This window comes from Rhineura floridana, chromosome 6, assembly GCF_030035675.1.
Source record: "Rhineura floridana isolate rRhiFlo1 chromosome 6, rRhiFlo1.hap2, whole genome shotgun sequence".
NCBI lineage: Eukaryota > Metazoa > Chordata > Lepidosauria > Squamata > Rhineuridae > Rhineura > Rhineura floridana.
In genome coordinates, this window is record NC_084485.1 from 118,412,952 (window position 1) to 118,471,546 (window position 58,595).

The 58,595-nt window shown below is 42.2% G+C and overlaps 1 protein-coding gene across 4 annotated transcripts; it reads left to right on the top strand.

The window, feature by feature from the left end:
* The first annotated feature begins 2,472 nt into the window (after nt 1–2,472).
* On the top strand, nt 2,473–55,037 carry LRRC8B (leucine rich repeat containing 8 VRAC subunit B). Of its 4 annotated transcripts, none has more exons than XM_061633596.1 (5): nt 2,473–2,516; nt 28,529–28,575; nt 45,892–45,994; nt 46,723–48,882; nt 51,068–55,037. In XM_061633596.1, exons 4-5 carry the CDS (start codon nt 46,747–46,749, stop codon nt 51,338–51,340), a joined length of 2,409 nt encoding a protein of 802 aa, XP_061489580.1. In that variant the 5' UTR covers nt 2,473–2,516; nt 28,529–28,575; nt 45,892–45,994; nt 46,723–46,746; the 3' UTR covers nt 51,341–55,037. The 4 variants fall into 4 exon arrangements, with proteins under 4 accessions (XP_061489580.1, XP_061489578.1, XP_061489582.1 ...); XM_061633594.1 differs by lacking the exon at nt 2,473–2,516 and adding an exon at nt 13,505–13,736; XM_061633595.1 differs by lacking the exon at nt 2,473–2,516 and adding an exon at nt 13,789–13,922.
* The last annotated feature ends 3,558 nt before the right edge of the window (nt 55,038–58,595 follow it).

Sequence of the window (58,595 nt, forward strand, 5' to 3'; positions counted from 1 at the left end):
CATGAAGTGCTGTTCTTAATTGGCACTGAGTTTTACATATTGATGTAAAACAACAACAGTAAAGTAATGAGGTCAGGTGGAAATGCAGCAATACAGCCTGTGACAATTACATTAAAGCTTAAATGTATGCAAAAATAAGTAACGTGGTTGTTCCCAATAGCAGTAATTGATGATTACACAGACATCCTAAATTAATTAATCCCTGTATTGGATATAAAACCATTATTATGATTCAAGGCTGAAGTGATATAACTGAACTTCATGGTAATTTTTAATTGTTTCGTTCTGGAATTTCTCTATGAAACTTTTGTGTCCAAAAATGGCCATTTTCACATCAACAACAGACTGTCCTGGGAGGATGAAATATTCTACCACTAGTTTCTGCATACAACCCTTTCAGACAGCAGATTTGTGTCCATTTATTCTATTGTACAGATACTAATTTGTTTGTTCTATGTAAAATGCAGAAGGGCATTGCTGATGGGTCATGTATCACTTAGGAAGATTAACAAATTAATCATTTTGGGGGAGGGCAATACCGGCCCCAAGACTAATTTAGTTCTAGGGAACTTATTATCACCCCTTTGATCAAAATGCCCAAGGTGATCTTGAATGAAATCAAGGAGGCATCCAAAGGTGGAAATGTTGTATTCAGGTATCCTCATATACACTGCGTGTTCAGGTAATGACAAAGTGGCAATTTCTAGATACCATTAATGACTCTTTCCTAGAACAATTGGTCACGGAACTGACCAGAGGGGAGATAATCCTGGACTTAATCCTAAGTGGTTCCCAGAACCTGGTGCACAATGTAAGTTTTGTTGAACCGACTGGAAACCGTGACCACAATGCTATCAAATTCAATATATATGGTAAGAGAACAATTGCCAAGAAAGTCCAACACAGTCACATTTGACTTGAAAAGAGGGGAAATTAGGGTATTGGTAAAAGAAGAGGGAGAAAAAAATGAAAAGCCCAGAGAGAAATCTCTCCATAATGCTTGGGAGTTATTCAAAACCACAATAATGGAAGCTCAGCTAGAATGTATATTGCAGATGAGGAAAGGCATCAATAAGATCATGAGTCAATGGTCAGCATGGTCAATGAGCAGAGTCAAAGAAGCTATTAGAGGCAAGAAAGCTTCCTTGTCAAAGTCTTGCCCAAATGAGAACAAAAAAGAACACAAACTTTTGACAAGGAATGCAAATAGACTGGAAGTAAGGTTGCCAATACATTAAGCATCAACCACAGTTGCTTGGAGTATACAATTCAAACAAAAACATTTGTCTGATTGGAAATTAAGATAGAAATCTTAGCTAAATGAGGGTGTTTCCAGGTCCAGCTGAACTGGCAAAATCATTTCTTCTTACCTGCTTAGGGAGCCTGGGTAGGGAACATTTAATCTAGCCTACTTGCTTCTGGCAAGAAGGGTTTAAGTACCCTCAGGCCAGGCCAGTCACTAGAAGGCCACTGTAGGAAGAAGGGAGCTTAGTGTTGCGGAGATGTTAGATGGGAGCACTCAGGAGTAAAGATGGATGCCCCTAATGAATGCAATTCGAAACACACTTATGAAGGGACTAAGCCCCATAGAATTCACCAGGACTTACTTCTGTGTCAATATGGTTTGGATTGTGCTGTTGGTAAAGCTTGACTAGGGATCCTTTGCAGAGATATCCACATTCAAGCAGGGTTGGCAACCAAGTGGTAGAGCACATGCCTTGGGTGCAGAGGTTCCATCCCTAGCATCTCCAATTAAAGAAAGATGTTGGGCTTAGAAGTGTAGTGCCAAATTGAGAAGTGCAGGGTCTCTTCATAATAGTCACAGCCCCCCTTCTAAAATTATACAGCCTTCTCATATTATACTATAATCTGGCCTGGTTTGAATACTGCTTTAGAAGACTCTTCTCAGTGACTAACACATACCCTTCATGCTGTTTGGCTCATGAAACACTGGAGACAGAGGCTTTGCTGGAACCTGGCTCCCAAAAAAGTAAGGGATCTAAGCCCGCTCTCCCCACCCTGAGACCCTGGATGACTACACCTCTGGTTAGACTTCAGGATTAGAGAAGACTCCATGTGAAACCATGGGGAGCCACCATAAGTCATGTCAATACTGGGCTAGAATATGGAACATCAATCAGAATCAAACTCCTTCTTAGGTAGGGTTGCCATATTGCCCAGATAGCCAGCCGGGTTTTACCCGGATTCTATGCATGCCACCTGGCGCCCGGCTAGCCCCTTACGTGGCCCAGATTCTCAGCTTTAATTTAAAAAAAAAATTAAGTTTCTAGGTGGTCCGGTTCTCGAGATATACATAAAAACGTCAGCCACCCCCCTCGACTGTTAAATCTTTCTTTAAACAGTACTGTACTATAGCACTTTGTAGCTTTAACCCCGCCCGTTCAGCATTCCAGCCAATCAGGGATTGTGTTTCAGTTTCATTGACCTGGTGTCTAGAAAACAAAATGGTGGTTTCACCCACCCACCCCCATTTATCTGAAAATCTCATAAATTGGGTAAGTATATACATTTCAGTGTTTTTCCTCTTGTGTGCAGGAGTTAGAGCTTGGGCAGTGTTTTGAAAACCTTCCCAATACTTGCTTTTTGTAAAAGCAATGCTAATCCCATATGCCCAAAGTAAATCCCATTTAATTCAATAGGACTTACTTTGAGTAGACATGGTTATGAATGTGCTGAAAATCAATGGGACTTTGGAGTGAATGTAAAAAAGAATTATGTTTGTGTTCAAACTCTTTCTGTCTCCAGTCCAATTTTAAAGCAAGTAGGCAGGGCTTACTTAGGTATTACAGTTTTTATTCTGTAGGAAATTTTTAAAACTAATACTGATTTTTCTGCAATGACCAACTGGTTTGACAATAAACTATTATATGGGCTGTATGTATTTATACATCTGCTGTGTGTGCGTGTGTGTGTATGGAGTGTTTCCAACACCCCTGTGAGGTAGGGTTGGAAACCAATGCAGCTCACAACAAGAAATAAAGCCATTTAAAATCCAATGACCATAAAACAAGTATAAACAGTTGCAAAACAGCATAAAGTAGCATGATTTGGAATTTTGGGTTGTGTGAATGAAGTTGCTTATCACTTGAGGTTGCAGTTTTGTCCTGTTTGAGTAAGCCCCACTGAATACGCTGGGACTTGCTTCTGAATAAATAAACTTAGGATTGCACTATAAATATCTTTACAGTTTGTGTAAATAATAAATATATTTGATAGTCATGCTTATATACATATTTCTTCATTTATCATATTTTTGGTTTTTGGTTAGGAATCCTGACTGGTTGTGAGATGCTTAGTTTTTTGTCTTACTCATAGGAATCTTGTTGTGGTTGGTATGGTATTACATTTAGGAAGTGTTACTGCCTTCTGTGTTTTTTTTTCCTATTTGCATTTCACTTATCTTTAACACTCGGTTACAGCCATAGAAGCAACAGCAGCATATGCAAGATAATTAACTCCCATTAGTGATAAGAACAAGAATTTATAATTATTATTTCAATTAAAACAAGAGGCTTATCAATACTTTGAAGAGGACCAGATATTTATTTTCTTTCTGAGCCCAGTACTGGGTCTTTCATGATGCCCGGTGTGTGTGGGGGAGCAGGAGAGTAGTCGATAAGACAGACATCCTGGCATTGGTAATCTAATTAGCAAGGTATGTGTGGGGTTGTTGCACACTTCCAGGCCCAGTTTCATTTTGAGTATGGAGGTGGAACCTGTGTAGATGTGGTTGAGAAATTTTGAGTTAAGCAAAGCTCTGCTTTTATAAAACCTAAGAAACATACAGATACTTTGAATGTCTGAGTGCCTGCACCAGTGGAATACTGGAGGAACTTGTAAAACTTGCTGCAACTGTATTTAGAACCGAGCATGTGGTGTGAAAGACTCCTTTTCCTAACATTTTGGCTTGTTTTTCTCCACCCACCACATCTCTGAAATATATTGTATATGTTATGGTTAACCGTGCTGCTGCCCTGACTTACTTTATGTTTGTTGCTATTTTATGTTTTTATTATGTTTTTATATTGATTGTGTATTTTTATTGTTTTTATTATATTTGTAAGCTGTGCTGAGCTCTGTTTTTAACAGCAAAAGGGCAGGATGTAAATTCTCTTAATCAATCAATAAATACTCCATAGTGTTGGAAACTAGAGTCTAGGCATTTAAGGCTGAAAATGTTGCTTTAAAAAAAAAGATTTCTCACATCTTTCCCCAGTTTTTGGTGGTAATTCCTAGGCACAAAAACAAAACAACTGGACAATCCAAATATTAATATGCAAATATTTGCATAATATGCAAATAATTTGCATAATATGCAAATTAACCTGCCCGGATTTGTGGAACTGGAATATGGCAACCCAGGTAGCTTCATACATTGATCTATCACAGAAGTGGGGAATCAATGGCCCTCCACATGTTGATAGACTTCTATTCCCACCAGCCCCAGCCACCATGGCCAATGGTCATGGATGATGGGAACTGTAGCCCAGCAACGTCCAAAGGACCAAAGGTTCCCCACCTCTCATTTTACATAACTTTTTTTGCACACTTTAAGAAAGCAGAGAGCCAGTGTGGCATAGTGGTTTGAGTGTTGGACTGTGACCTGGGAGACCAGGGTTCGAATCCTCACACAGCCATGAAGCTCATGTTATGTTTTATTTCTAGGCCGCCTTTCAGCCAAATAGGCCCCCAAGGCGGCTTACACACAAATAAAAATACAAATAAAAACAATACAATTTACCAAAAAGAATCAAACTAACAAAATGCTAACATTTCTAAAAAACAAGAACAGCAAACCAAAAGCATTCATTTTCCTGGTAAAGGGCAGTCCCTAGAAAAATGTCACTAAGAGCCAGGGTGGGGGGCAAAGCAGGTGGAAAACTTGCCCCTTGATGGTCCCAGCACAGTTTCACCCCTGCAGCAGCACCTCTCAGCCTGCAGCTCCTCCTGATAAGGTCCAGGCAGAGGCGTGGGGCAAGGCAGGTGGAAAAGCTTGCCCCTTGATGGTCCCAGCACAGTCTCATCCCTGCACTGGGTGACCTTGGGTCAGTCACTGCCTCTCATCCTCAGAGGAAGGCATTGGTAAACCACCTTTGAATACTGCTTACCATGAAAACCCTATTCATAAGGTTGCCATATAAGTCGGAATCAACTTGAAGGCAGTCCATTTAAGAAAGTATTTGTTATTCAAGTCACCTCTCCAAATTGACCAGCAGAGGGCAGCATGTCATAAATCTTTGTAAAGATTTGGGTTTTGTAATCTAATTGCTTCTTGCTGCTGCTTGTTCACTGATACTAAAACCCTCCTCTGCCTTTTAATAAAGATCTGCTCCCTGTCTAGAGCTTCTTGCCACTTGGAGAAATGGGGAGCATGCACCACTATGACAATTGTAAGGTAAACAGATTCTAAATATAAGCATGCAACAACTAATCACATATTTCTGCACACTTTAGCACTGAGTACAGGGCTGGCCCCAGAGGGTGGCCAGTTCAGGCCCTGGCCAAGGGCCCCTGGGTCCCCTGAAGGGCCCCACCTTAGGGTGGGTGGGTAGCACTCCCTTCTGCGATCTGCAGCAGCGTTGGCTCCTAACTCTGCTGCAAATCGTGAGAGGGAGCTCCCAGACACTCCCCCTACTGCTGCGCAGGCCCACAATACCTGCCTGCATGCCCCACCTACCTCTCCCTTGATGTAAATGCTGGTTGCACTGAGGGCACAAGCCTGACATCAACCAAGGTGGTGGCCGAGGTTTCCCTAAGGGGCTGATTCCCCTTCCACCATCTTGGCTGATGGCAGGGATGCGCACATGTAGCATGCATGCATGCCATCAACCAAGATGACGGGTGGAGGTGAATATGAGGTGAAAGCTGCTCTCAGGCCCGGTTCCAAGGGAGGGCCAGGGGAGCACTGGCCTGAGGGCCCCTGAGGCTACAGGAGCCCCTAGGGAGGCCCTCTACTCCCCTTCCGTGATTCGCAGCAGGATCGCTGCTGTGGATCGCAGGGCGAGAGCTTCGGGGCTCCGCCATTCCCTTCCTTAACTTACCTTGTTCTGCGGTTGCGCACGCAGCCTTGCCCTTAAGAAAGATGGCGGCAGGTTTTCCTAAGAGGCTGAAGCCTCTGCCGCCATCTTGGCTGACGGCACGCATGCATGCTGTGCGCTCGCATCCATGCCATGAACCAAGATGGCGGCAGAGGCTTCAGCTCCTTAGGGAAACCTCAGCCTCCATCTTTCTTAAGGGCACCACTGCGTGCACAACCGCAGAACAAGGTAAGTTAAGGAAGGGAATGGCGGAGTCCTGAAGGTGTCGCCGTGCGCAAGTCGCAGAAGGGGAGCACTGGGGCCTGGGGCAGGCTTTTGCCCAAGGGCTCCAGCATGTGTGGGGCTGGCCCTGGGTGCGCACACACGTGCATGTGTGTGTGTGCACATGTGTGCTAGGGCCCAGAGCAAGCTGGTGCCCAAGGGCCCCGGCATGTCTGGGGCCAGCCCTGACTGCACTTAAAATACTTGGAAGAAACAAATCACCAGAAATAGATGGCATACCAATTGAGCTGCTACAAGTTACGAAGATGAAATCTGTTCAAATTTTGACAAAAAATTGTCAAGAAACATGGAAAACTAAACAATGGCCCACAGACTGGAAGCATTCAATATACATCCCAATTCCAAAGGGGATCCCAGGAAATGCAGTAATTATCGAACTACTGCCTTAATATCCCATGCAAGTAAAGTAATGCTCAAGATTCTACAACAAAGGCTCTTACCGTATATGGAGCGAGAAATGCCAGATGTCCAAGCTGGATTTAGAAAGGGAAGAGGCACCAGAGATCATATCGCAAGCATATGTTGGATAATGGAACAGACCAAGGAATTTCAGAAGAAAATCGCCCTGTGCTTTATAGACTACAGCAAAGCCTTTGACTGTGTAGATCATGAAAAACTATGGAATGCTTTAAAAGAAATGGGGGTGCCACAGCATCTGATTGTCCTGATGCGCAACCTATACTCTGCACAAGAGGCTACTGTAAGGACAAAATATGGAGAAACTGACTGGTTCCCCATCGGAAAGGGTGTGAGACAGGATTGTATTTTATCACCCTATTTGTTTAATCTATATGCAGAATATATAAGCGGGATTGGACCAAGATGAAGGAGGTGTGAAAATTGGAGGGAGAAATATCAATAATTTAAGATATGCAGACGATACCATACTACTAGCAGAAACCAGTAATGATCTGAAACAAATGCTGATAAAAGTTAAAGAGGAAAGCAGAAAAACAGGACTACAGCTGAACATCAAGAAGACTAAAGTAATGACAACAGAAGATGTATGTAACTTCAAAGGTGATAATGAGGACATTGAACTTGTCATGCCTTATCAATACCTTGGTGCAACATCAGCTTCGCTCGACCGGCCATGTTATTTGAATGCCTAATCACCATCTTCTAAAGCAGCTACTTTACTCCCAATTTAAGGATGGGAAAAAAATGGAGGTTGTCTATTATCAAAGGTGCTGTGGACTTTGAAGAAGCACAAATACAGGGCGAACGGGACAAACAAGCTAAGCAGAAGGCACATCAAACAAATCCTCATTGCAACCATCTTCCATCTGGAAACCTATGCCCTCACTGTGGGAGGCTTTGTGGATCCAGAATTGGCCTCCACAGTCACTCACGGACCCACTGTTAAAGACCTTATCTTGGAAGACAATCTTACTCGGCCACGAGTGATCGCCAGTGATGATGATGATGCAGTCATTAACCAAAATGGAGGCAATAGTAAAAAAATCAGAAGAAGGCTAGGACTGGCGAGGGCAGCTATGAGAGAACTAGAAAAGGTCCTCAAATGCAAAGATGTATCACTGAACACTAAAGTCAGGATCATTCAGACCATGGTATTCCCAATCTCTATGTATGGATGTGAAAGTTGGACAGTGAAGAAAGCAGATAAGAGAAAAATCAACTCATTTGAAATGTGGGGTTGGAGGAGAGCTTTGCGGATACCATTGACTGTGAAAAAGACAAATAATTGGGTGTTAGAACAAATTAAACCAGAACTGTCACTAGAAGCTAAAATGATGCAACTAAGATTATCATACTTTGGACACATCATGAGAAGACATGATTCACTAGAAAAGACAATAATGCTGGGAAAAACAGAAGGGAATAGAAAAAGAGGAAGACCAAATGAGATGGATTGATTCTATAAAGGAAGCCACAGACCTGAACTTACAAGATCTGAACAGGGTGGTTTACAACAGATGCTACTGGAGGTCGCTGATTCATAGGGTCACCATAAGTCGTAATTGACTTGAAGGCATATAACACACATACACCAGACATTGCTGAACTCCAACTTCCACCAACCCCATTTATCGTGGCCAATGGTTAGGGGTGATGAGAGATTTTATAGTCCAATCCTAAGAACATAAGAAGAGCCTACTGGATCAGGCCAGTGGCCCATCTAGTCCAGCATCCTGTTCTCACAGTGGCCAACCAGGTGCCTGGGGGAAGCCCGCAAGCAGGACCCGAGTGCAAGAACACTCTCCCCTCCTGAGGCTTCCGGCAACTCGTTTTCAGAAGCATGCTGCCTCTGACTAGGGTGGCAGAGCACAGCCATCACGGCTAGTAGCCATTGATAGCCCTGTCCTCCATGAATTTGTCTAATCTTCTTTTAAAGCCATCCAAGCTGGTGGCCATTACTGCATCTTGTAGGAGCAAATTCCATAGTTTAACTATGCGCTGAGTAAAGAAGTACTTCCTTTTGTCTGTCCTGAATCTTCCAACATTCAGCTTCTTTGATTGTCCACGAGTTCTAGTATTATGAGAGAGGGAGAAGAACTTTTCTCTATCCATTTTCTCAATGCCATGCATAATTTTATACACTTCTATCATGTCTCCTCTGACCCGCCTTTTCTCTAAACTAAAAAGCCCCAAATGCTGCAACCTTTCCTCGTAAGGGAGTCGCTCCATCCCCTTGATCATTCTGGTTGCCCTCTTCTGAACCTTTTCCAACTATAATATCCTTTTTGAGATGAGGCGACCAGAACTGTACACAGTATTCCAAATGTGGCCGCACCATAGATTTATACAATGGCATTATGATATCGGCTGTTTTATTTTCAATACCTTTCCTAATTATCGCTAGCATGGAATTTGCCTTTTTCACAGCTGCCGCACACTGGGTCGACATTTTCATCGTGCTGTCCACTACAACCCCGAGGTCTCTCTCCTGGTCAGTCACCGCCAGTTCAGACCCCATGAGCGTATATGTGAAATTCAGATTTTTTGCTCCAATATGCATAATTTTACACTTGTTTATATTGAATTGCATTTGCCATTCTATGCATGTTTATGCATAAGCAAGTCCTTTGATTGGACATGGACCTTACTCCTAGGTAAAGGTGCTTAGGATTGCAATCTTAGCCTGCAAAATGTCTCCTCCATCCTCTTTGGAGACCATTGCAAACTGTAGACTGGGGCTTCCATAAGGCACAGCAAGATCTTTTTCTCCCCCACCCCTTTTTGGGGAAGCTTTCCCACCCCACCCCACCCCACCCCCTTAACATCCATCCTGAAGAAGAATTCTGCTGAATTCAAACACCAGAATTCTGATGACTGTTACTAAGTGGATTTTGGTTGGTTTTAATAAGGTATTATTTTACTATTCTCAGATCAGTTGGCACAGTCCCAGCACATCAACATGAATTGTGATGTCATATTGGTGCAGTAGGCTTGGTACATATTTCTGTGTATAAGGAAGCAACTGGATGCAGGAAGCAGCAGGAGCAAATCCAGGCCCTGCAAAAATTCCCTATAAAGTGTGGTTGCAATTTAGAGCACAAAATAGGTCAGCCTTCCCTGCTTAATTAAAACGTTTGGTATGGTTTTTGTTTTGTTTTGTGATTCCAGGTATAAGCCAGTTAAGGCTTGTTTTTGAAAACAGGAATTGTAGTTAGGGATCTCAGCAGTCTATAAACTGTTAATGAGCCGGTTAAACAAGATTTTGGGGGTGGAGGGATTACTTTCAAACTGCACACTTTACACAACAGAAAAGCAGGCTCCCAGTTGCTAATCACCCAGCAAGGCTTTTAACATACCTGCATCTTCTCCAGTCAAGGAAGAAGTTTGCAGCACACTTAATAGGAGAGATTCCAGTTGAGATATAGTCTGCTCATGCTTAGGAAAGGCAGTAATTTGAGTGCCTTCCTTTTGTGCAACTCTGCCTAGCTCCCTCATCACCTGTTTTTTTCTTGCAGTGGGAGAAAAAGGAACCGGAGGCAGAAAATAGCATCCCGCTAGCTCACCAGTAGGATGGGAGCTTAGCCACCCTCTCCCAACTGTCTCTCCACTGTTGATCTTAAGATGCATCTTACCTGGATTTAACTTCAGTTTGTTTGCCCTTATCCATCCCAAAACCACCACCAAGCACCAGTTTAGGATTTCTACAGCCTCCCTGGGTTTAGAAGATGGAAAAGTGAGATATACTGATGACACTGTAGCCCAAACCTCCCCCTTTTTCATGTGTTTACCCCATAAGCTAATAGCCATGGGGTGGAACAAAAGTCCCACAGCATCATCTTCTGGGAACACTGGTCCAGGAAGGACAAGAGCCATCAAAAAAATGAGCTTCCTAAACGCAACTGGACAAAAAATCCAGTGGAATACAATAGGTGATGGCATCAAAAGCTACTGAGAGATCCAGGAGAACTTAACAAGATAGCACTGCCCCCACCCCTGCATTCTCCAGTGTAAGTCATCCACTAGGGTGACCAAGGCTTTTTCTGTCCCAAAACTGCTCCTGAAACTAGACTGGAATAGATCAAAATAACTAACATAATCCAAAACCAACTGGAGCTGAGAGGCCACCACCTGCACAAAAAAGACACTTTCGAGACCAGGCTGTAGTTATCCATAGTTGTCAGGTCTAAATTTGGCTTCTTCAGTAGTGGTCTCATCACTGCTCCTTCAGGTATGCAGGGATTACACCTTCCTCACTGAGGCTTTAATGTCCTTCAGTGCACATATACCCAGCCCAGTTCTCACTGATTTCACTAGCATTGATGTGCAAGGGTCTAACAGGCAGGCAATAGATCTCACAGCTCCAGTAAACTTGTCCACATCCTCCCACAACACAGGCTGGAAAAAACAACTGTAGTCTTGTGGCAGCTTAAAGACAAACAGCTTTATTATGGCATAAGCTTTCATGGACTACAGTCCATTTCATCAAGTGAAGTTTTATCCTGAGTTACAAGTATATCTACAGGTATATATGGTATGTTTGGTTACAGGTATATATGGGGGGGGAGATTGTAAACTGTGAAGTCGAAGGGAAATGAAATGCAGAAGAGGACAGACAGTGTTCATTACTTTATTAATTGTATCGAAAAATGAAATGGACTGCCTTCAAGTCGATTCTGACTTATGGGCGACCCTATGAATAGGGTTTTCATGGTAAGCAGTATTCAGAGGGGGTTTACCATTGCCTCCCTCTGAGGCTAAGAGGCAGTGACTGGCCCAAGGTCACCCAGTGAGCTTAATGGCTGTGTGTGGATTCAAACCCTGGTCTCCCAGGTCGTAATCCAACACCTTAACCACTACACCACACTGACAAAAAAAAAAATCAAATATCACAAAGCAAAAAAGCATCAATCATGGACTAACATGTTGGGACCTGATGAACCATCCTCAGGAGGGCATTCCACAAAGTGGGTGCAACTACCAAAAGAGCCTTGCTCCTCCTACTAGCTGCCTGCCATATCTCATTTGACAGTGGTACCTGGAGCATTTATTTCATACCTTTCTATACCACCTTTCAAGAATAAAATTCTTCACAAGGCAGTTCACATAAAAAGCAACAATTAAAATACAGTGCTTCAGATGATGACCAGAGCATGTATAGAGGGACATGTAGAAGAAGGTAGTACTTAAAGTATGCAGATCTCAACCTGTTTAGGGCCAGCAATTGAGTGGCAGCATTTTGCATCAGTTGAAGTTCTCTACCCTACAAGGAACCTGTCTATGTAGCTTAAGGCTAGGGACACATCCTGATAAGTAAATGGGGGATGTTCCTTTGTCCCAGCAATCCTTGGTACAACCTAAAACCTTCCCAGCACCTGACTGAGCCTAATCCGTTTAAGACCATAATCCTACTATACACACTTACCTCAGGTGAGAGTAAACCTCACTTAATTTAATAGATCTTACTTTAGAGCAGACACAGGATTGCTCTGCACTTCTGTCATCTTCTCTTACCCTCAATCCACTGTGACCTAACGCCAAGTTTGTGGCTACAACATCAGACCAGTATTTTTTCATCCTCTCTGCACATGTTTTATTTTTCATCTAGCTCTATGAAGATTTCTGGAGAACTCCAACGCTTGCTTTCTATGTTGTGACATTTTTGTTGCTCCTAATAAAGTATTGTCCAACTGAGGATTTTTGGTGTTCTCTTTCTTATGAACCAACACAGCTACAGATGCTTTTTGTGCAATACTCAGATCTGGAATGGGTAGTCTGATTACTCACAGTGAAGCAAACTCATTCTGCAAATACTGACACCCGCATTTTTATTAATATTACCCTCAAGAGTGGGCAACCGTTTTAGATCAAGGGCTGCATAGCCTCTTGACCAAACCTCTGGGGGCAACATACCACATACTGTACTATATCACACACCCTTAACATAGAAATAGTGACATTCATCTAAGGGTCCAAGCCAGGGATTGGGAACATGTGACCCTCCCAATACTTTGCTAGATTCCACCTCCCATCAGCCTCACAGTGTGGCAAGTGGCCTGGGATAGGAATTGTAGTCCAGCAGTATCTGGGGGGCCACAGGTTCCCTATCTAGGGTTACATCTTGGCCCTCAAAACAGGTTTTCTGCTTGAAACCTACTAAACTTCTCTGCATATTAAACGCTGGAGGGCACACAGTCAACAGCGGCGTGATAGCCGAGCTCCCTCTAAATGTCGTTTAACCAGAGGGTATTTCCTCAATATTTCAATATACCCTTGAGGAATTGTGGCAACGACGAGGAAGAAGGAAGTGTTAGCAAGGCCCTGGGCTGTGAAAGGGAGGCTTCTTTGGAAAGCATCTCCAAACTCTCTGCGCTATCTCAAACGAATGTGATCGGTGTGTGCTTTTAAGGCTGCAACCCAACGCACATTTACTTGGGAATGGGCTTTCCTCCGAGTGAATTTACGTAAAATGGAGCCATGAGGCGCTCGCTGGGGTCGTTTGAGGATACTCCACGTGCGCCCATCCTCCACATTTTTTTCTGAGGCGGAAATCAGGCGGTCTCCCGGGGTGGGAGATGACTCCACGGCTTCTTTTGTCTTGCTCCCCCCCCTTCTCTCACTCACTCCCCTCCGCCTTCCCTGCTTTCCCCCCCTTTTTTTGCGCTCCCTTCCCCCTTGCTCTGCCCTCCTCGCCCAAGTCAGCGGTTTTGCTAGCTGGACCCCTATTGGCAGACACGTCCAGTGACGTAACAAAGGAGCTGGGCGGAGCCTCAGCCGGAGAAGTGCTGGTTGAAGCCGGTGCGCGAGCCGCCCCCTTCTTATTTATTTTGTCTCTGGGAGCTGCTCCTCTTTCTTCTCCCGCCCGCCCGGTGCCCCGGTGCTCTGGTGAACCCAGCGGCCAAGCGCACACACCGGGTGGGCAGGCAGGTAGGCTGGCTGGCTGGTTCACGGAGAAGGCGGAGGCAGCGGCTGGTTCAGGTGAGCGAGATAGAGAATCGGCGAGAAAGAAATGGCGAGAGGGAGCACCTGTCAAGGCTGACCTCGTGGGCGGGGGCTGGCCGTTAGGAACCTGTCTTCCCGCCCATTCCTTCAGGTGGGAGATTGGCAAAGGGCACCCGTCACCTGGTTTCAGTGGCCTTCCTCTTGGAGGGGTTTGAGGAGAAGGTAGGAATGGAGTGAACATTTACCTGTTCACTTCAACTGTCTTCCTGACTCCTGGCTCTGGCTATCAGTTTCTTTTTCTTTCTCTCTAACTTGTCTGTGCCAGACCTCATTCCTGTCACTTCATTAGATGTCATCTAAAAATTAAGAGCAAAGGAGTGCCACGGGGCATGTGCTTAGTGCCTTTTCTTCCCTACTGAAGGGGAAAGGGTGGTTGGCTTGGTCTGTTGCAGCAGAAGCCGGAAGGTCTTGTAATTTGTTAAAGACTAAAGTTTTTATTGTGGCATAAGCTTATGTCGGGGTCCGCTTCACTTATTATAATACATCTAATGAAGTGAAAGCTTATGCACGGTGGAGGCTGATCCATTAGAACAAATGGGGCAGTGCCCTAACAATCTTAATCTTGGTTCTTCCAAGTCCACTTGCCCTGACTGTCTGCTTTCTCCTCCTTAGTCTCAGTGTTGCCATTTGTAGAATTCAGCAGGGAGGAAGATGGGGGCAAAAAGTAGAACTAATTAGCTCTAGCTGTTATTGGCTCTGGCCCCACCTACTGTTGGTCTCCCTGCTTTTTGCTGCACCAGCTCCAGTTATCATCAGCCACTACAGCTTATGTAGTAATAGATCTGTTAGTCAAGGCTCTTTGTTGTTCCAGCTTCATTTCTGAGTGGCCACAGCCAGTTACAGCTGACTAAGAACACAGGGGAAGGACTTCTAGGAGAAAAGGGTTGATTGGGCATCTGCTGTGTCACCATGTGTGTGCCTGGTGGTCATAGAGTAAAGACGCACAGACATTGGAAATGTTGTGGATAAGTTATTGCTAAAGTCTGCAGTGTTAACTCTTCCCCCCACCCAATAGCCTATATTTCGCAACACAGGTATCAAAAGAGTTCATTGCTAAAGTTATTGTTCTGAACTGCAAGCACAATACAGGCACATTCTTAGAGTTTTGCTGAACTAGAGTCAAGGTCACGGTAATTAATATTTAAACAAGACACTTAACATTTTATCATGAATATCAGTTTCTCTCAGCCACTCTTTCTATGCGGCCACTAGACAAATGTTCCCAAGTATGTCAATTTGATTTAAACTTTACAAAGCCTTCCCTAGTAGTTTTCAGTCTCAGCATAATTATGAAATGCATATTACAGATTTTGTTTATTTTTGTGTCAATCTAGGACTTCCTATGCCAACAAATAAGTGCTTAGACTTTCATATGAAAATAATTGGACTGGCATAACACTACAAGAATGTAATTTGCAGACCTGAGTTACTGCAATGACATAATAGAAGGTAACCAATCAACATACAACAGGCAGTATTCAGTTAACACATCCCGTCAGTGCAAGGATTTCTGCTTGTGCAGTAGGATCCCCCTGTGTGCACCCCACAACCTCCCCAAATCTCCTTTGGAGGGTTGGGGGACCTTTTGGACAATTTAAGGGGTATGAAGAGGGGAAGAACATTGAGTTGCGCAAGCAGAAATCCTCATGCTGATGAAATGTTCACATAGCACTAAATTGGATACCACCCAGCATGCTTGTTTTCCATGCAAAGCTATTATAGTGCAGAAAATGAGACTTTGAGAAAGGAGGAGTTCAGTGGTCTGTGTTACCCTGAAAGCATTACCTGATTTAGAATGCTGATCAACATTAAAAGATATGATTTTACCAATGAAAAGATTACATCGCAGCCTTGTTTTAATATGACCAGTGACATTTTTACAAGAGGCTCAATTTCACTTAACTTACCCACTGTCTTGTAAGAAAAATAGGCGATCTTGAGTATTAAGGGGTTTTTTTCTTGAGTATTTGGGTTTTTTTCTTTATATCTTTTAATATTATAGGTGGGTTTTTTGTGTAACATCAAAGAGTTGTCACTGAAAAAAAGAGGTGCAGCACAATGCTTTATATATTCATAGGTCCTACTCTGCTGAGTGGCTTACGCCCAGTTAAGTGTGCCCTGGATTGCAGTATAAGTTTGTGAGATGAAAGTGGGGTCCTTGAAATATACAACTTGTACCAAAGCTTTTCCTGTAGTAAGTAAACCCATATAAATATGGAAAATGTCATTGAGACACTGCTAGGCAACTAACTTCCAAGTGTAGTAGCATGTTATCAAAAATAAAAAAGTAGTAGTGAAATTAAGAATAACATTAGAGGCCTTGCTCTCAGTTCCATCCTGGGAGTTTTATTGATTGAGCCCAAGAGACAGGAACTTTTTGTGGTGGTGCATGAACTCTGAAATGCCCTCCTGATTTATAACACCTTGACAGATTGCTGTCACATGTTTATGTATCACATATTCCAACCTGCTTTTACTTTGTGGTGTGTTAGCTGTACTTGGAATGATTGCATTGTTTGGCTTATAGCAATGTTGTATGTTGCTCTGCGTACACTTAATAAAAGAGCAGGATGATGATGACAAATAATTCTATCATGTTATATTTGCTAACCACACAGTAGAAGCAAGGATCTACCTGTGGCAGAGATTTTGAAGTTTTTGATACAGATAAAAGGGAGGATTCAAGCTTAACCAATTTAGCAGTTCAGCTTTGATGCGCATTAATTCCTTCTTAACATGTATAGGATGTGCATGTCTTTATCTTATTTAACATGCCCAGAGGCTTCTACTCAATTACTGGATGATTTAGGTAATTTTATTCCTTTTTATCTTCTTTTGACAGGTTTAAATAGACACTTTTGACTTTACTAGTGAACTCTAAGATTAGCCATATCAGCTGTACTTTGTGGATCCATATCAGGCATGATAAAATGCAGAATAATCCAGTTTTTTTGAAAGCAGATATATTACCCTGCAAATGAGTTCAATAGGAAAGACATTCATTGAGATGGCACCAGTGTTATATTATTTATTTATTAAATTTATAGCCCGCCCTTCCTCCCAGTAGGAGCCCAGGGCAGCTGTGTGGTTTTTAGTGTGGTTTTATGAAGCAGCACAAAAATTGCACTCTAATCACCTCCTGGCTCTCACTTTGGGAACACAGCTTTCCAAACTAGCAATTAATGCCATATTATCTCAAGTTACAAGCTAGCCTTCTTGAAACAGTGTTTTTTTGTAAGGAAGCAGCTAATTGACTTGTGAGCTTTACCCATCAAACATGTTTGTTTGATTTAGGAAACAGGTTTATTTGACACCAAAAAGGTGGAAGCACACAATAGATTTTATTGTACTCTCAGCCCATTTATCTGAGACTAAAGAGACATTAATTATCTGCAGTAAAAGACTTTGATTTCCTTGAACGTTTACTGTAGTTAATGACTTAAGTTTTGTAACTGCTACCAGTTCTTTATTTTGTTGATTTGAATGCATTAGTTTATTGATTGGATTTAAGATGTTTCGGTTGTAACATGCTTGAGCATATTTTGTCGAAAGACAGGATAAAAGCATTTTAAATAGTCTCTGCAAGAAAGTCCAAGTTCCTCAGTTCTATCAGCCTCTCTGCACTAGCTATCAAGCACTAGCTATCAAGAGGCATCTACACATTAGATATGGGGTCAGTTCACTTTGAATATCTGGTCACCAAACTCAGATTTGGCCCTGGATTCAGATTTCTTTGAAGCTCATGTGTGCTTCAGTTGGAAATTTTATTTAGATACATACTGGATTCCTAACAGAAAGATCAAAATAAGTAATCTAAGATTCTGGTGTCATTTAAGGATAAAAGCATAATCTAAGTTAGATTTCATTATCATTAAATGATACCCAAATGACAGATTCAGAATTTATAGAAAAGTCTCTTTCTGGGATTACATTTCAACTTTTAAAAATAGTGTTTCAAGAATCTGGCCGACATGCCTTCTACTTGGAGAGACAGCAACTAACCCTCGTCTGTACTTTCTGTTCCTGACACTTCCAGCATAGCAGAAAGCATATATAAGGGTTGCTTCATACCTTGAAATCAGATAGGGTGGTGTGGGACATGCCAATGCCCAACACTGTGCCCACTGAAATGTAGACTCTGGGAACACAACCAATGGCTTGCTCTAGCCCAAAGATTTCAAGAGCCAGGTATGCATCAGTGCACATGTACAGCTATCCCACACAAAGTTGCATCCACAGTCTCTGCCTAAAGGCATATTTTTACAGCAAGAAGCACATGGTAAACTATATTTTCAGCTAACATCAGGGAAGCTCAAAGACGGTAGAGAGAAAAACAGCTTAATAACATCCTTGAACTTGAACCCATGCGAGGTAACCAAAACTAATGTCCCAAAAGTAACAGAACATTTCAGGCTCAAGGAATTTCCCTGGAGATTGCAGAGACCTGGGTGAAAGTAAACCAGCTAGGAAAGGAGAAGAAGAGCTATTATTTGTTCCTAACCCATTCAAAATATACCAGTTCATTGCTTAAGAAGACTGAGGTTTGAAGTGATGGGCTTGATTTGTAAAAATAAAGTGAAGGTACTTTCTAAACTGTTGAGAAAGTGGTTTCAACATACATTTCACTACATTCAGAGGTATTTGTTTTCAGGCACAGAAAACTACTTTGTTGCAACATCAGTTTTCAGTCTTTTGGATAAACACTTCTGTAAATTGTTTTATGGAAATTTTAATGTAGGATAATCTAACATTTAACTTTCACTCAAAGGAAGACTTAAGAAAATGTGTACTTGCATAACAGTGTTGAGTGATGTTTTGTACTTTCTCCGTTTATGGTCTTTGTGGGGAGCGGTTCTCCCATTTGTGCTGTGCTATTGAGAGAGTAATAATCGGCTCAGGAAAGTTTACATGCTGGGCATATATATGTCAACAAGTTTTTCACAGGCAAGTGCTAAGTTGAAATTGATTTTAACTAGCAAGTGATCATTATGAACAATTTTGGTAATTGTTGCTGAGACTAGTTTAGCTATTCAGTTGAAGATGTGCCTCTAGTGCTTATGTAGAAGGCATTTTAGAAGGAATCTTAGCAAGTATGTGAATGAATTTCCCCTGTATATAGCTATTGAAGCAATGAGAACTCTGTCATCTAAGGCATCTGGTTGCCCTTCTATTCATAGTGCTGAAGGTTGCATTTGCACAATGGTTTCCAGCAGTCCTGAGAGTGGGATTTCATTACCCTGGATAGCGCCTTGCCCCTTGTTTTGACTAGCAAAGGTAAATCAGTTGCATGGAATAAGCAAGTACATGCATTTGCTTTATTGTGTAATATATAATGTCACAATACTGACAATTTCTTGGCACCAAATTTGATTTACCTTGACTTATCACCTTGACTTTTAAAAAATGATGAAGAGTACACTCACTGCTCTTCTCAGAAAATATCCCTTGGCTAACAGTTTGAAGAAGAGATACTAAGGCAGGGCAAGGCCTGCAACCACATGTCTGACAGTTTTCAGAAGCAATCTAGACATGCCAAGTTGGAGAGTGTTAGTTTATAAAAATGTTTTTTAAAAAACTGCTTAGAACATGATGCATAAACCCTTCTACCTGTTGGAAGTGGGGCAAGAGCAACTCCTGTTTTGTTCTTTTGTTTGTGCTCCAGAAGGGAGATAGAGCTAGAATCCTCCAGATGGATAGGCTTGTTTACCTTTACCTGTGATGCTCTGACTTCCTTCTGTTGCTAGACTGTTACATCTTTAGGGAAGCTTACCTGCCCCTCCTCCTTCTGCCCTTTCCACTTCGTTCTTCTCTGACTGTCCGGGAGAGAGGAGATATCCTTTGTCTCTACTCTATCTCCTAGCCATGGGGCTAACTCCTACACCTGGGTGTTACGCCTCCAACTTAGTTAGTTAGAACTAGGTATGCCTTTCTATCTACTATGTATTTCTATAAATAAAGTAGCTTTTCTTATTTTACTAAGTCTCCAGTCTCAGTGATGCTGATGCAGGGTAAAAGCCTGCTTTCGTAGGTAAACGCACACACACGCTGCCACACTCGCATTTCAACATCCGCTGTTAATGTCTGCTGCTGTGTGCTGCTTTAAAGGAAATTTGGCAACACAAACACATACAGCAACACTACCATTCCCTATAAGAATGGATAAACCGTGGAAATTTTGGAGCCCTTGCATGCTACTAAGCAACTAGCTATTTCCATTGGTAATATTCTTTCTATGGTGTTATGCTAAAACTCCACATATCATTTCCTTTGCTGAAGTACTAAATTATACTTTTTAAGTGATGGCATTAAGGTTGTTGCAGCTGAGAAACCAATGTCACGTTTCAGTTGGAAGTCCAGGTGAGCTGTGTCAGACTAGATGTAACTTTGGACTTCTTTGGCAAGGCACTGGTTGAAAAATATGCTTGTCTATAGTATTGAAGGCTATAGAACCGGTAGTATATTTGTGGTAACTCCTTTGCTTGGATATGATGTTGATATATCCCAGGGAGAATATAAGTATTGGCAAGGGAGATAAATTATGGCCTAACAACTTCTGTAGCTTAACTCCTTTTTTTTCTTACCCAGCTTGACTCAGTAGTTTATGTAGTTTGTTGAGAATATGATATTTGCATGGTATTAATGTGTATCGGGTAAGATGAGCTGTCTTGAAGACTCTAGTTAAAGGTAACAGCTATCACCTGTCTCATTAAGCACTTAGACAAAATACATTGCTTGTTATATTGGGTAGGTTTTGCTACTGTGTATTTACTCTTGGTTTCTCCTGTTATAGTACTTGGTTGTGATGTCAGAGGTTGCCTTGTAAAATAAAATGTCTTGGTTGAAAGGTGAACATTTTTAGATGTGTATGTAAATGAAAATAAATACTTGTTTCACACTTTAGCAAAAATTTCCCCAGAGGGTTGGGAGACCCTCTAAAATAATGTGAGAAGCGGTACAGAGGGAAAGGGTATTGGCAAGAATCTCTTCTCTTCACTTCTTCGTGTGGGAACCTCTACTAGATTGCAGTCCCTTCTACAAGCAGAACAGCAACTCTGGATCTACCTTATTGACTTAAAATATTTGGATGAGTGCTAAGAAATAGTACATTTTGTTGAGTTGGTGGGCACTATGACCACTTTTTTAAAAATAAGGTTTTCTCCAGTACTTGCAAAATACTTGATTTCTACAGTGAAATGTTTCAGACTTAATTCAAAAATATTATTCAAAACTAAAATAATGTAAATTTCACTTTTTACCTGAAAAGTTTTCAGGAATTTTGCAAATGTATGTAACATATGCCAAATGTGAAAGTTGTTGAATAACTTCTTAATAAATTACAATGATTAAGCATCAAGACTTTGAGTTGCATTTCAGTCTGCTGAAAACTTGTTCACAAATACCCTACAACTATGCATAGTTCTTGGTTTGATTTTGGTAATGGTGGTTGTGTTTGGGGGGGAGGGCAGTGAGGGTATAATTTGTTCAGCTAATGATACTTTGAATTTGTTATGAGCAGCTGGTACTTTCACAGGGCACTACTTGCACTTATCCAGAGTTGTGTAAGCTGAAAAACCATGAGAAGTCTTTGGTCTTCTGTACTCTTTGGTTAAGATCTGCTCTTTTGAAACTGCTTAAACAGATTGAACAGTTTGTTCTGTATGGAGTTTATTCTTCATTACAGTTAGAACACCATGGAAAGTTCATATGGATTGGGTGATGAAGAGGCTTCAGCATATTATATATCATCTTTATATGTGCTAGTTGTTGTTTTTTTGCTGGTCCTTGCAATAAGGACTAACAGTAGTGCTACGTGATTATGAGACAATATTTAGGTACAAAGCTGGAACATAGCTATGAATGTTGAGTAAACAAGTTTCTGATTTGTAGCTAGAATTGCAGTACACCCAGTTTTGCAGTGAAGAATGTGCTTTGTATGAATGAGGCTCTTAACTGGAATCCAACTTTCCAAGACTGAGCATCACCCACTCTCAACCCTGCTTTAAGAATGAGAATAACCATTGGTGCTCTTCTTTTCAGAGCAAGGTTGAAAGGAGGTTCTGTTCAACCCTGGAAGCCACCAGTTAATGACTAGTTTGGTTATTTATATGACTCAAAGCAAAGCTGCTCCCTGCACCTGCCTTTCTATGGCATGAAGATTTACACTGCTTGGGGTATTTTCATAGAAAAGCAGTTTAAAGGTTTAATAAATCTTTTCCCAGGCAAAGGAAATTATAGTGCACACTGTTCGCATAAAAACATTTCACTTCCAGCTACCAGCTACAAGTTGCAGATTATAGTTGTATATGTATTGTACTTTGAAAATCAGCCAGGAGACTTCAGTAATTTGTGGTGACAATATACCATGTTATTAGAGCTGCAGAAAATATAAATGAGGCTAGAAGAAACCTTTTTACACAGATGAACTGAACCATAGAAAATGGCCCACCAACAACAAATGCATTGTTTTAGCACTTAAAAAGATCAATTTTTCATTGTAACATCTGGATCCTCAGGTGCAGGATCCATGCAGCTGGGCATGGGGAAAAAGTGATGACTTAACATATAAACCTAACTGGATGACACAGATGTAAGCACATGATGTCATGAATTAGTGACCTGCAACTGTAAGGAAAGATGCACTATATGTCACTGTGTTAAGAGTGGATTCCATTGTATGCTTCCATGTGCCTATGAAGGCCATTGCTCAAGGAATAGTTATCACTGAACTATCAGAAAATATCATGACCATACAAATGCCCTTGCAAAATGGTGCATATCTCAGCCATTAATTGTCATACTGACATGTGATACTGCTATAAATAGCTACAGAATTCAGTAATAAATGTTCAATGCTTTATACTTGTATCTGTAATAGTTTTTCTGTATTTAACCCCCCCACGATAATTATATTTTATGTTATCCAAATAAACTAATAAGTGTAATGCATATGCATAATTCTAACATTTGTCTTAGAAAATGCAGTTACCTTCACATAAAAAGTGATCGAGTAGTTCTTGAGATATTTACCGTTAAAGGTTATAGTGTAGTGGACATTTTTATGAAATCACTCACAACTAGATTTTCTGGGAGTGACTCCTGGCTGATTTTCAAAGTCCAATACATATACAACTATAATCTGCAATTTGGAGTTAGTAGCTGAAAGTGAAATATTTTTACACCATTTGCTGCTATTACAAGGCTCCTGAGCAACTGTGCTCTGTTCTTCTTGTTATCAGAATGGTAGAGATTAATGTCTGAAGAATCAATATATAAATAACAGTGGAAATTTGTCTGTAAAAGTAAAGAAATGTCTGCTCGTTCTCATTGCTAAATGCCTGACCAGATAAAAATGCCTTGTATACCTGAAAAATCTACCTGCATCCGCCTGTACAGGGCTAATTGAAGGGTTATTTAGAGTAGTTCAGCTTCATTTAACTTATTAAATTTGTATTGAAGGAAAATTACACCCTTCAGTATCAATTCTGAATGTACTGTACTAATTTTCTGTTGAAGCAGCATTTGCCATTCCAGATTGAAACAGCATTATTTTATGTTGCATATTAGGGCTAGGCTGAACAGTTTTACATGGACTATTGTTCTAATCAAAATCCCTATGACCTACTGATGTTTTTAATTGTACAAAACTGATCAGTTAATTGCTGGGGCCTGCAAGCCTGCCTCTCAGCCCAGCCTTATCTCTACATTTATGGAAGGTGGGGTGATTTGGTTGAAATGGTTTTGTAGGCCAGAAATTCCCTGCCACTGCCTTAAGGCATGACTGATTTGTCTTAAGCAGTTCATCAGAAAGAAGCCAATGATCCACTGATGGACCACACCCTACTTTTACTTCTGCCTGCTTCTGTAGTGTACATTCATATCCAATTCTATATTGATTGCTAAATTCTATTGTTGAAAAACTGTGTTGTGTAGCAAAGATGCTTTTTTTCTGGCTATATCTTTCAGCATTAAGGAAAGTTATGGAAGCTGTTGCTCTTGCTATTTTTGTTCATTTTGTAGAATATGGATTCCAGGTCTAGAAAAAGGTTCTTAAATGTGCAGTTCGTTTTATCCTTCAAGCAGATTTTTAAACATGCATTTTTTACATAAAGGTTCATTGCTAATACTATGGATTAGGAGCTCCTAGTATAAGTATCTGTACAATATAGAAGGTCTAGAAGGCATCTATTTTAATTAGATTTGTCATTCCCATCTAAACACTTTCAGAAGGTTTTCCTCAAATTTGGAATATCTAATCAGATAACAAATACCTTCATAACATTCTAACACCAATGTCCATCTAATAATGGAGACATTTATGCTTTTATTATTTTATAGGAAATGGGCAGTGTAAGACCTAACACACACATTCAGTTTCCAATAAAGCCTGATGCTACAGCATCCATGTCCTATAGAAATAAAATTCATGTCATGTAGATACAACTTTCTTCAAGTTCTTAATGCTTGTAACTGACCTGGTATTTCATCTTGGATCAGATAACTCACAATAAACTGGGTACAAATGATAGGTTTTTAGTATTTTTAGTATCTGCTGCAAGTGATCACCAATTTTTATCTTGTAGGTATAATAAGCAAGCTTCTTTATACATGGAATTTGCTATGTCAGGCACTTCGAATAATTAGTCTGTGCCCTAATAATACCACTACTATAGTTTTTCTATGACAAGACCACAAGCAGTGTGAAAGATGTGGCTGTTTCCACAGAGGAAGGGAATGTAGAACTGTGTAGTTTATTGGTAAATGTGAATATGTACAGTGCCGTGATGTGCCTACGTGTGCCTGCTGTAGAATAAACAATTGGGGGAACCCTGCAAAAGAATGATACTGCTCACAATGTTTTCCTTTTAGAAAGGAAAGGGGCTTCCCCTCTGCCCAGTGCCCACCATCCAATCTCCTCCCCCTCCCTCCCTTCCCCTCCCTGTGGTCAGTTTCACCTATCCTAAGCATGATTGCACAGGAGTAAATGCCATGGAACTCAATAAGCATGCAAATGATCAAAAGTGCCCTTCCCTCCTCCTCCCTCCCATCACCTCCCTTTTGCCCCTCTCCCCCGCCCCTTCCTCTCCCCTCTCCCCCGCCCCTTCCTCTCCCCTCTCCCCCGCCCCTTCCTCTCCCCTCTCCCCCGCCCCTTCCTCTCCCCTCTCCCCCGCCCCTTCCTCTCCCCTCTCCCCCGCCCCTTCCTCTCCCCTCTCCCCCGCCCCTTCCTCTCCCCTCTCCCCCGCCCCTTCCTCTCCCCTCTCCCCCGCCCCTTCCTCTCCCCTCTCCCCCGCCCCTTCCTCTCCCCTCTCCCCCGCCCCTTCCTCTCCCCTCTCCCCCGCCCCTTCCTCTCCCCTCTCCCCCGCCCCTTCCTCTCCCCTCTCCCCCGCCCCTTCCTCTCCCCTCTCCCCCGCCCCTTCCTCTCCCCTCTCCCCCGCCCCTTCCTCTCCCCTCTCCCCCGCCCCTTCCTCTCCCCTCTCCCCCGCCCCTTCCTCTCCCCTCTCCCCCGCCCCTTCCTCTCCCCTCTCCCCCGCCCCTTCCTCTCCCCTCTCCCCCGCCCCTTCCTCTCCCCTCTCCCCCGCCCCTTCCTCTCCCCTCTCCCCCGCCCCTTCCTCTCCCCTCTCCCCCGCCCCTTCCTCTCCCCTCTCCCCCGCCCCTTCCTCTCCCCTCTCCCCCGCCCCTTCCTCTCCCCTCTCCCCCGCCCCTTCCTCTCCCCTCTCCCCCGCCCCTTCCTCTCCCCTCTCCCCCGCCCCTTCCTCTCCCCTCTCCCCCGCCCCTTCCTCTCCCCTCTCCCCCGCCCCTTCCTCTCTCCTCTCCCCCGCCCCTTCCTCTCTCCTCTCCCCCGCCCCTTCCTCTCTCCTCTCCCCCGCCCCTTCCTCTCCCCTCCTCTCCCCCGCCCCTTCCTCTCCCCTCCTCTCCCCCGCCCCTTCCTCTCCCCTCCTCTCCCCCGCCCCTTCCTCTCCCCTCCTCTCCCCCGCCCCTTCCTCTCCCCCCCTCTCCCCCGCCCCTTCCTCTCCCCCCCTCTCCCCCGCCCCTTCCTCTCCCCCCCTCTCCCCCGCCCCTTCCTCTCCCCCCCTCTCCCCCGCCCCTTCCTCTCCCCCCCTCTCCCCCGCCCCTTCCTCTCCCCCCCTCTCCCCCGCCCCTTCCTCTCCCCCCCTCTCCCCCGCCCCTTCCTCTCCCCCCCTCTCCCCCGCCCATGGTCAGTTTTACCTATCCTGGTCATGGTTGCATGGGAGTAAATCCCACTGAACTCAATAAGCATGCAAATGATCAGACCTGCCTTTTCCCTCTTTTTCCTCTCTTCTCCCTTCCTCCTCCCTTCTTCCTCTCCTCCCCTCTACCTTCTTCCTCCACCCCTGCCCATTCCAAGCCTCCCTCCCCATGGTCAGTTTTCCCGGAGCATGATTGCATGGGAGTAAATCTCACTGAACTCAGTAAACATGCAAATGATCAAACCTGTCCTCCTTCTCCCTCTCCTCCCCTCCCCATCCCCCTCCTCCCTTCCCCATCCCCTGTGGTCAGTTTTAGCTATCATAAGCATGTTTGCAGGGGAGTAAATCCCACTGAACTCAATAAGCATGCAAATGATCAATCCATTCTCAGCAAACTTGCACAGGATCCCATTTCTTATCTCCTGGATTAAAAAGCAGATAAATTCACTACTAGGCAAAAAACCCTTGCCGTTTAAGAATTTACCTATAGCTAACAGGTATTTCTGTCAAACTTTAAAAGCAAGGAAATTGGACATCTATAGTGAATACACCAGGGGAGCAGGAGACCTGACCTCCTCTCTGAGATATTATACTGCCCTACAAATTTGTCAAAATGCAAACACCATTTGGGTTGGTCTTTCACAGTCCAATATGCTTCCTGTGTAGCCTGGAAGAATTTGGTAATGTGCCTCTGAGCATATGGTGAGTGGTGGAAACACCTGCAATCAGCCCAAATAATAGAAAGAAGACATGTGCTGTGCTGATCTTGTTTTAGCAGGGAGGAAGCAACAATATTAAGATGCAGTTGATATAGTTCAGATAGTCACTTTAAATATGTTTGATATACTTTGCAATTTTAGTGAAGTTTCCTATAGTAAGTCATTTTCTTTTGCTTCTGTTTCTGTGAATATGTGAAGCACAACAGCGCTTTGCATAATACACACTAAAAAAACTCCAAAATAGCACTCACTTTTCTGCAGAATAGTTTCCAATGGACATGAGGAGTGTCTCAGTTTGCACAAGATAAAGCAGTGGAAGGTGAAATATATTCTAGGAAAAAATCTAGGTGTGTTCTATGTTTTGAATTGACCATGCCCACCTTTCCTTAAGTGGAGTAGTTTAAGCATAGCTGAAAACATACATCTTGGGCAGGCCAAGTTTGTTTCTTCCAACAGCTAGAGTCATTGCTTCAGTAGCGACATATTGTAATCAGTCTGATTTTACATCAAACTGCAGATTCAACTGTTAATATGCCTAAAGTAGAAATAGAGCATAACCTCCAGTTGGAAACACAAACGGCTGTCTTCACTATCATATGACTTTAACCAATAAAAAGCCTTTGACATTCATAAAAATAAATTTGACACAGATTTCTAGGATGAATAATGAGAGAAATATAATTTTCTAGGTTAGATTCTCTGTAGAAACAGTAGTACCACAGAAAAGAAACAAAGTAAGAGCACCAACAAACATACAAAAATATAATTCTCCATCTTTGGAGATGGCAGGTCTTTGGAGATGGAGATCACCATATGCTCAGAGGCACATGTTACCAAATTCTTCCAAGCTACACAGGAAGAGGAATGGTGTTTGCATTTTGACAAATTTGTAGGGCAGTACAATATCTCAGAGTGGAGGTAAGTTCTCCTGCTCCCCGGTGCATTCACTACAGCTGCCCAATTTCCCTGCTTTTTAAAGTTTGATAGAAATATCTGTTAGCTATAGATATGTTCTTAAACCGCAAGGTTTTTTCACCTAGTAGTGAATTTGTTATTTGCCTACTATGATTGCTTACAAAACAATTTAAGGCAATAACATAAAACAAAAAGAAATCCTTCAGTCTTGCATTGAACAAAACATATTGACTAGTAGAGAAAATAGATATCTTTGTAATATTCCTACATTCCATATTATCTGAAATATTGAGGGAGATGCAATGCATTTTCTGCCATGTATATTCAGTAGCAAAGTACAAGAAATTGATTTGCCTTCATTAGTAAGGAAAGCTGGATGTGACGCCTTGTAAACAGTAATGGCTTCATATATCTTCTTTGTACAGTTAGTATACTGATGTTTTCAGAACGTCCAGGATTTGCCCTGAAAGTCACCGTGAATGGAAGTTCTTTGTATAAATAGTGATTTTCCTATAACTTGGATCACTGTTGTATTTTGTTAACTATAGTTATTAAACAAATGTAAAAGATTTTAAATGTCTAGTATTGTGAAATCTCTCCAGCTGAAAACATCCTTCCACATTTCTAGTATTTAAATGTTTAACTTCCTTGGAATTACTGTAGATATAAGTAAAAAATTTTGCTAATGTGTGTTGTGCCTTATTCTGAAGTAGGACAATCCCTTCCATTTGGAAACACATAAATGTTGTGTATAGGGCATGCCACTAGGCGGTTCCTTAGGTTTAATTATTTGACAACAAATGTCAGAGCAGACACTTGAGGAACCTTATTATAATTAGGGGATTTGAGGTTATGTGACTATTATTAACAGTGGTCTGTAATTCTGTATTGTAAATTTGCACTAACTAGTTCAGCAATGTCTCTGCAGGTACTGTCAAGCTGTAGAAGAGATTACAACTGACTAGCCTTTAACAGGTAACAGCATGTTTTCATTTTAAAAACTTCTGTCATCTTCTCAGAATCTAAAGCTTATATCTCTTTGCCATTGTTTAAGATAAAGAGTTGTTTTAATAATTATATTTTAATAATTATGTTAGTCTTTACAAAGACAACATTTCTAGATATGGCCGATTACTATGCCTTGGAACAGTTAGCCATGGAGTTGACAAGAGATAGGAAGCAGCTCTTGATTTAATACTGAACAAGCCCAGGTTCTAGTTAGAGATTTGTTACTGGACAGCTTAGGAATGGGAATCACAACACTACCATACAAACGTGACTGGAAAATTGCTTATTTTCAACACATTTTCATTTAGGGTTTTAAAAGTTTGTAGCTAGTGACCTTATGGCAATTTTTTTAAGATGGTAAGCATACTAAGCATTCTGTTAGGCTGAAAATTCTGTACACTCCGGTTCAAACACATCTCCAGGTCATTTTTGATTTGATGTTCCTGGCACAGAAAGCCACATGTCACTATCAGTTCCCTGTATTCATATTGCGGCCTATTGCCAAAATAAAACACAAACACCATTCATTGGGTTAAATCATGGGCCACTTTATTAAACGGAATCAATTATAATAATGAACCTGCAGAGGGGAAATCAAGTGCGGGAGCATTCTGATGATCCAGGCAAAGCCTGCTTGCAGCCATAGGGCAACCAAACCCTTGCCTGAGCCCGGGGCTGCCCTGTGCCAGACCTCAGCTCAGGCCACACCCTGAAGATGTGTAGGGGGTCCAACCTGCATCACCACCCCCCGGAGCCCTGAAACTCCGAGCGGATGAGGCATGTTGGCCCCAAAGGCAGCCCGTGTTCTGCCCCCGGGCCGTATAGCCCTGAGCTGCAGGCCCCTGGACCGCCAATCACAACCCAAAGGTGCCTAAAGGTGTCACCTAGCTGCCCTTTCCCTTTTAACCTTTCCCCCGCACTTCCTTGACAAGTGACCATTAACATGTTAAGCCAAAACAGACCAATCAGCCTATTAACCCCAAAGGCACCCGTGCTAACCCTTGGCCCTTCCCCCCAACTACAGTGTGGAGTAGGCAAAAGAAACCTGCCAGCAAAGCGAGGCAGGCAGGCCAAAAATTCCTAGTCGGCCCCGTAGCGACCAAATGAATCACACTGCAGCAGAGGGAGGGTCGGGCGGGCGCTGCCAAAATTCAAAGGAGGGCAGGAGGCTGGCGGAGTGGCCTTCAGCAGCCCTGCCTCCTATTGCGTGTCACGCAGGCGCGCTAGCATGCTGCGTGCACACACACATCCCCCATGATGGCGGCCTGGGCTTCGGCTGCGGCCGCAAACTTGCCCCTTTGCCCGACATGTACCGGGCGCTGAATGGGATTGCGGCCTATTGCCAAAATAAAACACAAACACCATTCATTGGGTTAAACCATGGGCCACTTTATTAAACGGAATCAATTATAATAATGAACCTGCAGAGGGAAATCAAGTGCGGGAGCATTCTGATGATCCAGGCAAAGCCTGCTTGCAGCCATAGGGCAACCAAACCCTTGCCTGAGCCCGGGGCTGCCCTGTGCCAGACCCCAGCTCAGGCCACACCCTGAAGATGTGTAGGGGGTCCAACCTGCATCACCGCCCCCCGGAGCCCTGAAACTCCAAGCGGATGAGGCACGTTGGCCCCAAAGGCAGCCCGTGTTCTGCCCCCGGGCCGTATAGCCCTGAGCTGCAGGCCCCTGGACCGCCAATCACCCCCAAAGGTGCCTAAAGGTGTCACCTAGCTGCCCTTTCCCTTTTAACCTTTCCCCCGCACTTCCTTGCCACAAAAGGGGGACAAGCCTCTGCTTAGTCTCCCTTTACCCCACACCCGATAAGAATCTTGTGCAGACCCCTCTGCAGGTCCATCAAGAAGATGCCATCGTTGCCTCACAAACTGCATGTCCTCACGTCCCTGCCACTGAGGGCCTTGCCCTCCAGCAGATGACCAGAGGCTATCGTAGCCTCAACTGCATGTCCTCACATGCCTGTCACTGAGGGCCTTGCCCTCCATGTCTGACCACGGCAGACAACCAGAGGCTATCATGGCCTCAACCGCATGTCCTCACATGCCTGCCACTGAGGGCCTTGCCCTTGAGTAACCAAGGTCATTCCCACCCAGGGGAATGACCACCACCTGCGGGACCTTCCGCACACAGCCCTGCTGGAACAACATGGGTAGGAGACCATCCCAGTGCATACTCTGTTGACCCAGCCACCAATCCGTGGCCCACCATCAGAGGCCCAGCCGTGAACCAATGTGCATTTGCGCCCCCAAGGCCAGCCTATAAGATCATGCCATGGCTGCAGAGTAGGCTGCGCATCTGCTCCATCCCCGTCCAGCAACCTGCCAAAACAGAAACAATCATGAACAGTTGGGTCCTGGACCTTCAGACTCGGCCCAGGGGTGAATGCACTCCAGGTGCCCCATAATTCCACCTTCCGACGGCCTACACCTGCATATACCAAACCAATTGCCCAGGTAGGCAATTCCCCTGCCGGGTATGCAGCCCCAATTCCATAGGAGCATGTCCCCCAAAACCCCATGTGTCTGCTCCCAGGCTCTGCGACGCTAGGCCGAAACTTTATGAGGGAAGATCCCTCCCCCTGAGTATCAGGCAACCGGGCCTGTAGCTACAGGCCAAAAAACACTATGATGCCCTCACGGGACAAGTGTCCAGTCCCGGGGCAGGATAAAATAATGGTGTGCCTCTTGTGCCCCTGGTCTGCCTGGAAACAAACTTCGGACAGCGGGATGGCTCGTAGGAAAGTCTGACCTCGACCCAAACACTCCCGCCCTCCATCCAGAAGGCTCCAAAATTAAGTGTGAGGGCCGCTGCCCGCAACTGCTGGTCACAGGGCACCTCCCTGAACAACAATCCCTGGTGGGTCAGGTGAACACGGAGGATGAGGATAAGGGGTACGGTGATGTGCATGGGCCAGCCGGCCAGCACATGACATATCCCAAGCCATCTGAGTGGTCCCAAAGGCCCCCTGCCAGCCTACCTTGCAACACACTGATGGACGGGCTTTACTCCTACCATCCATGATGAATTCCTGCGCGTGATTCATAGGAATAGGCCACACTTTGCATAGCCCCTGCCGGCCCCTAACTCCCAGAAATCCCCTCCTGCCCTCTGATAGCTGGTGAGCATGCTGGGGCAACAGATAGGCATATGGCCATATCTGACTCCCCTCCCCTATCTCCCAGTGTGTGGTATGGGACTAGCAGTTCTCCCAGAGTCGTTCCCTCCTCTAACTAAAATTGACACACTGTCGGAAAGGGGGGGGCACGCCTCAGGTTGGCGCATAAGGCAGCCAAAAAACAAAACAAACCCTGAAGCTGTGGTAAGGCTGTGACATCCCTGTTATGGCACCGTAAACCCCACCGTCGAAGGCCCCCAACACCTGAAGGGCAGAAAGCAAACACTTTCCCAGCCCCTGAAAACTCCAGGATCTTGATCTGCAATGGTTCAAGCCCTTTTCTCGGGCATACTGCAGCCCTGGGTCCAAAAGACAATCTTAATACCCTGGAAGGTGAACCCTAGGGCAGGATCCTCCATTTTCCCAGCTGCCTAAGGAACCCCCCAGTTCATAGCCACGCCATAAACGGTGCCATCAGGTGCTAACATGCACCCAAAGTCTGCCCTACCCATGAACAGTAAATCATGAACATAGTGCCCCACTGCTTCTGAGCCCTCTCGTCTCCTGACTGTCCCTTCCAAGAAGGAGCTGAAGTGCCCCATACAAGAATACAGCAGCCCATAGGTAATGCTCTGCTGCATAGTGGACCTAAAAGGCAAAACTCAACATCCAGCAATGCAGGCAGATTAGCTGCCACCCTTGCCCATAAGGCACCTCTGCCACAGGCGCGCACCATATTGAATGCAGTGTAGTGCACTGTGCATAGTCTATCTGGTATGAAGCCATTACTGACTGACCCCACTTGTATGACTGATGATGAATCAGGTAGACGCCGCCCACTGCCACATTGGGCACTATGGGGGGGCATTGTGAGAGCAGAGGTTTAGCTAGTTTGCAAACTAGCTAAAGAGAAAATGCAAGCAATGTGCAGCCTGTACATGATCACTGAAAAGAATTCCATTATGTTTAAATAATTTACTCAGAGAAAAAGACTTGGACCAATTCTATGCGTACTTACTTATGAGAAAATCCCACCGAGTGTATTGTTACTTCTTCCCCACGGAAGGGTGCACATGATTGCACCCATACAGCAGAATCCTAAGTATGTTTACTCAGAATATCACAGGTTAAATGGGTCTCTGGACTGAGGTTTATAGGCAGCCCCACCTCCTATTGTGTGTCACACAGGTGCGCTAGCGCACTGCATGCACACACACATCCCCCACGATGGTGGCCTGGGCTTCGGCTGCGGCCGTGAACTCGCCACTTTGCCCAGCATGTACTGGGCGCGGAACGGGATTCTCAAAACCAGATGTACTTGTACAACACTACTGATTTCTGTAGCAGGTATAAAAATATGGCCAAGGTGTTCTGGCCTTGTGATATATGTTACTGATTTTTTAAAGTAACGATTTTGAAGATGTTTTGTTTTAATGTGTTTTAAAGTTTGTTTTTATGATGTTATAATGTTTTTAGTGCTTTTGTTTGCCGCCCTGGACTCCTGCTGGGAAGAGGGGCAGGATATAAGTCTAATAATAATAATAATAATAATAATAATAATAATAATAATAATTGATGAAGACCCAGGCATGGATCAGCTAATGCTTGCTATAAGGCTGGGTGAGATTTCTACTTTCTAAATATTGAAGCTGTTGAAGAACACTCAAGAGAATGAGCATGATATTGCTACTGCAGAGTTCCAAATTTAGAAAGCTTAGAAAGTAAGTTCTTAATTACTCTTTTTAGGAACACAAATATTCCCAGTAGCTTTAACTGCTCCTTTTAGTTGCCTTATGGATTTCTAAAGGTTGAAATATTATATAATTGCACCCTTTATGGTTTTTTAATTAACAGAATGTAGCTTTTTGCTATATGCCCTCCAGGCAGGGCTCAAGGGATGAACAGGAATATGAGCTACCCTTAATTTACACTGCAGGAAGTGGTTTTATATTTAGAACAGTAGTTACAAAGCTACTGATGTAAACAGAGTAAAAGGGAAGATGTTTGAAGAGAAGTCTTATCTTAATTAGAAGCAATTCTTAAACACATTGAGGCTTCCCACAACATAATTCAACCACTAACAAAAGTCAATACCATATAAAAGTGAGTCATATACATGTATCAGCGTCCTGAAATCACAATGGAGCACTGGTTAAAATCCATTTCAACACAGTGCATTCTTTATCAAGTCTGTGTGCAACAAAAGTTCTAATTCTTTTTCTGCTGAGCTCCGGTAGGGTTGTTGACAGGTCAAAATACCTCTTGTTCAGAGAAAACAGTTTATCATAATTTGAACCTTTTCTGTGGACATGCTTATATTTGCAAACTCCAGCCACTATAGCATACCTGAACACAATTGAAATTGTCACCTAACTTCCTTAGGTCCAGTCCATCACTTTAATTCCCTTAGATTTTTCTCTTGCTCAATAGAGAGACAAGTTTTAGTTCATTAAGACATTTACTGTGTTAGCAAGGGGAACAACAGGTGAAAGCAATAACCTTTTGTTAGGCTATAATAGCATGGAGGAGTGTAGTACAAACATTTATGTTGAGTGGTTATGGTGGTTTTAACAGGAGCAGTCATGGATAATGAGGGGGTAATTGTTCCAAATGGCTTGATTGGCTTCTTCAGACCAAAGGTTCCTTGGGCAAAGCGGCTGATCTGTATGCTTACCTGGTACATGCACCACATTCTCCTCACCCTGGGGAGGTCAGGGTGTTGCTCTAGGACAGACTTTCCCAACTAGTGGGCCACCAGATGTTGTTGGACCACAACTCCCATCAGCCTCAGTCAGCATTGCCAATGGTCAGGAAAGATGGGAATTGTGGTCCAACAACATCTGGTTGCCCACTAGTTGGGAAAGGCTGATCTAGGAGAACATACTACTCATATTACAGATGTTGTACAGGAATGCAAGTTGTCACAATTGCATCAGAAACTAAGCCTTCCTCAATGCGCAGTAAAGTATATAGGAATCACCACTACAACTTGAGCTGTCCCAAAGTACTGTCCACAGGCAGCCTGACCCTGCTGAGATAGAAAATCTATTTCTATCCTTGGAGCCCGGTACAGTACCATTCGTTGTCTGTAAGGCAAAAGCACTGGAACATCATAGACCAGCACTGGAGGCCCTAAAAAGAAGGTACCCACTGCTAGTTCAATAGTCAGATGAGAAATTCAGAAGATGGCCCTGTCATGGCTTCACTTGGACACACCAGTGTACACATTCATGAATCTGCACATTAACTACTGGGCTATGTTCAAAGTCTTGTTGCTAACATAGAAAGACATGAACAATTAGGGAGCAGGTTATGTGAAAGATCACATGCCCTTGTGTAGATCTGTGAGATCACTTAAATCACCTTGGGAAATTTTACTCGTGACATTGTACCTTACAGAATATCACAGAGTGATGATCTGACTATGGGCACCTTCTACCATTGCTCCTGCATTCTGAAATTCCCTCCCCTTTGGGAGTTGAGGTATCATCCATTGGCTGCTTCAGATGCCTTGTAAAAATTTAGATTTTTGTCCGGGCTTTCCCTGGCGCATAACACTGGACCCTGTTATTACTGAATTTCTGTTTTTTTAATACTGTTACTTTTGGCCTTTTGGACAGTATACAGCAAAGAAACAGTAAGAAATTTAGAAGTGCTTTTAAATAAACAAACCTGTACTTGATGTCTGCCATAGCATGGAGTACCATATTGTAGCACTCTGGGCCATGTGATTCAGCAGCCAAAATACAGGAATCCATAGACACACATACACACCTGCCAGCTCCAGTTCATGGAAACTCTGGATCACTTTCGTCTTGCCTCAAGAGAACTGAACATAGGATTAAGGTAGAATAAAGAGTTCAGACATAATAATAAACCACAGTTCATGCAAGCTGAGATTCACAAGCCAACTTCAAATCATGTCATTTGTTTGCCACTATCATAAAAGAATCGAAAAGGAGAAACTTGTTCTTAAAAATGCCGACTAGTCCGATTAGTTGTAGTTCAATGCATTTTGGAACACAAGTTTCATCTTCTTGAGCAATCCTAAACTTTGAAATCTTACCAAAAGGCAGCAGTATTAGTGTAAGCTGGTTCAGCCAGTCTGGACTTGGGACTGGGACAAGTGTTAACAATCTTGTTACTGGCTGACTGCAAAACCCCAGATTCCCATATTCTAGTACCTGTCTTCTGGTCATGTCAAAATCGCTTTGTACTTTTTTTTACTGGTTACTATGGTTGTGGGGGAGGGGAGGGAGCAACAAAAGCAACCCCTTTACGGTGTTGAGCTGTCCCAATATTACCTTTGTATTTTTAAATTCATCATAGGCTGTACCTATTGTCTCTCTCACACAGAGGGTTATTGAATGGCAGCTACTCAGATCCATTATTTAGGGACATAATATTGATCTATTTGATGAATCAGGTTTAGTGTGAATATTGCTAAGGATACAACTTAGCTTTCCCCACTAATCGGGTGTGAAAAACTGCTTTATGTTAGACATCATGTCTTAGCACTGTTACTTCTGGAAACTTTAGACTTACAACATCCTTCAAACCTGGTGAAGTTTGGGCTGGTAGTGGCAATTTTCCCTGGTAAGGGCAATGGGGCCATTCAGATGGCCCACCCTCAGAAATTGATGGAACCTGATGTGTTCCTGAATGTTGTGGGGCATTTTCCAGCTGAGAAACCTGACAAACCTATCAAAGCCCTGGTTTTGCTATGGAATGGCGAGACAGGTGGTTGACGCAGTTGCTCCCGAGCGTCCTCTCTAGTGTTGGAGCCTGAGTGGCTCCTTGGCATTCTGGGAAGCTTCAGGCTATGAAGCAAGCCAAACAAAGACTAGAGCACAAGTGGTGCAAGTCTTGCTCCAAAGCTGACAGAACACTGGTTAGTGCACACAGCTGTGCCTACCATGTGGCATTGTGGGCTGTGAAGAAGGCTTGTTTCACAGCTTGCATTGCATCCTCCCATAGCCATCTGGCAGAATTATTTTGAACAGTCTGAAGGTTACTGAATCCCACTGTGGCGGAGGGGCATCTGGGGTATTCAAGGACCTGTTGTGACCAACTAGATAGACACTTTGAAGATAAAGTCGCTCAACTTCAGAGTGACCTTGACTCTGCTGTTGCAGTTTCATATGCCGGAGTCAGTGAAGTGTTGTGGGATCAGTTTCAGCTTATGCAGTCAACTTATGTGGACAAGGTGCTGGCAGCTGCATGTGCAACCAAGTGTCCTCTTGACCCCTGACCCTAAAGAAACCAGCCCTGGACCCTTTACGTTGGAATAACTATTGGCCAGTCACAAATACCCCTTTATTGGGGAAGGTGGTGGAGAGAGTAGTGGTGGGGCAACTGCGGGTGTTCTTGGATGACAAGGATTATTTGGCTCTGTTCCAATCTGGGTTCACACCTGGCCGTGGAAGTCATCCTTGATTGCCCTGTCAGACGACCCTTAGAGAGAGCAGGACAGGGGAAGTGTGACCTCGTTCCCGCTTCTCGATCTCTCTGCCACTTTTGATACCATTGACTACGGTATCCTCCTGGATTGGCTATATGGAATGCAAATTGGGGACACTATTTTACAGTGGTTCTGGTCCTACTTACAGGACTAAATCCAGAGACTAGCACAGGGAGAGTGCTTTTTGCCCCTCTAGCAGTTATTCTGTGGGGTGCTGCAGGGCACTATTATCCCCAATGCTATTTGACATCTTTATGAAGCCACTGGGAATGGTCATTAGGAGTTTGGGGCAAGGTGCCATTGGTATGAGGATGACACTCAGCTTTATTCCTCCATATTTATTAAATTTATATCCCGCCCTGTCTCCCAGCAGGAGACCAGGGTGGCAGCATCTTAATTGGGAGAGGCCATCCAGGCTCTGGATTGGTGCCTCAATGCAGTGGCGAGATGGATGAAGAAAAACAAGCTAAGCTTGAATCCTGGTTCCTATGTCTGAGAACTTGGTCAATTGCCTACCCTGGGTGGGGTTGTACTCCCTATGAAGGAGCAGGTGCTCCTGGATCCAGCTTTGTCACTGGAGGCTCAGATAGCCTTAGTGGCTAGAAGTGCCTTTTATCAGCTGCACTTGGTATGACAGCCAGGGCCGGCAAAATACCAATTGGATCAATCAGGTCCCATGCTTAGTGGGGGCCCCATGCACGTGGGGGAATTGCGCCGAGCTGAGCAGGGAGGCGCTGGCGCTTAGCTCTGATGTGCAGGGCCAGTTCTAAAGGGTGGCCCCTGAAGCTACAGGGGGGCCCTCAGTGGCCCCTACGCTCCCCCCTCATGACCTGCAGCAGCAGCCGCGGATCGCAGGGCAAGAGCTTCCGCCTGCCCACCATTCCCTCGCCCCACCTACCTGTCTCCTGCCTTTTAGTATTGCCCTTAATGAAGGTGGTGGCCGTGGTTTCCCTAAGGTACTGAAGCCCCTGCTGCCATCTTAGTTGATGGCAGAGATGCGTGCGTGTAGCACACACGTGTGCCATCAACAAAGGTGGCGGCAGAGGCTTCATCCCCTTAGGGAAACCGTGGCCGCCATCTTTGTTAATGGCAATGGTAAAAGATAGGAGACAGGTAGGGGGCGCACACGCACATGCCGGGGCCCAGGGCAAGCTGATGCCCAAGGTCCCCAGCATGCCTGGAGCCAGCCAGGGCGATGCAGAAACCCATCAACGGACTACCCAACAGCACAGAGTGGGGAAGCACTGCCACCTCCAGAGTACAGTGCCGCCCGGGAGATGCCCCCCTTGGTGGTGGCCAGCCACCTGCCTTCTCCCGAGCGGCCCTTCTCCCCTCCGCCAGCAGTGCACGGTGGCAGCAGCTCGTCATGCTCCCTGGGCTCCCCTCCGAGTGGGGTGCACTGCATGCAGGTGGTGAAGGCGGAGGCGGGTGGGCTGGGCATCAGCATCAAGGACGGCCGCAAGAACCACATATCCATCCTCATCTCATCTTCCCAGGGCTGGCGGCCGAATGCTGCAGCGCCCTCCACCTGGGTGACGCCATCCTCTCCGTCAACGGCATCGATCTCCAGGATGCCACCCACAACCATGCTCTCCCAGTTAGGCCCTGCGTTTGCAAATGCCGGCCCTGGTGACAGCTATGACCATTCCTGAACGGGAGAGCTTGACCACAGTAGTTCAGGCATTGGTAACCTCAAAACTACTGTTAACACTTTCTATGTGGGGCTTTCCTTGAGTTGACCCAGAAATTGCACTTAGTGGAGAATGCTGCAACAAAGTTGCTGACAGGAGTGAGACCCTATTAGCATATAACATCTCTGCTCAAAGATCTGTCCTGGTTGCCAGTTTGTTACTGGGCCAAGTTCAGGTGTTACTGTTGGTATTTAAAGCTCTTAACAGCTTGAGATCAGTTTACTTGCAGGGCCACTTTATCTCATATATGCCCACTTAACTGCTTTGATCTGCAAAACTGACACTGTTACTGCTGCCACATAATTCTTGTTCCGCATGTATAAGAAGTCATTATTTTAGCTTGGCAGCACCTACACTTTGGAACTCCCTGTCTATGAACATCAGGCTGTATTTTTATTGTTTTGGGCGCCTGCTTAAAACATTTCTGTTTAGGCAAGCCTATCCAGACATATACTGTAGATTCTCATGTCTTAATATCTTTTTAGTCTGCTGTTGTTTTTAATCATTTTTTAAAAAATGTTCTTAATTTTTTATTGATCATTTTAATGTTTCTTGTACACCACTTAGAGCTTTCTTACAATTGAGCAGTATATAAATGTTCAATAAAACAATGCAATAAATTAAGGAAGCAAATCTAATTTTATTTCTTATCTGATTGAACATTGGTCACTAAACACGAACACAGGCATGTGTGCACAGCTCTGATTTTCTTGTTGCTTAGCACCTCTCTGACAAAGTAATAGGTTGTTGATCATCCTAGGATTCTGGTCACAAAATGCACGTGCTTTTTTGCTTTGTTTTTAGATAGACAGAATAAGACTAAACTTAGATTCTTATTGGTGTTTCTGAAAGTCACAGATTACATTTACATTAAACTTCTATGCTGTATTTCCTTGTTATTACCCAAGGTGGCCTACAACAATTTTAAAATACACAACACAAGTAGTAATAGTAAAATAAAAATAGCACAAAATTATGAAAGAGCACATATTTTAATCACTTTCTTACAAGGATTTTTACTCTGCACTTTAGATGAAAAAGGCTCCTAGAGCTGCTCACAATGATCAGAAATGCTACAGTCTCTTTCTTGGGCTTACAACATAAAAGGCAAGGTACAAAAAGGAAAAGGATTGGTAGAGAGGAGGTAAAAAGTTAATTCAGGCACCAGCAGGTCAAGGGGCTAGACCAAAGGTAAGCACAATGGAAGGGCTTCTTCTGCTTCCCATGGTGGACTCAGAGATGGCACTTGGTAGTTGGAGTTCTCGGGGGGGGGGGAGCTCTCAGCTACAGCAGTATCTAGGAATGATGGAGTGGTATATAGCTGCTGCTCCCTCTCCTGGTGGGAATACAACCAGGCCAGTGCAATAGAACAATGTACTGCCTTCAAGTCGATTCCGACTTATGGCAACGCTATGAATAGGGTTTTCATGAGGCTGAGAGGCAGCGACTGGCCTAAGGTCACCCAGTGAGCTTCATGGTTATGTGGGGATTTGAACCCTGGTCTCCCAGGTTGTAGTCCAACACCTTAACCACAACAATAGCCAGTGAAAAGTGCCACAAGGCTACAGAAAACTACTCAACTCATCAGGCGGTAGGCTATCAAAATAAAAAGGTATCTGCTTGTTGATGGAAGGTCATTAGTGAAAGGGCTAGACTGGCTTCCATAAGGAGAGAATTCCAGCCTGGGTTACGCCACTGAGTATGCCCTCTCAAGTGCCTCAGATGCTTGTGGGAAAGAGAAGCTCCCCCTCTAAACATCGTAAAGCCCAGAAATTAACTGAGCCAGTAAAGCTATGCTCTCAGTAACGGGCTTTGTTTGCAGTCTGGCTGCAGCATTTTCAACCAGCTGAAGTTTTTAAACAATTTTCAGAGGAAGCTCTTGTAGAGTGAATTGCAGTAGCTCAAATGCCAGATATGACACTCCAAAGAAAGGACATAGCTGACACATAATCCTCAAGTCCCTTCTGGTCACCCATCCCACATGAATGTCCAAGCTTGAGGTTAGATCCAGAAGCACACTGAAACTGTGAACCTGAGTGTTTAACAAGCACAATCCCGTCCCAAACAAGTTGAATTTCCAGGTCTGCTGTCATACTGATCAGGAGTGCCTCTGCCTTGTCTGGATTAAGTTTAAGTTTGTTCATCCTCATCTAGTCCATTCCCACCACCAGAACTGGATTAAAACTATGACTGCATCCCTGGATTAAGAAGGGAATGAATTGGAGAAAACCATGAACTGGGGCCAGTTTGTAATTTAAATATTGCCAGGCTTCCCTTCCTCCCCACCCCTCCCCACAAAAGTATTGGTGATCAAATTGATGCTTCCCATACTTGGATAGGGAAAAATGTGTTCTGGCTTATTTTGGCACCGACCTCTTGATTCTGGGGTAAAAGTCTTAGGTTTATGTAACAAATTTCTTTCTGCCTATTTAAACTGCTAGCATGCAGTGAGCTTAACAAAGAATGGTCACTCTGCAATCTAGAAAGGTAGAATGGTGCCTTTTGAAAGTGATTGATTAAAAAGAAGTATGAGCTGGGGATGGTGGGGTAGCGAGGATCTATAGAATTAAAGGATCCTCTAAATGCTTGACAAGATGTGGACTAGAAGTATCTATGACTGTGAACACTAGTTGCCTACAGCAAAGCGTTTCTATTGTCCATACCTGGATTTCACTGATCAGTTTTGAAATCTCTTCGAAGCATTTTTTTTAAATGCACTCAAGCTGATTACACCAGGTTTTACAGTAAAAAGGGGCAGGGTGTGACTAGCATTGTGTGCCCCCATTTTCAGAAAAGAGAGGAGACACACTGGAACCGGCAGAACAGTCAGTGTGTCTCTACCCTGTGAATGGATAGGTTAATCTGATTGCTGAAATTGAACAGCAATGCTGGCATTAGAGATCTGTTCAAACTTGCGTTCCATAAACTTTCCCATTGTAGGTTTTGGGGAAAGAAAAGGATAGAAACAAATTATAAATATGTGCAAGTGCTTCTAAATAGTTTATTGTGACCTTAACATCTAGAGAGCCTCTGCTTGAAAAAAGTACTGACACAATTTCTATTTGTAATAGTGCATAAAAGCAGCTTGTGTTATGCTACAGCTGCAGTGTTTTTGTGGATTCTCAGGTTACATAAATAAGGTGGCATAAAGAGTAGCATTCATGCTGGTTTTTTGAAGTGAATCTTGGAGACTAACAGTGCAGTCCTATGCATGTAAGTCCTGTTGAATTCAATGGGGCTTACTCCCGGATAAGTGGGTAGAATTGCAGCCAAAGGATTGTCAAAAAAACCTAGTATAACTAGGCTGGGATCATCTTAGGTACTCCAAACCCTAATTTTAGTATATGATGACAATTGAATTAGAATACTTTGAAAAGCTTTTATGGCTTTCTGGGCTGAAAGCTGCTTAGAAGTAGATCTGAGGTATCAGACACATTGCATGTTAAATTGCATTAAATTTGATTATTCATTTAGCATTAGATAAAACTCTAGAGCTGAACAAAACCAGAAGGTTTACATTTCTTGAACCAAAATGTTCAAGATGACATTCATTTATAAAATAGCATTGATCTTGTAGCAAGATCTGGACCCAGTCAACAGAACCATGTGACTAGCTCTATTTGGCCATCAAGTCTGCATGCTTTTGAAGCTAGTTTTGTGCTATAGCATTGGGAGAGGGAAGTATTGTTCAAAGAAGAAAAGTGCTCAAGTCCTTGAAAAGTATATTTGACTTGTATCCCAAAACTGCCATCCACAAGCCATTCGCTCCAGAGTGATCTCACTTAAATCCACTAGATTATTTTTGATATTTGGGGATGGGGGTCACCTGCATTCTAATAATTTCCATCAAGGGAACACATTTTAGTATGGACTTCATTGGATCAGGCTGGCAGATGGACAACTTGGTCTAAATGTGTTAAATTAAATAACATGGTGTTCACTGGATCATCTAGGCAAATATCTTTTATATTACATTCTGAGGTCGCTTTAATAAGAGCATATTTGGACTTTCTAAACCGGGGGGAAATAAGTGAATAATGTTTTAACACATCTGGAGCGGCAAAACGAGCAAATATCTGTTCTGAAGTAAAAGCCAGTTAAAATACAGAAGATTTAAGCTTTTGTCAATAATCTTAATGTTCCAGTATAATTAAATGGTTGTGTTTGTGGGAAGGGATTCCCACCTTGTAAATGCTATCTTGGTGAATAAAATGGGGGGGGGTGTCTCCCAGGAGACCCTATACTAAAGAGATTGATTTATGAGAAAGAAGAGGAGAATGTGAGCTGTAGCATTTTGGGTCATTATTACATAGGAACTCTATCCTAAGCTGCTGAATTCATGTTGTGGCAGTGGGGGGGGGGGGCAGGTGGGACTCTTTTTCTTGTCATCAATAAACAACTTGTTATGTCTATGAACATCTAGAGTTCTGCAGTCTTCCACTCTCTTCCATTGAGGTATAGCAGAGGAAAAGCCCAAGACAACAAGATACAGTGGTGTCACTAGGGTTGGTGTCACCCAGTGCGGTAACTCATGGTGTCACCCCCATGACCTCCTCCCATACTAGACCTAGGGTGCCTAGGGGCGGGGCGGCTCTGGGTTAGGGTTGCCATATTCCAGTTCCACAAATCCAGCAGGCTAATTTGCATATTATGCATATTATTTGCATATTATTTGCATATTAATATTTGGATTGTCCAGTTGTTTTGTTTTTGTGCCTAGGAATTAGCACCAAAAACTGGGGAAAGATGTCAGAAATCTTTTTTAAAAAAAACTTAACATTTTCAGCCTTAAATGCCTAGACTCTAGTTTCCAGCACTATGGAATGTTGATTGATTGATTAAGAGGATTTATATCCTGCCCTTCTGCTGTTAAAAACAGAGCTCAGCATAGCTTACAAATATAATAAAAACAATAAAAATGCACAATCAATATAAAAACATAATAAAAACACAAAATAGCAACAAACATAAAGTAAGTCAGGGCAGCAGTACAGTTAACCATTACATATACGATATATTTCAGAGATGTGGTGGGTGGAGAAAAACAAGCCAAAATGTTAGGAAAAGGAGTCTTTCACACCACATGCTCAGTTCTAAATACTGTTGCAGCAAGTTTTACAAGTTCCTCCAGTATTCCACTGGTGCAGGCACTCAGACATTCAAAGTCTTGGGTTTATGTAACAAATTTCTTTCTGCCTATATGTATGTTTTTTAGGTTTTATAAAAGCAGAGCTTTGCGTAACTCAAAATTTCTTCTCCCTTTGATCAACCACATCTACACAGGTTCCACCTCCATACTCAAAATGAAACTGGGCCTGGAAGTGTGCAACAACGCCACACATACCTTGCTAATTAGATTACCAATGCCAGGATATCTGTCTTATCGACTACTCTCCTGCTTTCCCCCCCCCCCACCGGGCATCATGAAAGACCCAGTCCTGGGCTCAGAAAGAAAATAAAAAAAGATTTAACGGGGGGCTGACGTTTTTATGTATATCTTGAGAACCGGACCACCTAGAAACTTAATTTTTTTAAAAAATTAAAGCTGAGAATCTGGGCCAGCTAAGGGGCTAAATGGGCACCGGGTGGCATGCAAAGAATCCGGGTAAAACCCGGCTAACCGGGCAATATGGCAACCCTACTCTGGGTGACACCCCCCTCTCATGGTGTCACCCTGGTGCGGTCCGCACTCCCCGCACCTGACTAGTGATGCCGCTGACAAGATACTTCTCTAGGAAAAGTAAAGATGAATGGAGATAGACTGGAGACACAGGCTGTGCCTTTGCAGTAGCACTATGTGATCTCTTGTTTCTTGGCTATAGTACAGTTTGTGGATGTTGCTGAATAATGTGATTTCTCTCCAGCTTTTCCCTTGATTCACTCTAGCACAAAGAGGATTTGTAGATTTGGTAAGCTTTTAGAAAGCTGGTAGTAATGTGGGGAAAGGGAAACCACTAGCAGCTCAAAGAACAAAGACCTTTTCATCTGTGACCTCTTAACTGAGAGAAGTCTGTCAGAATTTAATTATGTACGTTTTAGAAGATTTTTGTTCATTTGAAGATGAGAAGAAAAGTCCAACTACTCCACAAGCCAAAATCTCTACCTTTTTCTGTGTTTGCAGCTAAAATTAGAGTCGACTAGGGATGGAAGGATCTGTCAATTTCAGTTCTCTCAGTTTCTCACTTTTCCGTTCTTAAATTCAGTTCTCAACATTTTTGCAGCAATTTGCTGTTATTTTTTTTTAAAATCCATGAAAATTCTTCAGCATTGTAATGCAAATTTCTAATACATTTTTGTATGCAGTTTTGATTAATGTACATACTTTTGTAAGCAATTTCTCCTAATATAATGATTTTGTATGTTACTTTCACTAATATATTCCTTTTTATGCCCACTTTCCCCTAAAATATGCATTTTTGTAAACCTTGGTTGGAGAACTACATTTCAAAATTTGGATAAGTGTAAATTTCAAAGAATGTCTGTGTTTTGGGTCTCATACTATTTTGGGAAGTGCCTGTTTGATAGATTTAAATGTGAACTGAGTCTTCTCCTGCCTTTAGCTAAACATATGAGTGTGTCTACACCAAGAGAATAAAATATCAGGGTAACATCAAGGTAAACAGAATTAGAATAAAATCTAAAATAAAATTTCCAGAAATGTTGAACTGGAAACTTTTCTGATGCTCTAATATAAATGAATATGTGTGCTTGCTGTTTAATTCTTCCTCCATCCTTCTACAAATAAAATTGGTGGGGAGGGATTATTTGAGCATGATTGTTACACTAGCTTGTAATTTATTTTTTTTAACTTCAGAAACTGCTCAATTTAACTGGTACTGTATCTTTTAATTGTGTTAGTAATGAATTTCATGAAAACATCCATTTTATAGACATGGACGGCTTGCTAAGAAACTGTGCCACACATCACTGAAATTCTAATAGGTAATGTTTCTCACTTTTGAAATATATGCAGCCTCAGTTTGAATCTTTATGTCTTTGTGCCAGGATGAAGACAATTTTGAAGATGGCATGCCTAAGAAATTTTAAAAGATGCCGACCACCTGATTGAAGATGGTGGTTCTGTGTCTTATCCCATTTGATTAGTAAAGTAAGTGAAAATTATCATACTCAGTATGTAAGATACATGTTTATAGTAGAACTCTGATAACGAAGTTGGAATTTAAGGGATCTGGAAATTGTTATAAGCACACTTACATACAAAACATAATGGTTATTGCCATATATAACTGATATTCAGTGGACAAAAGCATCTCTTCAGATGTGCAACACCAAAAGTCAGCAGGGAAGTAGACAAATGACAGTAATTTGAGAGCCCTTTCTATACTCATGTACAGATTTATGCTGTAGAGCTTCTCACTTTCTTTTGGTGACAGCAGTTTAATTTATCCAATGGAAATAACTTCTGACATTCTCTCCAAGTGGAAATGGGAGATGGGGGAGCTATTCAAAGAAGGGGTCTTGGCAGGTCCCTTTCCATGCAGTTAAGAGTAACTAGCATAGTGTGTGGACTGACACCATATAAGATAAATATGATTTGTCGTATTTGCTTTTCTACTGCTTAATTTATTATGTGTTCACTTTAACTTTGGTGAAAATCTTCAGTGTCTATTGAATCCTATTGCTGGTACACACCACATGACTCTCTATGTATAAAATAATAGATGCAACAATAATATTTCAGAGATTTGTATTATGTTTGAAGCCTTAAGAAAGGTTTTGTTATTTTCATTAACGAAATACAAATGTTACCTTCTGATCATCTGCTAATTTAGAGTGCTCAGCTAAGAATTTCTCTGTTCTGTTTTTATTTTCCAGTTGCCATTGTTCCATAAGCAAGTTATGATTACCTTAACTGAACTCAGATGTTTAGCAGATGCCCAGTCAACATACCACATCCTGAAACCGTGGTGGGATGTCTTCTGCTATTACCTCACCATGATAATGCTGCTTGTTGCTGTCCTTGCTGGAGCTCTCCAGCTCACTCAAACTAGATTGTTATGTTGTCTTCCTTGCAAGCTTGAGTTTGACAATCATTGTGCAGTGCCTTGGGATCTGGTTAAAAACAACCTTAATGTATCCTCCAGCTCTGCAGCACCACTAATTCTCCCTCTTAGAATCCAGAATTATCTTCATCGACAGCAGTATTCTTATATTGATGCTGTGTGTTACGAGAGAGAGCTTCACTGGTTTGCCAAATTTTTCCCATACTTAGTGCTTCTTCATACTTTCATTTTTGCTGCTTGCAGTAACTTTTGGCTTTACTATCCCAGCACAAGTTCAAGGCTGGAACACTTTGTAGCCATACTACACAAATGTTTTGATTCTCCCTGGACAACACGTGCCCTGTCGGAAACAGTTGCTGAACAGTCTGTGAGGCCTCTGCCATTCTCCAAATCTAAAACCTTTCTTTCTTCTCCAAGCAACATAGCAGAATTGGAGAACAAGCGACAATCTGTGTCCTACTCGCAAACTGGACTGGAAACAGCTGGAAGAGAGAGCCCTTCAAATGTGCTAGACAGAAAAGAAGGGGAGCAAGCAAAATCAATATTTGAAAAAGTGAAAAGATTCAGGGTGCATGTTGAACAGAAGGATGTCATTTATCGCGTGTACCTACAACAGATTGTGATCAAGGTCATTGTATTTACATTAATAATGATTTATGTTCCCTATTATTTAACCTTTATTACACTAGAAATTGACTGTGTTGTTGATATTCAAGTCTTTACTGGCTACAAGAGATACCAGTGTGTTTATTCATTAGCAGAGATTTTTAAAGTGCTAGCTTCATTTTATGTTGTTCTAGTGATCTTGTATGGCCTGACATGCACTTACAGTTTGTTATGGATGCTGAGAAGTTCACTTAAACAATATTCTTTTGAGAAGCTGAGGGAGCAAAGTAATTACAGTGATATTCCTGATGTAAAAAATGACTTTGCCTTTATTCTTCACTTAGCAGACCAGTATGATCCTTTGTATTCAAAACGGTTCTCAATATTCCTCTCTGAGGTGAGTGAAAATAAATTGAAGCAGATCAGTCTAAATAACGAATGGTCTCTAGAGAGATTGAAAAGCAAGCTGGTACGAAATTGTCAGGACAAGATGGAACTTCACCTTTTTATGCTTAGTGGTCTTCCAGATGATGTCTTTGAACTCACAGAGATAGAAGTTCTAACCCTAGAACTTATTCCTGAGGTTAAACTTCCTGCATCTGTAAACCAGCTACCCATTCTCAAGGAACTGAATGTTTATCATTCATCATTAACCATAGAATTCCCAGCACTGCACTTCTTAGAAGAGAATTTAAAAATCCTACGTCTAAAGTCGGCTGATCTGGGAAAGATTCCACGCTGGATCTTCTATCTAAGAAACCTGCAGGAATTGTATTTGACTGGATGTTATGTGCTAGAACACCAGAATGGCCTCTACAATGAGGGTTTTCAGGATCTTGTGAATCTGAAAACAATTCACTTAAAGAATAGCCTTTCCCGCATACCTCAGGTGGTTACAGACCAGTTGCCTTCACTACAGAAATTATCTATTGACAATGAAGGGAAAAAACTGCTAGTGTTGACCAACTTGAAGAAATTACTTAACCTGAGAACTTTGGAATTGATCAGCTGTGACTTAGAGCGGATTCCACATTCTATCTTTAGCCTGAATTATTTGCATGAAATAGACTTAAAAGAAAATAATATCCGAACGGTAGAAGAAATAATTAGTTTTCAACACCTTGAAAACCTTTCTTGCCTGAAACTGTGGCACAACACAATTTCTTACATCCCAGTGCAGATTGGAACCTTAGCAAATCTGGAGCAGCTCTATTTAAATCATAATAACATCAAAAAAATCCCACCACAGCTCTTTCTTTGCATAAAGCTACATTATTTGGACCTTAGTTATAACAAGCTGACATCTATTCCTCATGAAATCCGGTATTTAACAAATCTGCAGTACTTTGCTGTAACGAAGAATCATGTAAGTAGAAGCTGAGTATTTGTGTAAAGTGAACTTTAGAAAGCTAGTCTTTCCACACCCTTGCCTACTCTTATTTTCTCTTCCTTGCCTGAGGTCTGTTATGACAGTTTTGTAAACAAATTTCAACTGAGAAGACTTCATTCAGGCTTACTGATTGATTTGTGTCTAGTGAGTTGTATTCAGATTTTGATTCAAGGGGCATCATGTACATGATGAGTGATGTAAACTGAAACACGATTGATGCTACAGTAGACATAAAAACATATGGATCAAAGTCTTGTGTAAAAGACTGGCACTTGCTCAGCATTTTGTTACATTCCTGCGATTAACTTTTCAGAAACTAGAGCAAACTGTTTTATTGTTTCCTACTTTAAACTGAGAAGCCACATACTACCATAGGCAAAACAAAAATGTAAGCCTCCATTTTGGCCTGTTGTGGATTTGGAGAATTTAACAAAACCATTATTAATATATTAATGTGATATTGTGAGCAAATAAAAATTAGGACCACCCCAAAATCTTAAAACTGTGAGGGAGCTTTTGAATTTCACAGAATTTTTCCTCAAACCTGATGTGAAACAAAAAATAAAAACGAGAGAGAAAGATCAAGACAAAAAAGGCATGATAGAAGCTTTGTCCTGCATTGGGTTACAGCAGGGGTCACCAAGCTTTTCTGAACCCATAGACACATTTATCAACCAGAAAAACTGTTGTGGGCACCACACACTTCAACCAAGCACACATTTCAACCTATTATATTGGCCACAAGAGAATGTGTTCTTTCAAGCTTAATGTCAGTGGAGGGAGGTGAACCTATAGGCACATCTATGCCCACAGCTGCCATGTTTGAGATCCCTGTATGTCAGTCTTAAGATACTGAATCAGGATATTATTTCAGATTAGTTTTTAGTTTTATTCGTGTCAACTGCAGGTGCACCAAAGATACTGGCACAAAGAAGCAATGGCCACTTTTCCTCTTGAAAATATAAAATGCAGCATTAAAATCTGATCTAAGTGCACCTTGAAACATGGGCTGCTTATAAAGCAAGAAAGCAGTGTTTTTTTTTTAAGTCCTGTTGTACCTGTGAGCTTAAGTTCTGTTGTTGCTCTGGTAAGAAAAATCTTCAGTATTGGGGTGGTGAAATGATTTTTCACCTTTGAGGGGCAGAGCAATCCAAGTGCCGGGGCCAGTGGAGGAGTCATCTGTGGAAAGCTCAGCGGGATCGTCCTCCTGCTCGGGAGCCGCGTGCATGAGCCAGCCAGGAAGCACCGGCTGTGACAAATAGGCCTCCGAGCGCTCCCCATAGGCCACAATGGGATTTTTTCCCCTGTCCCTGCCAGAGTTTGAAAGGAGATCAGGACCCAGGGGAGGATCTGAATGTGAGGAGGATCTCACATAAGTCCCCCCCCCCACCTGCAGCTCCATCTTGTCCTGCCAGCCCTCTGTCCACCAGGCTGGCAATCCCCAGTGGACTCGGCAGGCTCCTGGCAGAGCCACATCTCCACTGCGGCGGGGAGCTGCTGTTGGCGGAGCACGGTGCAGCCGGTGCTCCCCAGCATCCAACTGACCCCAGCCCGGTGGAATGGTGAGTTGGATTGCGCCCTTACTCATGCAGTGATTTAAATCTTCATACCACATACAAGAAATCCTATACAAAACTCTGGTTTTCTGATGAGTTTTTTTATTTCAGCTAGAACAGTAGCAACCAGCTTAATTTTTCCATCTCTTAACATATCACTGATTTTCAAACCTATTTGTCTCTTCTTCCTGCACCCCATCCACCTTAATTAGCCTGTTTCAAATTTAAGTGTTAAAGGGGTAGGTCATTTGACTGGTGATGTACCCCCTTGAAGGATTGTTTCTTCTGACTGTAGCAGACTGTTCAGATCACTGGTTCATTGCATGTCATTCTTCTGTTTGGAAACATGCCATAAAATAGGTCATGTGAATCAGCCACAAGCTGTTAATAAACTGTTGTGTAGCTGGGAATCCCACAATGCAATACGCATTTTCTCAGCCATCTATATTTACAAAAGACTTATTTTGGGGTGGAGAAACAGAGAGAACCCTCACTGAATGTTTTGTTTGTGTGTATCCTAGATATATCAGCATGATTTAGGAATACATGAATTGCTTGATTATAAATTAATGACCATACAATATAATATCTTTTTTTTCTTTTAGATTGAGGCACTTCCAGATGAATTATTTCAGTGCAGAAAGCTGCAATATCTCCTTCTGGGACATAACAGTCTGATGCATTTGTCCCCTCGAGTTGGTGAACTCTCAAACCTTGTTCAACTGGAGCTTAAAGGAAACTATCTAGAGTCTCTTCCTGCTGAGCTGGAGGAATGTAATTCTCTGAAGCGGAGTTGCCTAATCGTAGAAGAACACTTGTTAAAAACCCTCCCACTTCGGGTAACAGAACATATGCAGATGTGCTTGGACAAAGTCTGAGATGCTCTGTGTACAGGAACAAAACCCTCTTGAGCATTTTACATAATAGCTTTAAAGGAAAGTATACATGGCGAAAAGTGAAATGCAAGAATTTTGTGGCTTTTTCTTAAGTCTGCAGCTCTTGGCCTAAGTCTCTATTGATAAGAAATTCACATTTAAGTCTTGTCAATTATATATTATATTATCGTGAATAACTTGAAATTTAAATCGATGAGCAGAAATTAATCGTATATTCATGGTTTTGAGTGACTGGGAAAGAAAAATATATAGTTTGTCTGAGTCTAACAAGGGTCATTTTTCCATAATTTTTTCTTGGAATAATTCTCAAATAATTTTCTGTAAAGGCCAACAAACAGCATAATATCCAATTGTGTGATCCTGCTTGTGCAAACAGGGCTTAGCATTCCTTCCACTCTGCAGCCCCTCAATTGTCCCCAAAATCTGCTTTGAAGGGGTGGGAGACCCTCCAGAGCAAATTGGGGGAGTGTGGGAGACTGCAGAACCAGGGAGGAAGAGGGTTCCTGTTGCAGTGGTTGGCACACACCATCAAATCTTGCACATAACTTTTCACACATGTTCACCCTTGCTGGATGGTGGTGGAAGAGAGGCTGTTCGTGAAGGCTATCCTATATAAAACACCACTCTTTATTGCACTGAGGAAGTTTTCAGAGAGTTCTGCAACAGATGATCTTCACTTCTATTTACAAGTGATATGGAACAATTCCTCAGGAATTTCTTCAACACAAGCTTATTGAAATTTCACTGAAGAAGAGTTCCTAAACTGTAAACTGTGTCCAGAATATCCCACTTCACTTCATTCTGTTTGGATTCCATGTTATTTTACATTGCTCTAAAGTAGTGATAATGGAATAAACTATGGATGATATCTGACCACATTATACTCAGGGTAGTGCCACTCAATGCACTAATAACTTAAGTCCATTCATTACAGTGGGTCTACTTTCAATATGACTTAGTCAGATGCCATCCCATCTGTGAGCATAGAGGAATCCAGCTGGGCCTTTTTTTAAAGGTGGAATTGAATCTTGGACAACTAGGCAAATAGTCATTTTTAGCACGATAGATGTCACCTATTTTGTGTTATGATTAGTAGGCATGTGCTTGCCTACACAAATATAATTTTCTAGCACTGGCCTCTAACCTTAGGGCAGCTATAGAACTTTAGCATGTCATGTGGAAGGTCTTTTTCAGTACATGGCTATTTTTTAGTGTTTCAGTATTTTCTTGCACCTCCCAGTTGGAGTTCTGATGTACTACTGGAGGGAGATGTCAAAGATGTACTTTAAGTTCTAAGCAAATAAGAACACTGCTGTTTTTAAGTACTTATGGATTATGTAGAGAATTTTTCTTACCAAAAACATTTTTAAAGCTAAGAGATGGATAACCCTTTAAGCTTGCTCCTTATTCAGTAGCACATGTTAGGAAAACTGCTGTAATTTGAGGAGTGTTCATATTATACCAGTCTTTATGTAAGTTCCTACAGCAGATGAAAGATTATGTGCAAATATAGTAGGTTGGATTCAGACTTATGCTTAAAGCAGCCCCATAGAATAAATAAGACTTAAGTCAATCATGACAAGTTAGTCATGACTAATTTGTCTCACTGGTTTCAGTCAATCTACTCTAAGCATGACTAAGTCTAGCTACAATTCTATTTATGTATTATATCTACTTCAGTGCTGTTCTGAGACATCTTTCTTTGTTTGCCTCCCCTGATTATAAAATGTAAACTTATTAGCATGCATTCAGAGAAAGCATACCTTATATTTCCATGTGATGTAGTGTTCCGTATGCCGATTTTGTGAGGTTGAGTGACATCAGAAAGGTGTGCTTTTGTAACTATTTTTTATTTATTTTTTTACTTTGTTTCTTTAAAAATAGCTCACTTTATCTCAGAAAAACTAAATAACTAAACAAAACTAAGTTAATCTCTCGAACATTATCTTACTATGTTAACATCTATCTATCTCAATTATTACATTCCAAAGACCTTTTTAAATAGCTCTCAGGGAACAAAAAAGAAGTTCTGTATTTTTCATGGATCTGGTACAGATCCCAGTCTCCCAGGGTTTTTTTTTCCAAGGTGGGGTATTTTACACATCAACATGCCAAGCAATATCCTTCTGTTTGGTTTCCTATTATTCAAATCAAGCAAGTTGTGTTATATAACGGAACACTCATATGCTTAATACATAGGACTACACTGAGATAGGACAGTGTGTGTGTCAGAATTCACCCTAGATGAGGCTTCTTTCATGTCATGTAAAAGATGCAGATCTGGAATAACATGGCAGTCAACTGTGTTGCTGCTCTTGATGAGTTTATACTAGGAAAAGGTCATTGACATGATTAGCTTCTTAGCCCTCACATTACCTCTTTTACCCATAACAAAATCAGCTACAGTGTACTCAAGCTTGCCTCTCCTTTTATCTTTTACTTCTTTCTAGCTTTGTTCTTGCCCTGCTCAGTTTCTGATGTTTGCCTGTGAACAGTCATCTCATAAATGGATGGCATTAATCTTGGTGTTAAATGGCACCACATCAAAACAGTTTAAATCACTGTAGTCAGAACTGTGTGAATAGTTATCACTCACTCACACACACACACACAGTTTTAACCTTAATTGTGTTTCAGAAATTGATGGACACCTTTATTTTTTTGTTGACTTTTGTTTTAAAAGCAGGTCTTTAAAATGAAAAAACAAAATCCAACTGGGCATTTTTAAGAATAATCTCAGCCATATGCATCTGGCACTCTTCATTTTAACTATATCATGTGTTGGTTCATTTTTTTTAGTAGTAGTAGTGCATTGATATAGGAATAGCTTTGATTTCTTGAACATTCCCCCCACTCAGATTTTTATGCCCTAGCATAGGGATAGCCAACATGGTGCCCTCCAGATGTTGTAGACTTCCATCATCCCTGACCATTGACTAAGTTGACTGGTACTGATGGGACTTGTAGTCCAAATCATCTGGGGGGCACCATATTGGTACCCCTATTCTAACATTTTGCAATACATAGTGACAACAACAACAAAGGCTTCTGTGCTGCATTCCTCAAGGATCTGTGGGAACAGGAAAGGGCTGAAAGTGTGAATAACATTTGCAAAGATGATCTCTATAGCATATGGCTATAACACACAGGTATGAGTACATGATAATTTGCCTGATCATGGCCTAACTCTGAATTAAATAACTTGAGTATAAGAATTTTCTCCTTTAAAGTGGGACATTAATCAAACCGATGTTTAAATCGTACTGCAAACATTCTTAACAAAAGCAAGAAGATGAAAGGCTGGCAATTCTTACCTTAATGCATGCCACAGTGGCTTCCTTTCTGTATCCTGACATCCTTTAGATGGCAGAGTTGAACTACAAGTATTTTTGAAAACTTTTGTTTCCCAACTTCATACTCAGCATATTGCATTGAAATAAAGATAATTTCAGCAAGTCAGTTGCTAAATCCACCTTCATAATTATAGGACAAGCTATGTTAATCACAACCCATATTTGTATATATCACACAATGGCTTTTCAATTTGTTTCAGTACTGTTTTGTTACTGACTTTGGACATGGGGGAAGGAGTGTTTAAATATGGTCTTGCATATATTGGCAACTTCTGTTGAAAAAATATTTGAATAAAATTCTATTAAATTGTCTATGTTCAATCCTATTTTTGTGTCAGCTTAATTTTTTCCTTGTTGAAAATGGGTCAGGGTCTGGTTAAGCCTTGAAGGTTAACATTAAATTATACGCACCACTCAGCCAAAGGTAAGCATTTTTATTATGTGCCTTTTAGAAGGAGAAATTATACATATGTTCTACTCAACAATAAGACCTTAAGTGCTGGCTGAGTTGTATGCTTATTCTTCTCCAATATGAAGGAATTGAAATATTAGAAGCTATTAATAGCCTTCTAAACACCAGTCTGATATAATTTTCAAAAATGTTCTCCTTTGTAAAAGTATTAAATATTCAGAAAAGTGTAGTTTATCATGCATGAGCCACTTTTTCTACTTTACATATGAAAACAAAACCAATATAGCTACTACCCAACAGCTTTGGCAACTACTAGCCAAAGGAAGGAAAAATATTTGGTTACTTGACATAGCAATTGAGGCTCTGATTACTTGGAAGATTCATCTTAATGCAGAATGTAGAGGTGTAACACAATTGCAACAGAAGAACATTGTGTAGCAGTATACTGCCTTTGTGTAACAGTGTACATTTAAAGAAAAGTTTTACCAGGTTTTTAGATATTTTTTAAAGAAAATATATAAAGCCAGCTCTGTGTAATGTCTTAACATCTTCAGCATCAAAAGCATATTAAATAAATCTACCAGACAAATTGTCAGCAGTCTGGCCCAACTTTGCATTAAAGTTAATTTTGCATGGTGGCTTTAACTATCATAAGGCACTTGGTGAATGGGACCTAATAAGCCTGGTTGCCTTGCTCCCCTGTGCTCTATTGTAATATTCAGCAGCTACCAAGAATGTGCTCTTCAATAAACTACAACAAAGTTGCTCCATAATAATATTAAAAAATGGCCAGGGGCTGGCAGATAACTACTTCTGAATTTGGGGAGGGGGGTTATCTCTACCCCCCAAAGATCAATATTTGGCATGTATTTGCTGCCTATGTATGTTCTCTGAAAGAAGTGAGTCAGTGGGAAAATGGGGACAAAACTTCCACAGCCTATATGAGGAGAAGGAGGGGGAGAACAAAATGGTCTTGCTCCTGCCAGATGTGCAAGAGCATATTGTATCCCCTGAATGTTCTTTAATGGAGGACTAACCCCAGAAGCTCTTATCGAGATTGTATTGTGGACTGCACCAGCTCTTCCCAATAAGTTCAAGGTTGTAAAGTGTTAAATTCCTGGTACAGGCATACATTAAAACTCTCCTTCCTCTTCAGTTCTCTCTGCAGAAGTATTGACAGCCTTTTCTACCCTGCCATGGTTTGGGTTGCTCGAGTGGAAGCTAAGCGGGAAAGGAAATTTTAATGTGTTCTATAATATCATACACTATTAAAAGGCACAACGGTTACCACTCCCACGTTTATTTAGAGTTATGTGGACTAGAAATCCAAGTTGTGACTGAAGCTGTTGTGCTTGGCAAAATATAACTAGAGCTGATTAGGATAACATAGTATAATCTTCATGCCCTTAGAAAGGAAAACCCAGGCAAGATGCCATCAGCATGGACAAACCTTTTTATTTTTTAGTATTTTGAGGAAAGCTTGTATCACATAAATGAAAACACTCCCTAGCTCTAATAATCTGAGGCAAGTATGCCTCTGAATGCCAGTTGATATGAATCCCAAGTGAGAAGGGTGTTTTTGCACTCATGTCCTGTTTTGCAGCCTTTCCATAGGCATCTGTTTGCTTGGCCGCTGTAAGAATAGGATGCTGGATTGGATTGGCCTTTGGTTTGATCCAGAAGGACTTACACTTACTTTCTTAGGGCCCATCCATACCTAATGGCAAAAATCCACGCTTTCCATACTTGGTTGGTAGCCTCGAGATCCATACATGTCCTGTTTGTGGTCAGATTATCGTGAAAACCAGATTATCAAGCATCCATACACGTGGGCTTTTTTTGTCTAAATTGCTTTAGCGTTGGCCACTCCCCTAAGATCACCCCTTTTCAGTGATTGGTCCATAGCAGTTGTTTGCTTTTGGTATGCTTTTTCAGAACAGTGCAGAAATGTCTTATCTTTTTTAAAATTCCCATGCATGTACAGGTTTGTGGATGTGCTATTGGGTAGGAAGGAGATGGGGCTTGGCATATGACAGAGAAACGTCATGGACCACCTATTGCAAGAAAGTGCGCAGCATTACATCTGAGCACACAGATGTTAATGCGATTGATTATCAATAAAGCATATCAGGTTTTTAGTGGTATTTATAATGCAGATTTGTGAACGTGAAAATCCATGCTAGCTTGCAACTTCATATGGACGATGGTGAATTAATGAGGACACAAAGCTGTAACACTGCATATTATACAGTCGTATGGACAGGCCCTTAGTAACAAAGTAGATCCCTTATTCTGTACTGTAGCCCTGTTTACACTTTTACAACCCCTTGCCACCCTTCATTTTTATTTCTCTTCCCACCCACCCTCCTACCCTGATAATATTTTTTTCCAAGGTGTTCACAGTGTTCTAGATATTAGTATAGTTTCTTAAAAGACTTGTGGAAAGGATTCACACAAGTAAGAGCAAATATTGTCTCTGGACAACATGTATTCTATAGCCCTGTGTTTGCATATAACATTAGGACAAACCAAGAACAAACCTCTTGTGGAGCATGCATGACAAACAAACCTAGGCTCCAATGTAACACTAAGCCAAATCTTGGCTTAGCATCAAGTAGTATGGGCGCAGAGATTGTGCTATGGAAACTTGCTCATTTGTGTTGAGCCATGGTTTGATTTAGCATTACATGCAAACTAGGTCATTGTATAGAATTCAAAGGTATACTTCTGGACTTTAAAACTTTACTCACTATATTCACAATGGTGTTGTTAAAATCATCCTGTTAAAAAAATTCATTGAACATTTTACAGTAGGAAGGGGGGGCATTGTAAATGTTACACTGAGCAGCAAGAAATCTTGCAAATAAAGAGAACCTCTAAATCGAAATGAAAATATGAACTTTACTGATAACCAGTTCCTAATCCTTGCTTCAAGCCATAGTTATTTACAGTATTTAAGGATTTAAACAAAAATCTGTGTTGCACTCTGGCTCCATCTATTGACACAACAGCAGAATTTGTGAAAATTATGCTTCTGTGCTCAAGGGTCTAAAGGAATACATTTGCTTTGTAAACATTGACTTTTTGTGCATATTGGTGGCAACAAAGACTGCATTCTCACTTCAAGGTCCTTTCTGCTAAAATGATATAGTATTTTACAAGTGTATACTTTTAGATGAATATGAATCGATCCACTTGTGTTATACTCCTATACGTCAGCCAACTTCATCACTCGCGATAATGAAAAATTAAATTTATCTCTGTAAAATAATCTCAATTCAAAAAAGTTTTTTTACAGAGTTTGATTTTGTTGCTAGTGTCCTTGTGTTGATTTGTAGGCCTTGGATAATTCAAGAACATAAAGAAAAATACTTTAATGAATCACTATTTAAGCAAGGGATTTGATATAACTAGTTATTTATTAAAGAACTTCTGTTGGCTTAAAAAAACCTCTGCTTCTATTTCCATTCAT

What these genes read in the sequence shown, in the direction of transcription:
- LRRC8B (XM_061633596.1), top strand. Translation starts at nt 46,747, where the DNA reads ATGATTACCTTAACTGAACTCAGATGTTTAGCAGATGCCCAGTCAACA. An exon ending in TTGCTGTAACGAAGAATCAT is followed by an intron (nt 48,883 to 51,067) that starts GTAAGTAGAAGC and finishes TTTTTCTTTTAG; the next exon opens with ATTGAGGCACTTCCAGATGA.